This window comes from Siphateles boraxobius, unplaced genomic scaffold (genome assembly GCF_051911475.1).
Source record: "Siphateles boraxobius isolate OS27281-9 unplaced genomic scaffold, OSU_SipBor_1 43, whole genome shotgun sequence".
NCBI lineage: Eukaryota > Metazoa > Chordata > Actinopteri > Cypriniformes > Leuciscidae > Siphateles > Siphateles boraxobius.
In genome coordinates, this window is record NW_027509064.1 from 4,304,165 (window position 1) to 4,367,002 (window position 62,838).

The 62,838-nt window shown below is 38.2% G+C and overlaps 2 protein-coding genes and 1 pseudogene across 3 annotated transcripts; 1 reads left to right on the forward strand and 2 right to left on the reverse strand.

The window, feature by feature from the left end:
* The first annotated feature begins 2,794 nt into the window (after positions 1-2,794).
* Positions 2,795-7,698, forward strand: LOC143708814 (uncharacterized). The gene is made up of 8 exons (XM_077200142.1): positions 2,795-3,021; positions 3,131-3,221; positions 3,341-3,527; positions 3,667-3,785; positions 4,043-4,271; positions 4,570-4,716; positions 7,131-7,248; positions 7,626-7,698. Exons 1-8 carry the CDS (start codon positions 2,945-2,947, stop codon positions 7,696-7,698), a joined length of 1,041 nt encoding a protein of 346 aa, XP_077056257.1. The 5' UTR covers positions 2,795-2,944.
* A 4,649-nt stretch (positions 7,699-12,347) lies between these two features.
* LOC143708815 (uncharacterized) lies at positions 12,348-28,358 on the reverse strand (annotated as a pseudogene).
* A 3,427-nt stretch (positions 28,359-31,785) lies between these two features.
* Positions 31,786-60,669, reverse strand: zdhhc18b (zDHHC palmitoyltransferase 18b). Of its 2 annotated transcripts, XM_077200128.1 has the most exons (10): positions 60,069-60,669; positions 57,869-58,029; positions 43,152-43,307; positions 40,989-41,126; positions 39,963-40,014; positions 39,051-39,153; positions 36,789-36,901; positions 36,561-36,657; positions 34,818-34,894; positions 31,786-33,224 (listed from the first exon to the last, which is right to left on the reverse strand). In XM_077200128.1, exons 1-9 carry the CDS (start codon positions 60,302-60,304, stop codon positions 34,853-34,855), a joined length of 1,098 nt encoding a protein of 365 aa, XP_077056243.1. In that variant the 5' UTR covers positions 60,305-60,669; the 3' UTR covers positions 31,786-33,224; positions 34,818-34,852. The 2 variants fall into 2 exon arrangements, with proteins under 2 accessions (XP_077056243.1, XP_077056242.1); XM_077200127.1 differs by lacking the exon at positions 34,818-34,894.
* Between the last annotated feature and the right edge of the window lie 2,169 nt (positions 60,670-62,838).

A 62,838-nucleotide genomic window follows, 5' to 3' on the forward strand; every position in this document is an offset into this window, starting at 1 on the left:
TGTTGGATCATCGGTTGTAATGGTAAGTGGTCTGTCATTTATTGTTGCTTCCACTTCACACAGGAATGTATGCAAGCTCTCATCATTAAGTGTTTGTTCTTTCAGTACAGATCTCAAGATTTTTCTAACAGACCTTATCTGTCTTTCCCACACTCCACCGAAATGAGATCCAGAAGGTGGGTTGAATATCCATTGTATTCCTTTCTGCATGAGAGTGCTTTCGATTTTTGATTGATTCCATTGTTGAATGGCCTTACGCAGTTCAGTCTCAGCACCAATGAAATTAGTACCGTTGTCACTTCTCATGATTGACACTTGTCCTCTCCTGCACACAAAACGTCGGATGGCATTTAAACACGAGTCTGTGTCTAGCGTATGTGCAACTTCAATATGCACAGCTCTTGTTGTTAGGCAGGTAAACAATACGCCATATCTTTTAACATTACTTCTACCTTGTCTGACTTCAAACGGTCCAAGGTAGTCTACCCCAACATTGGTGAAGGGTGGTTGATCTGGCATTATTCTGTCGTGTGGCAGCTCTGACATCTTCTGCTCTACAGCCTCTGCTCTAATCTTTCTACTTGTCACACATCTGGAGAGAAACTTTCTGACAATGGAGTTTGCAGAAGGAAGCCAGAATTTTTGTCGCAACTTTGAAAGGATATAGTTCCTTCCACAATGTCCAATTCTCTCATGAATGTCTCTTAAGATTAAAGTTGTGACATGTGAATGTTTGGGTATAATGATAGGATGCTTCACATGCTCAGGCATTGCAGATCTACCAAGACGACCTCCAACTCTCAGCAATCCATCCTAAGTATTGGATCCAGTTTAGACAGGCAACTGTTCCTTTTAACAGATGAATTACCTTTTTGCAATGAAGAAATTTCTTCTTTGAATACTTGACTTTGACTGAATTTGATGATTTCATTTTCAGCCCTTGTTAAAGGGTTAGTTCGCCCATTTAAGACATGAAGTTGTATGCAATCCTTACCAGCACTATAGTGTATACACACTGACCCACTCTGTTGTCACCCCCCTGGTCCGAGTTCTGACCGCTGGAAGTTTTTGAATGAAGTAATCCCGGCTACTTTCCTGGGCCACAAAACTGTGCGTTTTTACGTGAAAAAAAGATTTGCGTTTCAAAGCTTGATTAATTTAACACAAAAAAACACGCCGGGCAAAATTCATACCTCAGTTTTAATGCGGCACTATTTTCCTTCCGTTTCTATCAATCTGCGCTGCTGTCAATGTCAACAGTGCGCACGTGACGATCAGCTCTTCCATAGTGTTTACACAATCGATCGACAACAAGGTAAAAAATATTAAATTAACAATGGTGCGAACTTGTAAATTCCCAGGCTGTGACAACAAGGATGTGCCGGGATCAAAGTTCAAATTTCATCGTTTTCCTGTATCAAATATGAATATGAGACAGCTTTGGCTGGTTGCCATCGGCTACTCAGCGGGAGCTAAATTATCTCGAATAAAGGATTTTCGTGTGTGTAGTGCTCACTTCAGCGAAGACGATTACATCTCCAACCAAGGAGGAAAAGGAAAAAACATGATTTTAAAGAGTTTTGCTGTACCAGTACCACGGGTAAGCTCTATTTACTAACTTTATGATCCCATGTCTAAACTGTACGGTAAACAAGATGATGTTTAGACTCCATTATAAAACACGTGAAAAGATGTGTAAAAAAAAATATCTATATATATTGTTACAATTTGCTGTGAAAAATATTTGATTGAACACACACAATTGGCTTTATGCACAGCTGCACTACTTCCAGAACTTCAACCAGCTCCTTGTTTCCTGTCTGTCATTATTGTGCAAACTTGATTAATTCAGGTGTATCTGATTATTGTTTCCATGACTACTGAGGTCAAGTATACCTGAATTAATCAATTTGTCCTATAATGGCTAATAGGAAACAAGGAGCTGGTTGAAGTTCTGGAAGTAGAGCAGCTGTGCATAAAGCCGTTGCAAATAAATAACATTTGATTTGATCTTGTCTAACAAGGTATGCATGCCTGCACGCAGTACGGAAGAAACAGCACTGACAGAGGCTAGCAGTGGTGACCCCGATTATGAAGTGTTTTCTGGACTTCCACAGTCAACACCTCTGAAGTGTTCTGATAAAAAAAAAAACTTGGCCTTGATTATCACAAGCCCTGCTGAAGCAGTTCGAGGAACAAGGCCATCCACCTCTGGCACTTATACAGCCCTACCCCCCACTTGGAAAGGGTCACGGGTAAGCACACATTTCCTTCTTTTTGACAATTTTTGTCATAATCTTGAGAAAGTACACATCCACAAAGAACACATTATTTAAAATAAACATGTTGCATGCACCTATCAGCCATGTTTGTGACCAACATTCAGTAAGTCAACACAAACACTTCTATTTGACTACTCTATGTTTTTCTTTATTCAAAGTCAATGTGCCCAAGCTCTGCGGTTGCACCTGAGACACTGGATACAAGTTTGAGTTCCATAGAAGCATCTGATGACAGCACATTTCTTCTACTAAGTGGCTCTACAACATCTTCCTCAGATGTGAGTGTGACAGTAGACCAGCAAGGCAACTGCTCAGAGAGGAAGTGGATTGTGAACGAGTCAGCCCTTATGGAACTTTTTACAACTTGTCACACTTGCGGTGTAGCCATAGATGAGAAAACCACAACGTGTAATGGATCCATCATAAAGGTGGAATGGACATGCCTGAATCAACATAAGGGAGTTTGGCGATCCTGTCCTGAGATCCGTGGAATGCCAGAGAATAAACTGGTGTCTTCAGCAGCCATTCTTTTTACCGGAACAACACACACAGAAATTCAAGAGTGGGCTGATCTCATCAATTTACAACTGCCAAAGAAGACGTCATATTATTCACTTCAATCGACTTATCTGATACCTGTGGTTCATCAGGCGTACACTGACATGCAAGAGTCAATTTTGTCAGAGCTTCAGGACACTGCATGTGCAGGTGGACACACAGACATTGGAGGCGATGCAAGGTACATTGTATGTTTTGGGTATTGTATGACTGAAATTGTAGACTTATGTTATTACAATTACATAATTTTCAAGCATCTTACAAGGCACTTCCCTTTTTTAATATTCCAGATCTGATTCTCCAGGCTACAGTGCTAAATACACTACTTACAGCTTTATGGATGACTCAACAAAAAAGATCATAATGTCTGATCTAATCCAGGTAAAATAAATTATATTTTAAAATGATGTAATTTGTCCTCTTTTATATTGTTATTGTTTTATGATTTTGTGTTCCTTTTCTGCACATGTCTTTCTCTTATGCCTGTATTTTCAACAAAGGTATCAGAGGCTTCAAGTTCACCCGCGATGGAGGCTGTTGGTTTCCGGAGGGGACTGGATCGTCTACTGGACTCTGGAGTTAGTGTTGATGTTGTTACCACTGACCGACATCCTGCAATACGGAAGATCATGAGAGAGTTCTACCCTACCCTCAGACATGAATTTGATCCATGGCATGTTGCAAAAGGTATTAGTATTTGTTGCAGCATATGTGTTTTATTCGCTAGCTACACTATTGGGTGCGTTTTGCATATATAAATTGAAGGAAGCAGTTGGGTAACTTGTGCATATTTTTTTTTTCACCTTTTTTTATTTAAAAAATGTAGGCATGAAGAAGGCAAGTGCAGCAGCAAAGAAAAAAGAAAACCGGGACTTGCAGCCGTGGGTCAAGTCTCTGGGAAATCACTTCTGGTGGTCGTGCAGCTCTTGTGGTGGAGATGAAAAGGTGGAGTTTAGTTTATTTTTTAACCGATTTTCATATAGGAATTGAGAATTAACTTATTCAACTCTAAAAAAAAGTTATTTTATTTTATAATGCAATTGTTTGTTTTTCATCTCTTATTCTTTTCAAGATTTTTATATCACAACTGCCACTTGCCAACAAATGTTATAGTAATCTATTAGTTGGTGTTCATCATTGGATTTTTAGCGCCTTGTGTAATTTGCTAAACAGTGTTTCGTGTTAACAAACAAAAACAATAGGAATTGAGACGCCGGTGGACCTCTATCTTGCATCATGTGTGTGGCATTCACCGCTGGGAAGATGATGGCCAGGAGTACCAGTGCTACCATGAAGACCTTTCTGAGGAGCAGCAAAGGAGAAAAAAATGGCTGGCAAAAGATTGTAGTGCCTACAACGCTCTCAAGGCTGTTGTACTTGACAAATACCTATTGAAAGACCTCAATCAGTTGACACTGTTCAAACACACAAGTACGTTACACTACTACTATGAGTAGTCCTTAGTTGATCAGGTGTGTCTCTACATTACATACTTGTGTATTGCAGCTATTTGACTATTGACAGGAAATCAGCGCCCCATTTGAAGGAAAATACGTGCATGTTGTTGCATCTGTTCTTTGCTAAAATAAATATGCATTTGCAAGTGTTCTAATAAGGCAATTATATAAATTTTCTCTCATAGCATTAGAAATTAATTTTTAAGACATAAAATGTCATGTCTTGGATATGTGAAGTAGAAAATGTATTATAAAATCTTTTTCTACATTAGGGAACCTTGAGGTTTTTCATAGCTCTATGCTCAAGTATGCAGAGAAGAGACGGCACTACTCATATGTCACCATGCAGGCCAGGATCCAACTGAGTATCTTGGATCACAACCACAATGTTGGCCGTAAGCATGACAGCACTAAGTTGGGTGAGTATGGCAGATACAGCACATCATCGCCATTACCACTGATCACAACTTTACATATTTTTAGAAAAATCCTGACCTCCAAATGTATTTTCCAGATACATCCTCCATCCAACCTGCCGGCCAATATTGCAGCCACTCCAAAGCCAATCAAAGATGACTTGGTGGCACAACATACATCCCGCCTCCGAAAATAACTTAACAACAGGGATGACAGTATTTAAACATTCACAGTGTTTATTCTGTACATATGTACATATGTGAAAAAGTATTATTGAAAATTACAATGTTCAATAAATCATTTTTCTTTAACACCTCTAAAACAAAAGGTGTGCTTCTTCTGATTCCTTGAACCCTTGATATTGTCCATTTGGTGATGGATATTTTGTTCTTATGAGGTTCACCACACAAGAGGGAAGAACACGTCTGTAGCCTTTGCCGAGCTTCTGTCCTTTCAGGGCCCATTCTGTCACCATGCGATAGGCAACAAGTATGTACTGTCTAGAAGACAAACACAATATTAGCAGTTACATATTTTATGAAAATTAGATAACAGTTTTCTTGATTTATAGTTTTTTTTTTCTCAAATATGGACAACAGCAAGGAGAGCTTTATAAAGAATCAACATAATGATTGCTGAATATTTGTTGGGAAAAACACTGGAGGTAAGAATGAAATACATAGCCTATAGATAATTGCAATAACTGTAGTATCCATCAAACACTGAGCACCAATTGTGAAACGAATTGGCAGATACATTTGGTTATAAAGACAGTATTTCAAAGTTTGATGTAAGTTAGGTACATTTGGTGTCAACTCCATATAATTATTAATTTATTAATGATTGTATTAGTGTCCACTCAGTATAATAATAATGCAGTCAGATAGACTATTATATAGCCAACACTAGTCAAGACAACGTTAAATTAATAAATAAAAAACTACAAAGCAAGATGCGCGATCACACTTACTCTGCCGACATCTGACCGTCAAGTCCAGCTGGTTTGGGTCGCTTTTTCCAATTTATTTTAGGGATGTAGAAGAACGTCTCCAGGACACCTGCATTTAGCATCGCAGGGAACACGTCATTGGATGTAATGCAGACAGACGGTGCGTTGGCGTCCTCGTCAATTGAAAGGTTTTGCATCTGTGGCATTAGTTCCCATTCGTGGCAGCAATAGCTTTCAACCTCTGTTGGCATAACTTCACAATTGGAACAAGTGCACCACCATTTGTCATTCATCCTGCCTCTTGCTACAGCTGTGGTGGGCCCAGCATCAGATTGGACAACTTCTCTGTCCTCTCGCTCTCTCTCTTCCCGTTCTTTGTCCATCTGCTCAAGTTCGGCATCGGTATACTCCGGTTCATAAAGATATCCCTTTGTCGTTGAGTTAAAATTACTGTCTTCATCTGATCCGTCTGACACTGTGCTAAAATTAGTTTCATCATCTGAAGTTTCGTAGTCGGACATGTTGTCGGCGAGTCGCGCTATCAACAGCTAATCGTCACGTGCGCACTGTTGACATTGACAGCAGCGCGGATTGATAGAAACGGAAGGAAAATAGTGCCGCATTAAAACTGAGGTATGAATTTTGCTCGGCGTGTTTTTTTTGTGTTAAATTAATCAAGCTTTGAAACGCAAATCTTTTTTTCACGTAAAAACGCACAGTTTTGTGGCCCCGGAAAGTAGCCGGGATTACTTCATTCAAAAACTTCCAGCGGTCAGAACTCGGACCAGGGGGGTGACAACAGAGTGGGTCAGTGTGTATACACTATAGTGCTGGTAAGGATTGCATACAACTTCATGTCTTAAATGGGCGAACTAACCCTTTAAGTCTTGTATTGTTAGAGCTTTACGGTTTTCTGCTGTGTATTTTGTCTCACAACTCTGAACTTCCTTGTCTTTGGCTGTTTTTTGATTGCTGCGCTGTATAATTATCTCCTTGAAACGAAGGATCCATGCCACAGCTCTCTTTAATTTGTACCAATCAGAGTAATAATTGATCAAATTGTTCACAGCATCTGTGCCATCCACTGCACACACAAGATTCACTGAAGCTAAGTGTTTAACCTCACTGTCATCCACTTTTGTGTTAGGTCATGATTTGTTTCAGGCCACTTATTCTCTGGTTCTTTGAGAAAAGAAGGACAGTGGATCCAACTCATGTTTTTCATGAACTTTTCACAAGTAAGTCCCCTGGATGCACAATCAGCCGGGTTCATTGAGGTGTTGATGTACCTCCACTGCTGTGGTCTGGTCGACTCCCTTATAACGGCAATCCTGTTGGCCACAAACGTTTTGAAACGCAAAACTTCATTGTCAATATATCTCAAAACAGTGGTACTATCAGTCCAAAATACAGATTCAAGCAATTCTAGTTCCAGTTCATCTTTCAGCATTTTGTCTGTGTTAACAGCAACAACTGCAGCAGACAACTCCATACGTGGAATGGTGGTCTGCTTCAACGGCGCCACGCGTGACCTCCCCATCATGAAGGCACAATGTGCGAGTCCATCAGTGTTTAACAATCTGAGGTATGACACAACTCCATATCCCACTTCGCTAGCATCTGAGAAGTGATGTAGTTGTGCGGAAGTTGAAACTCCAAAGTCAACAGGTTTTATACATATTGGCACACTGAAGTCAGTCAATTGATTTAGCCCTCGTACCCAGGCAATCCACTTTTCTGCCCACTGTTCTGGAATGTTGTCGTCCCATGCAAGCTTTTTTTTGCACAACTGCTGCATTAGATTCTTTGATGGCAATATGAAAGGCGCGAGAAAGCCCAAGGGGTCATAGATGGAACTTGTAACTGACAGGATTCCTCTTGTTACAGGTCTTTCTTTCAAACTGATTTTGAATTTGAACACATCTGAATTGACACACCATAACACCCCTAATGCTCTCTCAGCAGGAAGTGCATCCCGGCTCAAATCCAAGTCTCTTACATCTTCAACTCTCTCACCTTCAGGAACAGAGGCTAACAATACACGACTGTTGCTTGCCCACTTTGCAAGATGAAATCCTCCGCTCGTACAAAGTTTTGTGAGATCATTGTACAAGGCAATTGCTTCAACATGACTTGAAACAGACTTTAAGCAGTCGTCTACATAAAAGTTCTTAAATACTGTGTGGACTGCTTCGACAGATGACTTGCTATGATTTTCTTCTGCTGTCTTCCTAAGAGCGAAATTAGCTACACTTGGAGATGATCTTGCTCCAAAGAGATGGACAACCATCTTGTACTCTTCCAAGGTTTGATCTACATCTCCATCTGGCCACCATAAGAAGCGGAGCATGTCACTGTTTTTTTCAGGAACTCTCACCTGGTAATACATAGCTTCGACATCTGCCGTCATGGCAACTGACTCTTGTCTGAAGCGGGTGAGCACTCCAATGAGTGAATTTGTCATGTCTGGACCCTGTAATAGCTCACTATTTAAAGACACTCCCTGGAAACTTGCAGCACAGTCAAACACCACCCTAAGCTTCTTCTTCTGAGGATGGTACACCCCATGGTGAGGTATATACCAGACTTGACCATCTTGACGACTTAAGTGTGATGAAGGCACCTTGACTGCGTAGCCTTTGCTCAGCATGCCAGTCATGAAGTTTTTGTACTCTTCATGAAAGGAGTGATTTTTTTGGAATTTCCTTTTGATATTTAACACTCGCTGGACAGCTGCACTTCGATTGTTAGGCATTTGGACAACCGTTTTCTTGATTGGAAGGTCAATGTAATAGTGACCATTAGAAAATTGCACTGAATTAGATACAGACTTCAAAAACTGGTGATCTATCTGTGATAATTCGGCTTTGTCATCGCATTTCTTTCGGAAAAATCATGATTGTATTGTTGTATCAGCATTTGTTCCACACTCTCCAGGGAAATTCTGTTGACTGCAACGCTTGTTTGTGCATAGCCATGCATGCTGTCTTCAAGTTCTCTAAGAGGTCCATTCAAAATCCATCCAAGGGCAGTCTTAACTGCATATGGCCCATTGTGTTTACTATTTATTACTCTCCATGGTTCCAGAAGCTTGAACTCCTTGTTTCCTATGAGGCTCTCCACTCCAGCATCAATGTGAGGCAACTTCACTTCACTAAGGTACGACTATTTGTCAACTTCGTGTTGTTGTGGAACGTTTTCCATTGAAACTGGTATGCTCTTTTGTGTAAACACTTTGGAAAGTTCAATGAAGTTGTTCTCTTCCAATCCACTCACTTCCAAGTCAGTGATCATGTAACTTTCCACTCGTTTGCTTGAGTTCATGGTGCTTAGCATCATGTCAATCTTTCTGCCTTGGACACTCAACTGTCTTGCTAGTGCCTCAGTACAAAAAGTGGCAGAGCTGCCTGGGTCCACAAAGGCATACACTTCCACGCACTTATCACCTTTTTTTGACTTTATCTTGACAGGTACTATTGCAAGAACACAGTCGTCTCCGGCCCCAGTGCAGACACTTGTCTCGTGACTCATTGTGGTGGGTAAAGTGTTAACTTCAGTACTATCAACTTTTACCATTTCCTTCTCAGGAATCTTGTCTTGTGTGGTTAAGTGTAACATACTAGGATGTCTCTTTGAGCACAGCTGACATGTGCTTCTTCTGTTACAATCTTTGCTTAAGTGTCCTTTGACTAAGCATCCAAAGCAAAATCCATTCTTTCTTAAAAAGTCAAATTTGTCTTTATATGGCTTAGCACCAAACTGATAACATTGCTCCAATGTATGGCTTTTCTCACAGAATGCACAAGGTTTAGTGTAAGCACTAATAACTGCCGCACTGTTACTTTTCATCATTGTCAAGTCTTTTTGAGTTTCGCCAACCTGTTTTAAGTCAGTTGCAAAACTACTACTTCCTTTTCCTTCTCTTTTCAGCTTAGCCCTTTGAAAAGAGTTGTTGGTGTGTTTTTTGTCACCTGCCAAAGCATCCAGATCTCCAAAAAGTGGGTTTGATATTACCTTTGCTTGGCGATCAACAAACTCAACCAACTGAATGAACTTGGCTCTTATTCTATTGTGCTCCTCATACTCGTAAGCATGGGCTCTCCATCTTTCACGCAACTTGTAGGGCAATTTTGAGATAATAATCCTCATGTTGGTAGGATTATCCAACTCATCCATGTATTCAATGTCCTCCATTACATTGCGACAAGTAACCAGGAACAATGAAAATGCACTTAAAGATTTTCCATCCTCTGACTTTATTTCAGGCCATTTGAATGCCTTTTGCATTAAGGCTGTCGCAATTTTCAACTCATTTCCAAACTTCTCATGCAAGAGTCTCATTGCTTTTGCATAACCACGATCATTTGGCATGTGCTGGCAGCTTTTGACAATGTCTCTGGGCTCACCTCTAGTGTACTGCTCCAGAAAGTACAACTTGTCAGCATTACTGTCAACTCTGGAGTCAACAGCATGTTCAAACGCCTTCATAAAAGATCTGAACTCAAGTGGATCTCCATGAAACAAAGTAACCTCACGTTGAGGTAAACAAGACATCTGTTGATTCTTCACAAGCATTGCTGTGATGTCTGTCTGGCGTTGCATCACTCTTTGAAATTCTAATGTATCAGTGTTACCACACAATGTTTCATTGACTGGTGTTGACCATTCCTTTGCAGTGTTTGTTTTCTTAGGTCTGACACTTGCCGGTATACAATAGTGAACTGCTTCAGGACGTGATAGCATTTTACCATGCCTTGATCTTACACTGTATTCATCATATTCATAATGCTCCTGTTTTGGAATGACTACATCGGCTGCTTGGATGGCCACATTTTGATCTGCATTCTGTAGTTGTTCTTCACAATCTTTATACACTTTAATTTTAGCATTAGACATTGCAAGAGCCGTTTCTATTTCCAACTTTTCCATTTCAGCCTTTAACTTTGCTTCTTTCATTTCCAACTCCTGCCTTTCTTTTAAAGCGGCTGCTTTAGCTAACAAAGCTGCTCTGTTAGCTTGTTCCTTAAGCCGAGCTGATGATGCTGTTGATATTGATGATTTTTTGGAAACAGATGCTGTACCACTTCCTGACTTATTAGACGTGACCGTCCTGGATGACACCATTGACAGACTGTCCATTGGCGAGACTTCATTATCACAGATTTGAGACATCTTAATGCACTGTTTAGTTTCCTCAATCCATGACTTCACTTTCTCCATGAACTTTTTGCAGCATAATAATTTAGGCTGAAACCAGAAATCCTGATCAGCATCATGCTCTTCATCTTTCAAATACAACAACACTGTTGCATTACTTTCAATAAATTCTTCAAACATCCGTTTGTAGAATTTAAACTGCTTGTTTTCAACATCATTCAAATTGGAAATGTTCTCCATAAGCAATTCAATCTCATTTGATTTTGCAGTTAATTGTCTCAACTTGCCTCGTCTGGCGTTTATCTGGTTGTGAAGCTTCTCTACCAAACCCTTGTCCGTTAGCGCCCTCTTGCGTTCAGACCGCGTAACAACATCGTCGTCGTCGTCGTCGTTTTTGTCCGCCATTTGTAACACTTCAAGACGTGCAATCTTACTTACAATCAAAGTTACACAACTAACACTTCTTGCATGCGGAACTATGATCGATCTTCATTAATTTATAACTCCAATATCCTGCACAGCACTATTTGGCCACAACAAGCGAAGCGAGTCCTTCAGACGTCTCAAGCACGGTCTTCCATTAACGTGCATTGAAGTGCGCACTTGTAAACACACTTAAACAATGAACAAAGCTTTTGACTTACATGTACGGGACATGTGAATGTCTTTTATTTATTCCACAAGTTTTGACGCGTATCTTCTTGCCTTGTACTCACACTCGAAATCCATATAGTTCGTTTATCACTGTTTATTCTTTCAAATCAACAAAGAAATACGTTTCTTACATACAGCATAATCCTCTTGTGCAGCGATGTCTTCTCAACAACTTGTTTGAAGAGATACTATATTTATAAGGCAATTTATCTCTATAATATACGGTCAAAAGATTTGTGTTCTCCCAACGAGCATCTGCACTTATTGCATGAGCTTCAAACTTTTTTTACATGTGCTACAAAATGGACGTTACTGCACATGCGCGGAAAGAACAAATATAAAGCAAAGTATATTCAACAGGAAATGACTAATTAACATAAATAATGATTGTATCAAATTTACATAATAAAAATATACATTTTGAAATATGAAATATGAAATATGGCTCTTACAGTATTTTGAAAAAGATAAAATCCTTCAAAATCACTTACCAACTGCTGTTGCCCCTCATTTGGCATGGTCCCCCAAAATGTTTTGCTTGATTTAACAATGTTCAGGCTTGTTACCACAGGACTTCGACAAAGTTTAGGGTCACACTGCGACTGGACAGCTGTACATAAGTAAAAGATAATAAAAAAAATGTAATTCACTTAAAATGTTAGCAAATCTTCAATGAGTTAAAGAACAACCTCAACCTGTATGCATTTCCTTCTCATTCAGAGTTGTATTCAAAGTTTGGGTTGTCTTTGAATAATTTGGTCCCACATTTGGTTCTGGTTCTGGTTCTGCTCCTACTCAGGTGTTAAAAAGATATAGTTAGTACAATTAATTGAATGGAATGACCTATTCACATGCAGCACATTAATAGAATATTTATACATTACCAAGTATGACCTTTCCATTGGAGTCTAATTGCAAATTAGGACTGCCACTGAACAATTTCTTGAATTGTTCCAATTTCTTCCTGTTCCGTGTGAGATTCCGGTGGTGAAGGATGTTTCGAGCAAGAAAAATGTGTGCAGAAGGTCTTATCATATTCATGAAGTAATTGTTTCTCTTTACTTCAGAAAACAGCTGCTCGGCACACTGACTATTGATCTTTCCAGCCAGCTCTGGTACAAGACTAATAGTGCGCAGCACATCTCTCTTGTCTTTACTATTGCTTTGGTGGAAAAAATCACACAGGCAATAGTGCTCTGAGGACCCTGTCAATGGGTGGCAGTCAGGATCCATAGGTTTTTTCTTGTGAGTCATCCAGGGAAGATGAACCTTTAGCTTTCCTTCTTTTGCTTTTTGTATGTTTTCAGAGGAGGGGTCTTGTACACTGCCCTCAAAGGGATGGAAAGGTGGGTGAAGTGGTTTTCGATTATTAGTGTGTGCCACTAATCCTCTAGGGTAATCGTAAATTGTGATATTTGGAAAGTGTTTCCAAGACAAGAGAAGGTCTGCAAAGTCACAGGGACTCTCTGCTCTCAAGTTAAATTTAATAGAGTACACAACACCACAAGGACACATTATTAGGCCCAGGCCACCTAAAAGCATACAAAACAATTGAATGAAAACTACATTTTCTGAAAGATCAGTGAAACCATTCCAATAACACATATGAAATGATATAGGTACGAGTAATTGCTGCTTTAGGCAGTTGGTCATATCATATTTCATTAATGTTTATTTTGTAGTACTGTATTGTTAACTTCATTGAGTAACAAAAAACATCACTCACCAGAAGCACCCCACACCTGTTCAAACACCTTGTTGTAAGTCACTCTGTTTGACATTTTATTACGAAGCCTGAGAATGAGATCCATTTTGGATCCAACATCATCGACCCCACACTGTCGACACAGCTTTTTTAAATCGAAAACCTGATCAAATATGCAAATTTACGAGTAGGTTCAGCAAAAATAAATTACTATAAAATTATAATATTTATGAAGAGACCCTATACATACCACTGTGCTATGCAGCCAACAGTGTTATAATAGCTTAATGTGGTAAAACCCTTCTGAACAAATTAAACAACTATTTACCTTGAGGTGCAGCAGCTCATCACCAAGTCTTTCCTCAGTAAAAGGCACATCAATGTCACTTCCATCATTTGAGGACTTAACCTTTGCACTCTCTGTGTTTAATACCATGGTCGATTCCCTTGGTTTTGGACCTATCCATGGGGACCAGTTGTGGTAACTAGGTGAAACTGTAAATGGGTTTTCTTTGCCACCTTGAGGAGAAAAATACAGCTATTTATTGCAACACGCACACCATACAAAATGAGACTAGCAATGCATGATATTGGAAAAAAACGAAAGTGCAATATTTAGTTTTTCTGTATATATAATATATAGTATTTTTTTATCTTGTTTTCCAGTTTAAATATTAAAATAAATCTTACATTCAAACGCATTTGGTAGAAAAGCAAAACGGCAAGTCTTGTTTTCTAAAACTAATTCCAAAATTAAGTGCGTTTATGATTAAAACTAGCTAAATATTTGGCAGTGGGATAAGAAAAAATAACTTATTTCAAAGAGAAAACAAGTGATTTTGCTTCTCCAGTAAATGCATCCTCATGTGAAAATTTTTGTATATTTAGAAATTTGGAAAATTGTTGCAAATATTGCATTGTTATATGGAAATAATTTCCATAATATAATTCCAAATAATTTAAATAATTTAATAAATTAATCACACTAAACCATATCACAATATCATGCAGCCCTATGTGAGAGACAAATAAGAAACTTACTTGGGTAAAACCCTCTGCTTATCATGTCCATTGCTACTGCATCCCAAAATTCTTCTATGTCAACATGACCATTGTAGTGATCTTTTTCTTTGTAGAAAAGTTAGAAGCTCAGACCAGGAGACGGTGGAAGTTTTCCAAGCAGAAGTTCTTTATTGCTTGTCGGTAGCTGCAGTCATTCCAACATCGTCTAACTCCTTGAGTCAAACATTGTAATATATATACATTATAAGAGGGGGGGATTACATTGTGATGGTGGAAACTCATATACAAGTTTAGGAACCTGTATTAAAAGAGAGAGGGAAAAACTTATTCAAACCCTGAGACTCCAGAACAGGAGTGACAGGACTCTCTCTTGCTAAGACAAAAGCTTGCGAGAGTCTCCAAGAGTTTTATTAACATGTTTCATTTAACTTACAATACAAAGAAAACCCGTCTGACAGCTGTATATAGAGACACAGAATAAGACAGGAGTTTCGTGCTCCACAGCTGAATGCAAAATTCAATTTACAGAACTTTCTCAGTTTATATATGAAACTAAATTAAACATTTGACAAAGTTGTATTCCTTCAATTCCCCCTTTGGGAGTTCTAAATAACTCCCACACTATATACAAATTTAAACAATTAAAAATTCATTCTTGTAACTTGTGATCGTTACAAGCACATGCTTTTGTGTTGCTGTTTCTGCAATTGCATGCTGACACAGAAACAAACATGCAATTTGAGGGTCCGTGACGTTCCTACGTGTAATAGTCTTTTCTGGTAGGAACTGTGATTTTCTCGTGAGAGGCGTGATTCATATGTTGAATGAAACACTTGATACTGTGGACGCATAGATAGTACGCCAGTAGAACAAACAACAACATAATTGCTATTTCCTTTATCCACAGCCAGGGTCTACCAATCAAGTTTCCGAACCATGAAAAATTATCTTCAGTCATCTGGTGTACTTTTGCTGAAAGATCAAGAATGTCTTGTTGGATTGTGTTCAAGTTCTCTGTTGGATCCATTAAACTGGTGCAGCATTCAGGTCCGATGATGGTGCAAGCTCCTCCTTGTGTTGAATCCAAGGCCACTCTGTTCTGTAAGATCATTATCTTGTGCGAAGCGAGAGTGTCTGTCATGTTACTGGTACGACAATCTTGATCATGTTGAAGGATGACTGAAGGTTTTGTATGTGAGTCTCTGCGTTGTGTATTTATTTATTTATTTTTCTTTCGTGATAGTTGGTTCGGCAGTGGGTCTAGTCGTGTTCTTGAGGTTTTCTTGTGGCTTCATACGCAGATGACGAGGTCAGTGCGTATGGGTCCCGGACAGTCATCATCAAGTGGTATCTGCACAGAGTAAGAAAGAAAACAAAAGACAGGAGAGTAGTATTTGTTCTAGGGTTGTACTTTTCTGAGTCTGCTCGACAGTAGAGCAGTATTGGTTCAACACTAGGGTGGTAAATTTTCCGAGGCTGCTATTGTTGTTCCTTCTTTCCCTATCTCTTAATTATGACACCTAAAGAACAGTGAGGTAAGGATGGACTAGGATAGGGCCTATGAGGGACGTCTTCACCCCAGGGTTAACCCTCGAAGCCTGTTGCGTTCGGTTCTTCCCGGGGCTCCTCACTGGTTCCGTGTCCTAACCTATCCCTGTAGGTGGGGGACAACCTTACAGTGTGTACAATGAGTCCAGGTTTTCCTTCCCTGAGACAATACTGCAGCTGCTGTAATCAACATCACTTGATGTGGCCCATGCCACTTTGGTTCTAATGGAGGAAAACGTCTTTGTACAGATCAATTATTGATTCAGGAGGCATCATTTTCTTCTGTGCTGCACTACCTGAACAAACTTGTACAGTTGCATAGAAACAAGCCTGTTTAGCTGCCATATCAGCAAGAGCATTACCTTTAGCTTCCGTAGTATTAGTTGTGAGATGTGCTTTCACTTTGATCACTGCTAATTTCTTTGGAAGTTTCATGGAAAACATTAGATCTTTCACTAATTCAGCATGCTTAATGGGGGATCCAGCAGAAGTTAGAAACTGTCTGGTTTGCCAAATGACACCAAAATCATGAATTACCCCAAAAGCATATCTGGAATCTGTGTAGATATTAGCAACTGATCCTGAAGCTAGAGTGCATTCTCTTGTTAGGGCTACTAGTTCTGCAGCTTGAGCTGAAAAATGATCTGGAAGACGTCCTGAAGCTAACACTTCCGTGATGGACGTTACTGCATAACCTGCTCGTCTGTAGTAATTTCTCCTTCATCCTCTAACAAAACTTCAGTCATAGCAGACATCATACATGAGGACGGATTCGTGACAGGTGCACGCTGTAAGACAATATTCGGCTTTATTGTGGACACTGCATGATGGCTTTTTTTACGTTTACAGTCTGACCTAACACTATTAATGATGAAAGGCCTGTGCTGTAAAATAACATTTAAGGATGTGAGTCTACTTTAACCAGTGTCCCCCAAAGGAAAAACTGAGATAGTCACTTTCCTTTTGTTCTATTAAACAAAAACAGAAGTCTTTTATCTCTGTTGCAAGTTAGTGGGGAAATTAAGCACTCACAGCCTAACTGGTTAACAACTAAAACAGCTGCCAAACAAGCTTAATGACGAGGGGAGGGGCTGCTTCAGAGCCGCCAGCAGGCTGAGCAGAAGCTGAGTTACATTGTTAGTTTCTCTAACATTCTTTTTGTTTTTTCTACACTCTTTTCCCCAATGTCCATGTTTACCGCAATAATAACAACTGCTGCCCTCTCTCTTAGGACATTTGCGTTTCTGTTGCTTCTCTGTGTTGACCTTAAAGGATGGTGCTGCAATTTTCACTCTTGCCTTGACACCAGAGTTTCTTTCCCAAGTAACTAAACTGTCCAAGTTGTTTTGCAGGGTTCTAGTGACCCATGTGACATTTAAGAAATGCAATGCATTTCTATGCTCTGACAAAAGACCATCACACCATGTGCGAGCTAAGGGGCCATTATCATTTAACACCTTCTCGGAAGTGTCTGCTATTCCACTGTATGCAGCAGCTGACTGACAAAATCTTTCTGTGTACTGACTAACAGTTTCATTCTTCTTCTGTAAACAACTAGTTATCTTTGACCAGTCCACTTTTGGTCCAACAATGCTTTTTAACACTCTCATAACTCCCTCTCTCAAGTCATCTTTTCTGGCATTTTGAAACTCAAAATAGTTTACAGCATTTTCAAAATCACTGAATTCTGACTCAGTCAAGACCTGTGATATTAGCTGGGTGACTTCAGCTAGAGACATATCGTAGAGCCGCATCTTTCTGGACAATTCTCTCCTAAACTCACAAAAATTTCTTTGCACTGATGGCAAATTTTCAGCGATTCTCTCGATTTCTTTAGGACCTAAAGATAATTTGACTGCTTGTAGCTGCAGTATGGGGGTTACAGATTGAACAGAGTCAATCCCTTTTGCCCTAGTCTGAGCCTTTTGTCTTGCTCCACACACTTCAAATGCATTTACATCTTTATCTATCAAACCAGAATTTCTAGTGTTTTCTAGTCTACAGAAAGACTGTAAATCAGGATAGCTTTCATCTGACTGTTGGTCTTCAGAGTCACATTTGGTTGAGGCCTGATTATGGCTCACCTTTGTCTTGAAACAGGACACTTGAGTCTGCAATTGTTTGTTTTGTTCATTTAACTTATCAATACACCTAGTTTGTTCTTGTGCAATGGATAAGCTATATTCTTTATGGCAACAGATTATGCCTTTCATGTTTTTCTTTCTGATACATGCACCTAGCACCCTCTTGCATTCTTCAATAGACCAAACTTTGTCTGGATCAATACCAAATTTCTTTGTCAAATCCAATCTAACTGACTCAGTCACTATGGAATCAATTTTCTCTCCTAACAATAACTTGAACTCACTGTCTGTCCATAAAGGGCTAGCTAGTCCATTTTTCTCAGTTGATGGAACTAGCCTAGCATTTCTTCTAACCATTTTGTGGATTTCTTTTGTTACCACACAATCAAAAAATAAACTTCTCTGATCAACAGAGGGTATACTTGTTAACACAGATCAAATCTTGTTAAACTTCCTTGTTACCAACACATCACAAACTATTAGCATGTTACGCTAATCTTCCCTAAAAGAAAAATGCAAAGGATCTTTCACCTTCTTAACTTTTAGAGGATAAAACAAACAAAAACACTAAATCTTCTCTGATCAAAAGAGGCTACACTCGATAACACAGTTAACTTTCCTTGCCCAGAGCAAAGGGTAACACACAAAATATTAGCACGTTACGCTAATCTTCTCTAAAAGGAAAATGCAAAGGATCTTTCACCTTCCTAACTTTTAGAGGATAAACACATCCCTGTTTGAACAGAGGTTCACCAATATTAACACGTAATGTTAACCTTCCCTAACTTTAGAGGATACCTTCTCTAGCAACGTAGAGGCTATACTTTCATCTTTAAAATAAACTTTTAAAGGGTAACTTTGTTAGCCAGACACTACAGCTGTCTGATAACTGTTCTCTGATGGCGCAGAGATTTGTACTGGTCTTCAGTGGTTCTTTGAATAGAGTGAAACTCACCAAATCGTTGTTTATACAGAAAGGATTCCGTCTGGAACTCAGTCAAAAAAAGTTTGTTCTTTGTTGAGCGTTGAAGTTTCAGGATTCAGTTCTGGAACTCAGTCTTTGTTGATTGGAGATTTCAGTTCTGGGACTCCGTCTTTGTTGAGTGGAGATTTCAGTTCTGGATTCAGGTAAGATTCTCTCTGGAATGCAGTCAGATCTTTGAGCTTGAATTCCAATCTGGATTCAGGTGAAGTTAATTATATCCGGGTCACGGCACCATCTGTAGTGATATTTTTCTTTGTAGAAAAGTTAGAAGCTCAGACCAGGAGACGGTGGAAGTTTTCCAAGCAGTAGTTCTTTATTGCTTGTCGGTAGCTGCAGTCATTCCAACATCGTCTAACTCCTTGAGTCAAACATTGTAATATATAAACATTATAAGAGGGAGAGTTTACATTGTGATGGTGGAAACTCATATTCAAGTTTAGGAACCTGTATTAAAAGAGAGAGGGAAAAACTTATTCAAACCCTGAGACTCCAGAACAGGAGTGACAGGACTCTCTCTTGCTAAGACAAAAGCTCGCGAGAGTCTCCAAGAGTTTCATTAACATGTTTCATTTAACTTACAATAGAAAGAAAACCCGTCTGACAGCTGTATATAGAGACACAGAATAAGACAGGAGTTTCGTGCTCCACAGCTGAATGCTAAATTCAATTTACAGAACTTTCTCAGTTTATATATGAAACTAAATTAAACATTTGAAAAAGTTGTATTCCTTCACCATCATAGGTCGCAGGTGGAGACTGAATTTCACTCACTTTGATATAAAGAAACTTAATTCAAAGCCAAATATGTGAATTATTTATTTAAACCGAAACATAAATCTATAATAGGAACCAATGCAACTACAATAACTTTACTTACCTGGGATGCTGAACACTCCTTTTTTATGAAGGTCCATAATCCCAGTAGATGGATTGTATCCACAGGACACACAGGAGTAAATGTAGGCCTGTCTGCCTAGCTGCCTGCTGTGTTTTGTTTGCTTCGAGGCTGTAAGCTCCGTCTAAGCCTCGTATTAGCTTTGTATTTCTTTCTGTTTTGAACCATCATTTACTACCATTTCTAGTTGTTTATACTACTAAATACAGCTTAGACAACATCTCAGATTAACCTGACATTGCTAGCTTCCGTTATTGTTAGAACAACACGCTAGTAACTCGCTAGCCTGTTAACGCGCCACCCGTGCGCTCAGTTATTTATTTATTTTTCTCGCGCGCGCCCCGCGCCTCTGAGTTCATAAAAAGCCCAGGTGAGTAAGAATCAGTCAACAAACACGGTGAGTAATGTCTTGTCCTGTTATTGTCACCTGCACTTCATGTTACATGTTTAGCATAGCCATCCCCGTCGGCAATATAGGGTTTATATGTGATAAATGCAAGGAAACAGTCAGGCTGACGGAGAAGATTTCAGAATTAGAATCACGCATCCAAACTTTAATTGAGGATAGTAAGTGTGCTAGAGCTTTAGATTCTACTTTGGATGCGCCTAGCATAGTGAACTCTTTACATGATTCGGTTCCGGCTGAATTATTGCCTGTGCAGCCTGGCAGATGGGTGACAGTGAGGGATCGCTCTAGTCACGGATCAAAAAACCACTCTTCCGTTCCGATTACCACGACAAATCGAATTTGCCCCACTCAGTGAAACACCCACTGAGAATTCTGTTGATTGTGCCCTGGTAATTGGCGATTCTATTACACGGAATGTGAAAATAGGGACACCAGCCAACATAGTCACATGTTTGCCGGGAGCCAGAGCGCCTGACATCAAAGCAAATTTAAAAGTGCTGGCTAATGCTAATCGTAAATTCTCTAAGATTGTTATTCACGTCGGCACTAATGATGTTCGACTCCGCCAGTCGGAGATCACCAAAATTAATATTAAAGAGGTGTTTGAACTCGCAAGTACGATGTCAGGCACTGTAATTTGCTCTGGCCCCCTTCCTGTCCGAAGGAGTGATGAGATAGTTAGCAGATTGTCATCACTCAATGGCTGGCTGTCTAAGTGGTGTCCGCAAAATAATATAGAATTCATAGACAATTGGAAAAGTTTTTGGGGCAAACCTGACCTGATGAAAAGAGATGGTATTCATCCCTCCTGGGATGGTGCTGCTCTTCTCTCTAGTAATTTGGCTCATAGTCTTAGAGACAAAACATGACAATCTGGGGCTCAGGTCAGGAAGCAGACAAACTGGCTAAACCGACCGTCTGCTAGCGGCCTCGCGTCACCAAGGTCAGATAAATCCCATCACATAGAGGCTCTTTCACCTAGATATCATCATATAGAGACTGTGTCTGTTCCCCGAATTTGGAAATCCAAAAAACGTCCAAACCGATCTAAGGTTAAAAATGTAATTGATATTCAACAAATAAAAAATAGATATAATACAGATGAGCAAACGATAAAGCTTGGGTTGCTAAATATTCGATCCCTTACTTCAAAAGCACTCATAGTTAATGATATGATTTCAGATTATAACCTAGATGTGCTGTGTATGACAGAAACCTGGCTAAAACAAGACGATTACATTACTTTAAATGAGTCCACCCCTCATGATTACTGTTATAAACATGAACCTCGCCTGAAAGGCAAAGAGGGAGGTGTTGCTGTAATTTATAGTAATATTTTCAAAACCACTAAAAAATCTAGTTTAAAATATATTTCTTTTGAAGTGTTGGTGCTTAATGTAAAAATATATAATGTAAACGATAAATCAAGTTTGAGAATTCTGCTGGCAACTGTATACAGGCCACCAGGGCACCATAAAGATTTTATCAAAGAATTTGCTGACTTTCTATCAGAATTAGTATTGACTGTAGATAAAGTCCTAATTGTTGGTGATTTTAATATACATGTAGATAATGGAAAAGATGCAATGGGATTGGCATTTAAAGACATTCTTAACTCTATTGGAGTTAGACAACACGTGTCAGGACCTACTCATTGTCGTAATCATACTCTAGATCTAATATTATCACATGGAATCAATGTTGATGCTGTTGAAATTCTGCAGCAGAGCGACGACATCTCAGATCATTATCTAGTCTCATGTAAATTACATTTAGCCAAGGCTGCAAAGCCAACTCCATGTTACAAGTATGTTAGACCTATTACTTCTGCCACTAAAGATTGCTTTATCAATAATCTTCCTAATCAGTTTCATCGTCTCAGCATCCCAGATAGCTGAGAAGAACTTGATATTGCAACAGAAACTTTTAACTCTCTCCTTTCCAGCACTTTAGATACAGTTGCTCCGTTGCGATTAAAGAAGATTAAAGAAAATAGTCCAACACCGTGGTACAACGAGCACACCCGGGCCCTTAAGAGAGCAGCCAGAAAAATGGAGCGCAACTGGAAGAAAACAAAACTAGAGGTATTTCGGATTTCATGGAAGGAGAGCTCGATTGCTTACAGAGAGGCTTTAAAAGCTGCTAGATCTGCTTATTTTTCAACCATATTAAAAGAAAATAAACATAATCCAAGGTATTTATTTGAAAAAGTGGCTACACTAACGAAAAAGAAAGCTTCAAGCCCAGAAGTTTCCAAGAAACACAGCATTAATGACTTTATGAACTTCTTCACTTATAAGATTGATAATATTAGGGACAAAATTATAACTATGCAACCGTCTACTACAGCATCACATCAGGGAGTGCATTATAGTCTCCCCGAGGTAAAATTTGATTCATTTGTTGCCATAGGAGAGGAAGAATTTTGCAAACTCGTTAATTCATCTAAATCGACAACATGTATGTTAGACCCTATACCGACTAAACTACTGAAAGAGACGCTTCCAGAAGTCATAGATCCTCTTCTTAACATCATTAATTCATCTTTGTCTCTAGGATACATACAAAAAACCTTTAAGCTGGCTATGATTAAACCGCTTGTTAAAAAAAACGCAACTTGATCCTACAGAATTAGTCAATTACAGGCCGATCTCAAATCTACCTTTTCTGTCAAAGATACTAGAAAAGGCAGTATCCTCACAACTGTGTTCCTTTCTTAAAAGAAATGGTATCTGCGACACTTGATGGCTGCTCTGTTAAGTCTTCGTCGTCAGTTAGGAACCTGGGTGTGCTCTTTGATACCAATCTTTCATTTGAAAGTCACGTGTCTAGTGTCTGTAAAACCGCATTTTTCCATCTTAAAAATATATCTAAATTACGTCATATGCTCTCATTGACAAATGCGGAACAACTAGTTCATTTGTTCATGACATCAAGGCTAGATTATTGTAATGCTCTACTGGGTGGTTGCCCTGCATGCTTAATAAACAAACTACAGCTAGTTCAAAACGCAGCCGCTAGAGTTCTTACCAGAACCAGGAAGTACGACCATATTAGCCCGGTTCTGTCAACACTGCATTGGCTCCCTATTAAACATCGTATAAATTTTAAAATATTGCTGATTACTTACAAAGCACTAAATGGTGTAGCTCCCCAGTACTTGAGCGAGCTCTTAACGCATTATAGTCCTTCACGTCTATTGCGATCTCAAAACTCCGGCCAGTTGATAATACCTAGAATATATAAATCGACTGCTGGCGGTAGATCCTTTTCCTATTTAGCACCAAAACTTTGGAACAATCTTCCTAACATTGTCCAGGAAGCAGACACAGTCTGTCAGTTCAAAGCTAGACTAAAAACACATCTCTTTGACCTAGCATTCACATAACACTCTATAGACTTCTATAATTCAATATTAGGCTGCTTAGATTAGGTCAGCCGGAACTGGGAACACTTCCCTCAAATCCTGATGTACTCGTTACATCATAAGAAGAATGGCATCTACGCTAATTTTAGTGTCTTTGTTTATCCCGAGGTTTTCCCGCAGCCTGCTGGATCCAGGCCGTTTCTAGATCTGACGAAGGACTTTCGCCTGGACCTGATGACGATGCAGTGCTGAAGTACCAACTAGCCTCTCCCTGTGGAGGATCCCTATACCAATCTACAGATAAAGCGTTGTGGAATTTTTCGGTTCGCGTACCTACCCAAAGTGAAAAGATAAAATAAAAATTCTGCATCAAAATTTATAGACAAGTAGTTTGTTTAGGCATGGTTTGTAAGGAATTACAAACCTGCACACATATATTCAAACGCACATAACTATAGAATCAATTCTTAATGCGCATGTGAACGCCAGCAGCGTCTATCACAGGTTCACGTTTAAAGTCTGTTTAGAGAGAACGGTGTCGTCTTAGCGGCCCCTAATTTAATAACAAATGATCATTTAGACGGAAGTGAATCAATCAAAACTAACTTTAGCTGGAAAAAAAACATTTTTCAAGAGCCACTATAAAACCAAAAAAATCTCTGTTACCTTAAATTATATGTTTATCTCTGTAAAGCTGCTTTGAAACAATCTACATTGTTAAAAGCGCTATATAAATGAGGATGACTTGACTTGACTTGACTAGTCCAGATCACATAAGGCTTCAAAGTGAAGATACGCCTGCATGATTAGGTCACCTTTGGGCAAGGACTCTCCCTCTGTGGCTTCAATTGTCTGCACAACCCTACCTACAGCTGTGTGATTCTGGAAGGACAACAAAAAGAAGGAGGGGAAATGGTTAAAATAAAATAAAAATAAGAGCCCTCAACGTATAAAAGTCGTTCTAGTCATTTAAAGCCCAAGTGAATATCAAATGTATGTCCTATCTGAGTCATTAGCAATAATAATACTACCAGTGTTTAAAAACTTGTAGTACACACAAATGTAGTACACTTGTGTACACTTGAGCACACACAAATGTAACGAGAGGATTACATTATCGTTGAAGTTGTGCAAACCGTCACTCCATTCTTGGTATCTGTATGTGAGGTTGCATTTATGGCACAGCTTGTAGTAAGTATATACACCTGAGAAAGCAAAGACTATTTACTGACAAATAAATATCTATCAAAGCAACAACATAAAAAAATATTTATCAAAGCAATATGAATTAAACTGATGTCATACCCTGAATCACTCCATTGAATGTAACGATCTTTGCCCGGCAAGTTATCATCATTGGCTCACTCAAAACTCCCTTGCATATTCCGCATTCAACTTCCTCAGGCACAAGATGTTTTGGGAAATTATTAAAAGCCTTTCCATGTTTTGACTTTTGCATGATGGTCTGTGGAATTTCCACTGGAATCTTCTTATTTTCCAGCATATATTTCATCATCCTTTTACAGTAACAGTAGTAGAGTTGGGGGGATATGAAAGATCTTGACAGCTGGCATCATCATTACATGTATGAGCAGTGTTGAAAACCTCCTCTGAACTCTTGACCCTCTTGAAGAGTTGTGGTATCATCTGGAAAAGATGCCACTTAGCTGTAGCCTTGTGAATGCATGATTGGCGAGGTCGGGCACAAGGACAATGCCAGTTATTTTTCTTTTTATCATAAGCCACTATAACTCTTCCCATCCTGCTGTAATAGGACACTGTTGGTTCAAATACAGAAATGAAATGCTTTGTTGATGGACCTCCAACAGTGACATGAAAAGACAAAGGTGTCTCTGCAGTATTTGCCTCTTGCTGCAACTTTAACAGCTGGGCTTTCCTTTCCTCACCAAACCACTTCGGCTGCACCAGCTGAGAGAGACTGTTCTCTGTCCGTGCATCATTGAGGTTGGCAACTTGTTTACAAAAAGACAGTGATTTGACATGGCAACACTCAAAAGGCAGTATCCCAGTGTTATGGGCAAACTCTGAATTCAAAATACACTGGTCAAGTTCACATGCAGAGTGATAGTTTGGGCCCCAAGTATTTTTTATTACATGTATGGGTGTTGCTTGACCATGAAAAGCCTTTTCAATGGCAAATATTCCAATTTTTCATCAATGCACTGAGATTGAAAGTGCCTCTCAGGAGTAATTGCATTTTCCTTTTCAGTGTGATGTCTTCTAATGTGAGTTCGTAGATTTTTGGCAAGCAAGGTCAAATCACATTGGCTGCAAGTTACAGTCCTCTTTACTGAGCATTTTGGGTGGATGGCAGGTGACTGAGGCTGCTGGAGAGAGGAGGAACACTGAGGCTGAGGGACAGAGGAGGAGCACTGAGGCTGCGGCTGCGGAACAGAGGAGGAGCACTGAGGCTGCGGCTGCGGAACAGAGGAGGAGCACTGAGGCTGCGGCTGCGGAACAGAGGAGGAGCATTGAGGCTGCGGCTGCGGAACAGAGGAGGAGCACTGAGGCTGCGGCTGCGGAACAGAGGAGGAGCACTGAGGCTGCGGCTGCGGAACAGAGGAGGAGCACTGAGGCTGCGGGACAGAGGAGGAACACTGAGGCTGCGGGACAGAGGAGGAACACTGAGGCTGCGGGACAGAGGAGGAGCACTGAGGCTGCGGGACAGAGGAGGAACAATGAGGCTGCGGGACAGAGGAGGAGCACTGAGGCTGCGGGACAGAGGAGGAGCACTGAGGCTGCGGGACAGAGGAGGAGCACTGAGGCTGCGGCTGCGGAACAGAGGAGGAGCACTGAGGCTGCGGGACAGAGGAGGAACACTGAGGCTGCGGGACAAAGGAGGAATCATTGAGGCTGCGGGACAGAGGAGGAGCACTGAGGCTGCGGGACAGAGGAGGAACAATGAGGCTGCGGGACAGAGGAGGAGCGCTGAGGCTGCGGGACAGAGGAGGAGCACTGAGGCTGCGGGACAGAGGAGGAACAATGAGGCTGCGGGACAGAGGAGGAGCACTGAGGCTGCGGGACAGAGGAGGAGCACTGAGGCTGCGGGACAGAGGAGGAACACTGAGGCCGGGTGGGTGGTGAAGGATGGCTGGCAATGTGCTTCAGCAAATTTCCCCTAGTTATCACAGTTGCTGAACAATAGCAGCAGTGAAAATGGGACTTTGCCCGACATTTTAAACTGCATTTTATAATGGTGAAATCTGAAAGAGGGGGGAAAAAAGGTTTGATGAAATTAAACTTCACTTGTTTGCATTTTGCTCTGGACGGTGGACAGTCGCAAGACAGATTTTCTGTCATTAGCACCATCCACGTGCAAGCACATGTTTTTGTGATTTGAGCAACAAAGAGCCATGGTAAATGGAATATGCTTTTGGATGTTTGCACACTCAAACTGTGAATGTGCGGAATGCAGAAAATTAAGTTTACCTAAGCCTTTAAATTCAATTACAAATTCATTTAAAATTATATTACAAATTCAAAAGCAATGAAATCAGAAGCATGCATGCACAGTGCATTATTGGCTGGTTCTGCACTATAGTATACTTAAACTAAATAAAGTGACATAAGCAAAAGACTGTTAAACTCACCATGATGTTGCACTGCCCACTGAAAATGATTTTTGATGTGGTAATACATCAGCTGTGGCATGCTGGTGTACTGGCAGAATGGGCACTTACTACTGCAGTCTTTTAAATACTGCTCACACTCCCCCTGGCTTAACACAGTTGTGTGCATTTTTGCAGGTGGGAATGGCTCTTAAAAGAGCCTTTGGGTTATAAAGTAAACAACAAAAAAAATAGGTGAGAGAGATGGAGGACTAGAGTAAGAGAATAATTTACACAGCAAAACAAAAATAATATAAAGTAAATAGCAAAAATGGTACACAGGGAATATAAATGGGGATGACAATGCCAAGGATCTGCAAAGAGAAAGAAGTATAGAGCATTAGAAATAGCATAAAATGTTTTATTATTTTATTACTCTAGTGCAGGGGTGTCCAAAGTCGCTCCTGGAGGGCCACTGTCCTGCAGAGTTTAGCTCCAGCTTGACTCCACACACCTGCCTGGAAGTGTCTAGTATGTCTAGTAAGACCTTGATTGGCTGGTTCAAGTGTGTTTAACTGGGGTTGGAGCTAAACTCTACAGGACAGTTCCCCTCCAGCAGAAGGATTGTACAGTGCATATACTGTATAGCAGCAAAAGTATAAGTAACAGTATGCAATATATAAAACAAGCCCTACTTTCAAGGAGTTTTGTTGAATTTGTATTACTATTGAATGTAGTTTAATGTTCAATTAAATAAATGTATACTTATTAATAACAGTAATATCAAAATAGTTTACATTTAATCAATTTATTCATAGAAAAAAAGTCCAACAATATAACTTAGGATATAAGTATATAATAATATAACCTAGTGTTACTATTAAATCCTATTTTTCTTCTCCTGGTTCAGTTTCGCCACTGTATTTCTTTTTAAGGGCCTTGTTTTAATACTTTATCCTAATCCCTTCAAAACCACATATACATACATATATATATATATATATATATATATATATATATATATATATATATATATATATATATATATACACACACACACACAACACACACCACACCACACCACACGCACGCCTACGATGCTTTTGGGAAACACTGCCATAGTTATTTGTGTGATATGGTGAATAAAGTTACACAATCTTATTTTTACACCACTTCATTTTAACATCACACTAAACGCCACATCAGAATTAAAAATTGTAGGCTACATAAAATTAGAACAAAAAAAGAGTAGCTTGCCTGTACTCACCATGCAGCGATGAACAGCGGAAATGAAACCATGATAGATCCGACGTCATGAGTTGAGTTCACGATACTAACCAATGAGAAGAGATGTTGGTGGGTAGACATCATGTCTATGGGTAGAGATGTGCAGCCCCACCCCAGGTGCGGCCCCGCCTCGTTCTACGTCACCACTTTGCAGCCCCAGGTGCACCCCCGCCCAAATCTGCAGGCTGTAGCCAGGTGCTTCTCGTTGTTGGTGTGGACGCATATATAGTTATCTTTATCGTTATCTTTATAGTTATCGTGCTTGGTGTGAACGGGCCTGAAGGGTATATTTACATGATAGCGAGACGCAAAAACGGAAAAGATGCATTTTTCGTATTCCGTTCACACGGATCTGCAAAAAAGACTAAAAACCCTGTATTATGCTGCCAGGCCAGTAGTTGGCAATGTCACTTTGTCGGAGATGATCAAGATTTTGTTTTCAAAAACTTGTACTTTGAAACCTGTTTTCAAAATATTGTGTTTTCAGGCCCCCAAAATGATGTTGTCGTGTAATGAGCACGAGCAGACAAAATGCATAAAAAGTTTTATGTTTTTAGCTAAACAGTGAAATGTAAACGGCCTCTAAACTAGATGATAGCACAAGACACACATGAAAAAAAACACACAAAGAAACACAACTCTGATTCTAATCACAGGCAGAGAGAGAATGTAATAACTTCTGATGATCTTTTCAATGTTCTCTTGTAATTTAAATTTACTGTATTGTTTCTTTAAAAATAGATGCAATCGCTTAATGCATTTCAATCTTTGATTTAATTTCACTTCATTCAGATGAACTGAAAAAAAATTGCAGCTGACAAATTTGAGTAGCCTACTTAAAGGTGCTGTATGAAAAATTTTTATTCTACTAAAGCATAAAAATACCTTAATACGTATGTTTGCAGATATTTAGGAAACATGCTAAGGTCACATACTTGTTTCTCTGAAAAACTTCTACAGGCAGTTATTTTACTTATTATTTTACACGTTCTGTGTTGTCAGTCGGGTTTTGTTTTGGTCCGTGTGATCTCGCCCACTCCTGTTCACCCAATAGTATTTCGTCACCCCGGGATTCCAGTTAGCAGGAGGAGCACCAACATGTATCTGGGAATCTGACGGATCTGGAGATGGTCTCTGACGGATCAAGGAATGGTCTCTGATCTCTTGTCAGTTATTCTCCAAACTCATCAGGCATTATAGAAGAAAACTGAGAGCTGTTATCTTGGCAAAAGGAGATTGCAAAAAGTATTTAATAAAAGGGTGCCAATTTTTGTGGCCAACGTGTTTTGCAGAAAAACATTTATTTCATAATGTGATTTACCCCGCACTTTCAATTCTTTTACTTCAAATGAAAGGTTAGAGTTTTGCAATTTTTTTTAATGAAAGATCAAAAGGATAAACAGATTTATTTTTTACAGCCATTTTTGATCATATTTACCAGGGGTGCCATTAATTCTGACCACAACTGTAACTGTGAAAATGTGTTAACAATGTTTCATTGCTCACTAAGGGGATTACCACGAAGGCATTCACTGGCTTTGTTCAGAAAATATATAGGCCTACGCTGAACGGCTGCTTATATAAAACCGAATTAAACATTAGCCTAATTGAAATGATGTTGTACATTATCACAAGACCTCATTGCATGTGTTTAATTCATAGAGGAACTAATATAAAACAGTTTTTTATCCAATTTTGTGTAGTATATATTATATTAACTTTAATAGTCAAAAAAGGTGTTAAAAACACTTTTAAGCTTTTGGCTTATTTGTCACTGAAAATGGAAGGTCAGGTTGAATGCATCGGAATCAGTATTCTTTCAGATGTAGAAGATCATTCATGTATTCAACTATTAAAATGCACAGAGAATCAATTCTAGACTATGCTATAGCCTACCTGAAAACACTTTTCCAAAAGCAGTGCAAATCTGTTGGTACACTGGAAAAACATGAAAATGTCTCAAACTAGTTCCAGAAGAAGATATTGAAACATTTTAATAATTTCAGAAACTAGCTTTCAACTGCCAGAATGAATATTGTAAAGTCGGCTTTTTTATTTATGAAATCCATTTAATGTTGTAACGTAATATGGGACATCATTGCTGATATGAGATAAGCATACAGAGAGGGCATACGTAAGCATTCCAAAAATCGCATGGATTAAACTTGGATTTCTAGGCATTCATGTTTTATGAACCAAGTAAAATTGGAATTGGAAGGTACTATCGCCATCTGATGGTCATGCACGGCAGTGAAGTAAAAGACCAGACAGTGGTGAATTTTGAGTCTATTTAAAGCAAAGAGAGAAAACCCCTGAAAATTAAATGTTACTTGTTATTTTTGTAATTATTATTTCAACAGAATTCAAAAATATTTTTGAAATTGTTGAAAATTCAAGACGCCAGATGCTGCAGTTACTCTACTACACCAGCAGGGGGCAAAACAGCCATTCTAACCAGCCGAACCTTCCTTTGTACAGAACAGAAACACACAAATGCAATAAACTTGACTTTGACTTATGATGAAACATAAGTAAAATCGGTCCATATATATATATATATATATATATATATACACACACACACACACACACACACATTGTATATACTTGCAGATAATATAATCAAAATTAAAGATAGCTTAAATGTACTTAGTTTACTTTTTTTGCTGTATTAACTAAAAAGTAAACTGTATTAATGTCAAATTTAAAGTTTTACTTTATTTTTTAATAAACTTGCTGTAATTTAAAGTACACTTATTAAAGAACATGTAAAGTAGGCCTATGTATTGCAATTTTAACTGTAGTGTTTTAATATTGTATTTTGAAGTTAATATTTCCTTACAAAATTATACCATCATTACAAATGTGCAACTACAGATATTTTTAAATACATGACATATTGGTTTAAATAAAAATAACATTAAAGTATATTTAGTTTATCAAAAATGCTTGTCAGTTCAGTCTGTAGTACACTTTAATCATATTTCAAAGACAAAATTATGAAATTATATAAATGCAGTCCTTAAGTGAATCAAAAAGCACTCTAAAGTACAGCTAATTGTATTTAATATACATTTAAACTAAAACATTTTTATTTAATTGCAATTAACATGTAATTAAGTTATCCAAAACATGACATGCTTAAAGTCTTAAGTATATAATTTCCGTAATAAATACTCTTAAAAAAGTATGCTAAAATGCAGTAAGCTAGTATTCCATTACAGACATAAACCTAAAACACTTTTGAATCCATAAATCAAAAATCAGAATTAGAATTATTTCCTCTCACATGGTAATAAAATAAGCTTCACACATATTCTGTCACTCAGAATCACACTAGAAAATGAACGTTCTGTGCAAACAATTAATTGTGCACTAAACATGATGTGAACTCCATGTCTGATGTTTGAGAGGCAGCACAGCTTTCAACACAGAAACGTATCAAAAACTCCAGGCTTGCCTGTTATTTATTTGTGCAAATGTTGCAGAGGTCTTGAAAAACAACGGATCAATTTCAGCATTCATAAATAACATTCAGTTTGCATATCAAGTCAAAACCTGGATAACAATAACACCCATTTACCCATTCCCATTCAAACACAAAGTGTCCACACATACAGTAGCACATGAGTCAAACAATGAGTAACTAAAACATTACAGTATTGCTGCATTGAGACTTAGTGCATTAAGACTGTCTGATTACTTATTTACTGATAGACAGCAATGGGTCAGGAATGCAACGTGAACAACAGCAGATGTGACGAGGTTTAGAGAGAAACACTCATTACTTTTCAACTAGACCTTCAACACGGTGTTCAGGAGACACGGACGCATCATCTCATCCACATTAACAGGTACTTGTGCACACTAATACCATGTTTCAAACACAATATGTTACAAAATCATGCTGAGGTCCTTTGGGAAAAATAAGAATTCAACAAGACTCAACATGGATGGATGAAGAATGATTGTGAGCTATACTCTCGAGGCATGCTCGTGGATTTTTTTTTTTTTTTTTTTGCATAAAGATTGGTTCTTGCTGATTGACGCTTGACCAATGTATTCACAATGAGAAATGAATCCCAGAGTTCATGTCCATATTGAGGACAACAATGTTCTTGTTTCAATATCGCTGTTGTGATGGTCATTTTGAAACTCACTGTTAAGAATAACCCGTTGTCTTAAAGGCAATTGCCCTGCTGTTCACTGTTGAGACCTTTGTGCTTGTCTTTATGAAAACACTCTGTATATGAATTACAAAGTTTTCCAGTCATCAATCTGTTAACGGAAGTCCATTCTTCACATCTGCTCTCCAGATTGCAGCGCTGATTGTATTCCTCAACAGAACAGGAAGACCATAACACTACCGTCAGTTTACTAAAGCTGGAGGTCTTTCTGGAAACATTAGACCTGTTTGTTTTGAGTCCCAACTGAAGCCATCCTACAAATTGATCAATCTTTTGACGACAAACTCAAAATAATCCCAGAAACGCATCAATGTGCACCACGACAGGACGTAGCAGGTTCATGGAATCGCATTGCTCAGCGAAGAGAACTGAATTTTGGGTCTCTGTTCTTGGAGTCTTTCCGTCTTGAACTGTGGCTGTGATGGGGTCTTGGAGAGGAGTTGGATGTTTTGTGGGTGTGATGACTGGCTTGTTTTCCCTTGGATCTATGGTGGGAGTGATGTTTGTGAGGGGTGTTGGTGGACTGGCGTCCTGCAGTGGTCTTGGCCGGCTCCAGGGCAGGAGAAGGGGTGACCACTGGAAGAGGCTCCAAGAAGGCCGGCGCTGCTTGAGGTTTGGCCTGTGGACAGGAGCTTGTGAGGAGAGGAGATCGAGAGGCCGTTTCCAGCAGACCTTTGGTACCATGCGTGCACTGTGGAGAAAGATAGGAAAGGGTGAGGGAACAATGGATGAAGGGTTATGACAGAAATAAAAAAACAGGGAAATGGGAATGGGTGTGACAAAGACATAAAAGGGAAGTAGATTCAAGTTAGAAACAGTGCAAGTATTTTTGATGCGGTTTAAAAGAGAAACGTAAATAGCTGAGCAGTAAGCAACAGTCAATCAGATATCAGCGTCTCTGTTGACTCATGCATATGGTTCTTCTTTTGTTCTGCTATATACAGAACTGTATATGACCACTTAAGTCATAAATTCTGCCAAGAGAGAACAATGGAAATTAACAATATAAAAATCATGAGAATCAGATAAGGAGTCAAATCAGAGCAGACGGACACAAAATACAGATTAAAGGGTAGTTCACTGAAAATTAAAATCTAAAATTATCTACTCGTCCTCATGTCCTTCCAAACTTATTTGACACCATCTCCAGTACACTAAAGGAGATGTTTAGCAGAAATTCATGGTGCTCTTAAAATAGGCGTTCCAAAAACGACAAAAAGGGCACTAGAATGCAACTAAATAGCTGAGTCTGTTACATGTTGCATGTACTTACTACAGTAATAACCGTAAATTACATGCAACTAACCCCAAACCAAACCGTATTCCTAACCATAATTAAGTACATGTTGTTCATTAATATTACTCTGTCCTTGTTACAGTGTAATTGTATACTTAATTACTCCTTTAAATAAATTGTTAAAATTTCAAATCTAGCCATAATTTGACACTTGCAAAAACTTAAGTGTGGTTTTCCTCAGACATCATCTTTAGAGTGTGCATCAGTATCTTCTGACGCACGCAATAACAAACAAAATGTGAGCTGTGGTGCCCGATTCACAGACGTGAATCTTGTGGTATGAATCATTCTCACCCAGTCAATGAGTCACTCACCCTCACTACACCACAATGCCGATTTGACCAAACCCAAGAACTATTGTGATGTATATTTTAGATTTGACATGTTTAGATATGACGTGCAATTAAAAATGCAAATCCACAGAGTTTTGTTGTAATAAATTAATAATGGAATTCTAAAAGTAATAATAATAATAATAACTAAAGAGCTTATAAAAAAAATATGAATAGTAAACCGGGACTGTGAGGCTTCAACATGCATTCACTGTATGGGAAAGAACCACTAGGACATTCTGCTTAACATCTTTTGTTATTCACAGAATTAATTATACAGATTTGAAACATGAGGCTGAGAAAATGACATAATTTGTCATTTTTTGGTGAATTATCACTAAGATTGGTCCACAGCATGATAATACAGCTTGACAACAGACTAAATCAAAGTCCAAGTACAAAATATATTGCACACATATACATTTACGCAAACTAAACATGAAATAGTGGTTATTGGTCAGAATGGGAGGAGGAAGAGCAGTGCTGATTGTGTGCTGATGCTGTAAAAACATCAGGCCAGATGTCATGCATCAGCACTATAAGCTCTGCCAGCAGCAGTCAGGCAGCATGCAGGCCAAAAGCATGTGGAGCCAATGTGACGCCACCTACAGGAATCTACGAATGTGCCCAAAACACCCGCCTGAGTCTTACCAACCTCCCTACAATCCCCTACTTCTGCCCACTGAACCATCAGCTGGCACAAGACAGGGCGAAATCCAGGCAATCTTTCTCCTAAACACACACGCACACACACACACAGAGGACAAGGGTTAATGTGCTAAGACCTGTAAGTGTAACATCACTAATGTGCACTAATGCATTGGAATATGCAAGGAAAACCACACAACTGTCAGTGTGCCGTAAACAAACAACTCGCCCTACATAATTAAAGCATGGCAGAAACAACAAATGTACATGCAGGACAGGAATTCTGTTGTTTAGTTTGAAAAAAATATTTATTTAACATTAAAAGGCATTTTTAACATATACAAGCACAAATATGTTCAAAAAGTACAAAAATGTCAGGAATGATTATTCAAAAAAATCAAAAAAATCAGGGATTTAAACCCATGCTGTCATAATACATCAAGTCCCATAGGGAGAAATGTCCATGACACATGCAAACAGATTCTCTCTCTCTCTCTCTCTCTCTCTCTCTCTCTCTCTCTCACACACACACACACAATAAGGCAAGTATGAGTATAGCTACACTACTCCCACTACTGCTTAATAGCAGTGCATCAGTGCATCAGTGAAGAGATGCATTAGCACCTTATTCATTTTATCAGTTTTATTCTGCAAATCAAACGGTTCCTTTCTAAAGTTGAATAGAAGTCATATTTAGATATTTTACTTTAGATTTCATAGAATACATGATGACATGGACTTTTCTGCCCCAAGTCACAACCAGAGAAATGTTCAATAGTGCTGTTTGTTTGTTTACTGATGTGATGAGAGGCAGTTTTGAAAGGTGATGAGGTTACCATCCGACTATAAAACACATTACCAGCTGAGAAAAACAAATAACTTTAAGGCACATTTAAGTTGATAAACACCCACTATAAAACTACAAAAACTAAAACAAAAAACGTTGTTTGTTTGATTAAATAAAATAACCTAAATTATACAAACAACTTAAATAGCCCAAGTTGTTTGTATATGCTCAGATTACAATAAAAACAACTTCAGTTACACAAACCCTAATAAATAAAGGGAAAATAAACAACATTTTATGACAGTTGTTTATACTGTTTGTTTTATCTGATGTTTTTTCAAGAGCACGATTGTGCTATTCACAGATGTGCAAGATTATGACATGCAAAGGACTTTGAACCTTCAAATAAAGGGCTTTAAAAACAAACACCACCATCACATGAAACTACAGCGTCTTTCCTGCTTACTAACTCAGAATTCTGCCTAATGTTACAGGAAGACAGAAGTTTCGTTTCCTCTTTCTGTAAATGTGCAACATGAAGCATGTCAGCTACACCCATTCCTTTGTAAATCATCTACACTCCGACCCACTGAGATCTACGAAGGAGCTAAATCATAGAGAACATGTATTTCCCTTTCAAACTCAAAGTAAACACAAATCTCATCTATCTGACTTTGACCAAGGCAACACAGCCGTAACAGCTCTACTCAACACCAAACAAATCTGAGACAGCCGCACCTGGTGGTAGCCCAGTGACCCGAGCGCCGTCTGACATCTAAATGAAGGGTACGGCCCATGCCAAAACGCATTAAACAACACAGCAAGAAGGGGGGATGCTCGGTTTGGAACAGACACAAGTAGTCAGGAGGTCGAGTGGTTCTTTATGGAGATGGCAGGTTGCTGTAGGGTTACGACCGGGGGTGGAGGAGGAGGAGGTCGGCCTGAGGTGACTGCACGTCCTACCATGTTTATGTCGTTTTTAGCAGCTGGAAGTTCGGTTTCCACCGGACTGGTCTGGACGGAGTCATCGGAGGGCACACAACCTCGCCTGTCAATCAAACTGACAAGACAAGAGAGGAAAAATGGGAATCACAATAAAGCCACAGTAATAAATACAGGCTTCAACTGTCCCATTTCAGCCTGCCATGACAAATACGCTCAACTTCACCTACTGATCTACAAACGTCTCACCTGGGCGGCATGGGTCCACAGAGCACAGAACAGCAGTTTTTGGTCATACTGTTGTAGCTGTAAGGATTTCCAACGTCCTCGTTTCCACTTTTCCCTGACCAGGAACCTTTAATCTGTAATATGGAAGGAAAAAATACAGCTACACTTAAAAAGTACTTATTCTAAGATTTATGTATTTGAACTGGTTTTCTTCAATTTCCAATTAATTTTGATTATACAGGTTTAACACAAACTGTGTTTGTAATTAGAGATGCACCGATTGATCAGCTGGTGACGGTAATTGGCCGATTTTCACGTGATCGGCCACCGACCGGTCAGTCTGACATATTCCAATTTTATGCGGGGCAAATGCACTCTGGCGCCGCATGATTAACATCGCGCAACATCAATATCACACGTGCACACGGAACGGAAACCTCGTGAATTACAGCCGTTTCAGCGTGAACAGCGCGTATTTTTTTCAGCGTGCATGTTTTTAATCAATGAGTGCATTCGCAGGAGCGTGGCGTGAGCGTCAAGCAGGAGTAGCGCGTGATCAGCGCTGAAGCGGGGGTTTCGGCACAGAGTCTATTTTTGCTGCACTGTTCACGCTAAATTAAAGTGAAAGCACACTTTTGATGGACAAAATAAATGATTTCACACAAAAATTGCCCAAAATTCACAGAATTTGCATGTCTGTTGTGTTTTAACAAGAACTGGAGTAGGCTATGTCAGAAAAGAAAATGAATTTTCTTTTTGAAATGAACAAATTTTTTTAGTTGGATATTGGATGTGAAAAGAAGGAAATGTTTCTTCCATAACACTGCACTTTAGATATGTGTGATTTTCCCACAATTATATATAATAAAGTTATTTATATATGTCTATTTTATAGCGATTACTGTTCAAAAAATGTTCTATGCAAAATGTAAAATGTTCTACTAAAGAAAAGAGAGAAAATGAATATTTGTGTGTTCTGTAAAGTTGTTAGAAAAAACGAAATTGGAATAGGCTAAAATCGGTATCGGCGGGTCAAACTCAATGAAAATTCAGAAATTGGAATCGGCCTAAAAAATTGTAATCGGTGCATCTCTATTTTTAATGCCTATTTGTCAGCCATGCAAAAAATAAATAAAAAAACATGTACGATTTCTCTAATAGCACTAAGTAACTAAATTGTTTTTTTAAAAAACAGTTTATATATTTATCAATAATATTCACCATTCAACTTTTCAAACTGGATGACCACAAATACAGTGGTTTAGGCCAAACGGAGGGGAAAATCATAATGGCCGTTCTGTCAGTTCTGCCCAACTCCATGAACCAAAACGCCAGTAAGCAAGCTGTTGCCATAATGTGTTGCATTTTTACCATAATGGTGTTCTAAGAGTAGACAAAGTACGATACAATTTCCAGTGATAAACCTACCCTTAAAGTCCCCCTGTGGTGAAAATCAAGCAATGTTGTTTATGTGTCTACATGTTGTTTTTAATATGAATTTGCACATGGTTTGTCTTAAAGCATAAGTCAACACCATTGCGGAGAATTTTCTCCTTAAAACTGCAGTGAACCAAAGAGTCTCAAAAACGCGGTTTGAAATCGCTGGTGTTTCTGACATCACAAACTACCTCGTAATCAATCAGGTCAATGAGTGGATCTCTGAGCTGGTGTGAGTGAGTGGAGGCGGGGCTAATTTGCTTATTCCTAGAACCACGTATCCTAAATGAGGCAAGGGTGTGAAGTTAAATACAAGCTATATTTTAAGGCATGTTTATTTTTTAAGGAAAAAACTTAAATATGTAATTTTGGTGATAAAAAATTAGTTTTAAGGGATAACATTATTGACCATGGGGACTCTACCCTCTGTCGACCTTGGTCAGGGATACAAAAAATGTGGAAATAAGCTGTAGCTTTCACAAAAGCCCTAGATGTAGAGATTACAATATATTAACTATTAACTAATAGTTTGTTAATGATTTGCAAGTACTTTAAATTTGAATACTCATTATAAAGTGTTACCAAAGACTTTTGCTGACAAAAAAAAAAAAAATGAATGTGAATATCTTGTTCCAAGAAACATGGAGAGAGTAATCATCATTCATTTTTCATTTACTACAGACACTGTAACAATATGATGCAGGTAGAAAATAGGTGAGGTTACACTTTAAGTTAAGGTCAAAATATATTTTGAGTGTATTATAGATAAAAAACAGCTTTATTTCAGAATAAATTACCCCTGAAATTAAAAATACATCTCTTAGGCTATGAAAGAAAAACACTCACATCCTCATTGGTAGTAAGATTTGCAGCCACCAGGTATGTATGGAAACCTGAGAGGCCCAAAATGGACCATACAGAAAAGAAGCAAACCACTAACTCAAGAGCAGTGGACAGACGTCAAGGAAGGCTCCAGAATTTGAACAAATAAAGAAATACAAATTAACACAATACAGGAATATTCTGGGTTAATGACAGCTTGATCAACATCATCGGTGGCTATAACTTTGAGTAGTCACTCAAGCAGGGCATTTGCACTTATAATGGAAGCCTATGGGGACAAGTGTAGCAAAGTACAAAGCCCCCCACATGACTAGGGAGGGAAATTAAATTTTGATTGGGAAATTTTCAGTTGAACTGTGGCCACAATAGAACTAAATAAAAAAAGAGGGGACAGATTTGTACAATCTGGTCACAATTTACATAAATCAGGGAATGAATTCGTAAAACATGGCCATGGTTTACCTAAAACAAAGGGAACAAATAAATTAGTCTTGGGAACTATTTTACTAAAATGAAAGAACAAATTAATACAACATGGCGGCAAATTAAGTCGTGGAAACGAATTCTTGATTTGTAGCCAAGATATCTGTATATGTGATATTTTAGGCACTGTGAACAATCACACTCAAATTCAAACCGCAGAAAAAGTGTCCAATGTAAAAGTTTTTTACTACCACACAGATATCAAAGCACTGTATTTTAACATTTATTCCAGTGCAATGTCTTGCCTCATAGATTTACATTGTAAGTGCATTACTACAGATTTGATTTTGAGGGACAAGTTGAAACTATTTTTGTCTCAGATCCTGTTCGTTAAGCTTCACTTATATTAACCAAAAACATTCCTTTATTGGAATAAAATATTTTAATTTGAAGATAAACATCTAAAATCAGACATCAAAAATGAAAGGATATCTGGCAGGACTCGATTGGAGAGCAAAAACCAACCCATTTCCTCCTTGTGACCCTATAAAAGAGAACATTAGTCAATAAAAGCTTATCTCAGATCATAAACCATTTAAGCCCAATAAGAGATAAACATAATACTAATAATAATAATAATAGTAATAATAACAACAACAGCTTAAATTTATATAAAGCCTTTCACGAAACCTAAGGACGCTTTACACACAACTGTAGAGACAGAAGAATAAAAGTCACATGGCCTTTGGGAACTGTGATTGACTTTACAAATGCAGCATAGTGCAACCAAACTAAATCTTTAAAAAGAGCTTATGTAATAACACTACCAGTGAAATACACTTTATTTTAAGGTGTCCTTGTTAACTATACATTTAAGCACATTTAAGCAGAGTAATATTAACTATTGTACTACTTACAATAGGGTTATGTTTAGGAGTAGGGTTTGGTTTAGTAGCATGTAATTTTGCATAATTTACTGTTATTACTATAGTAAGTATATGTAACTTGTAACAAAGACACTGTAAATAAAAAATAAAAAATGGAAATTAGTGCTCATCAAGGCTGTATGTATTTGATCAAAAATACAGTAAAACAGTAATATTGTGAAATATTATAATTTAAAATAAGATAGTTTTCCATTTTTATATATTTTAAAATGTAATTTATTTCTGTGATGGCTAAGCTGAATTTTCAGCATCATTACTTCAGTCTTCAGTGTCACATGATCCTTCAGAAACCATTCTAATATGATTAGCTGATCAACATACATTTCTTATTATCATCAATGTTCCAAACAGTCATATTTTAATGGAAACTGTGATTCATTCATGCATGTGGATGTGTAAAATAAAAGTATTAGAAAGAAATACCTAGTCTGGTTACAAATTTGTTTACACAAGAGAAAATGATCTGCTATCACAGAACGAATGTTTCAATTCACACACGACTCACTGTTACATATATTTGCTCAAGCTCAAAGACAGAAACTATTGGCAAGTTAAATGATATGACACATACTTAGAGCCAGGTGTGTGGTTACACAACCGAAGATGAAGGCCGTGAGGAAAGCGAGCGAGACGACAAAGGTGTAAAAGAAGCGGTAGTTTCGTTTTCCCACACAGTTGCCGACCCAAGGGCAATGATGATCGAAGCGCTCTATCAAAGACATAAGACAGCAGGGCATCACAAGGTTCTTGATTTATTACAGCAGTAAATAAAAAGTCTGCTGGCTTAAGAACAAAGGAGAACTTGAGAGATTGAACCAAAATACAAACTGGTTCAAACCGGCTTGCAAAAATCTATCACTATTAATAACACTGCTACATCTGAGAAAAATAACATCCCACATGGATTTACAAGCAGAATAGTGTGAAACTACAAACAGAATAATATATTGTCATTTAATACTGAATGTTACTAGATTACATTTTATGAAGATTATGAGTGGTGTTTGTCAGAAAAACAAGGGGAACTGATTACATTTTGGAATTGATTTGTGTTTAACAGCTGAATTCCTAGTGAAAAACTACATTACCCATGATTCTGCAAAGAAAAAAAGATAATGGTGTGGCGAGTAAATTGCGATAAAATTACACTTTAGTGCCCATCCACTCCTATAAAGCTCTGCAAATTACGTAATAGATCATGTCTTGCCGAGGCTCTTAAACTACTTAAGTATTTAAGCAGTCATACATATGCACATTTTGCAACTAATTTAAAATGTTGTTTCTATATACATAATACACATTTCTGCATAGTTTTTAATTGAATTTACATTTGCAATGCTTCATGGGATTGTAGCTCCCTCATTAAAACAGTTAAGTACACAGTATTGTACCTTTGTCTTTTTGTCCGATTTTTAAACATTTGGTTAGTTTGGTTCATCGCTTATAACAATTTAACAAATAATTCCTATTGCAGACATGAATGGGGAAAAATAAATATAATTACTTGATAAATAAAAATGTTAATTGCGATCTTTAAGATAAAAATTGTGAGTGGGATAAAGAAAAAAAAGGGTTTGTTGTGCTTGTTTGCAGGGCTGCACAATTTGGTAAAAATTGAGATTATATCTCAATATGGCTATAAAATAATAAAAATAATACATTAAAATAAAAGTTACTATACTAAAATTTAAATAAAAATTACTAAAAAACAATAAATATTGGTATTGATATATTTTACTGTAAAAAATGTATTTAAGAAAAATAAATAATACTTCATTTCCAAACCTTAAACCAACAAACCCTATTTTGATAGAAAACCTCCGGGAGCTTAAATCTTCTCTTTTGTTGAGAAGTGCTTCTCGTCACAAGTATGGGAAAATATTTGGGCCATGTTAAAGCGACCCAAACTTTTGGAGTTTTTGTGGAGCAGCATTTACTGTGAAACAAGCCTTTATGAGACTATAAAAACACAGGAGGATCATGAGCTGCTCACGTTTAATTGAACAAAGTGTTGCTCTTCCTCTGAAACATGCTAGTGTTGTCAAAAGTACCTACTTCGGAGCCAAGTCGGTAATTAAATTAAAAAAATGTGACGCTTTGAAACATCCTCTGATTGGCCATTGTGTTCACACGCTCATCGGAAATGTCTGTGTGTACCCGTGTAAGCGTTCAGTGAAGAGCGTCATTGATGTATATTTACAACGTGTTTTTGTAAATGTATGTATATTTACAAGCGCTGATCATTGTAGCCAATCACAGACATATTTGATGAGCATGTGAGTAAAATGGGGAATCAGAGGTGTTTACGATTGTGCTCAACAGCGCTCAAAGTGTCACATTTTTAACATTTCATAGCCGTTGAAATGTAATAATCAAACTAAGCCATATCGCGATTTCGGTTTTATTTCGATTAATAGTGCAGCCTTACATGGTCTTGTTGCACTATGACGTTGCCATGACAACAAACTGCCATGGTGTTCTAGGTGATATGTGGGTGACCTGCTTTCTAGAGCAGTGGCACTTGCATTGCTAATGTCATGGGATTAATGCGGCTTTAAATAGAAGCATTTGACAAATGCATAAAGGTAAATGTAAACTTCTAACATGAAGTATAAGCAATAGTAAAATGACTACCAAACGTCACTAATAAATAAAAAAAACAGCCCCGGATTTGTTGGCCCAAGCTAAATAAAGCTGGATCTCACTGTTCTCTGCCATACATCTCAACACTCACCCACACAGTTGTCACACAGGCTGCAGTGGGAGGTGCGCGGTGGGCGGAAGATCTTGCAGGTGAAGCAGTACTTGAGTTTAACCACCTGCTGATTGATGATGACCTCCTTAGTGCGTGGAGGGGGGCGGTAGGATGAAGATGAGCCTGTTGGGTTGTCTGAGAGAGAGAGAGAAACATGTGGCAGGAAGGAATTTCGATAATAAAAGTTAAAGAAAACAACAAAACTATGCAGTTAGGATCATTCTGATTCTGAAAAGCTCTTATTGAACAGAGTTTATAATAAGTGTCTCTAAACAGCTAAGACTTCCTGTTTATTGAGTCAACTAGACGAACAGAATAAGGTTAAAGGTGTTAAGAACAAAAAACAAGAAAAAAATATTCTAAAAGCAACATAATACTGCTTTTGTTGTAAGCTTGGAGAAAAAAAAACTCCATTGTGTAATCAATATATTAATACATTATTTTAACTGTGCTATTTTCACTGCTTCACATGCAAAAAAAAAAAACACATTAATAACAATAGCAAAACAGCAATCAAAAAAACTCTGCTTCAGAGAAAAAGACTTTTTGCGTTTGTCGTTGTATTCCGTTGTATAAGTAAAAGCAATGAATGCACACGGTCCTATTCGGTTCAACTTTCATACTGTCCAAACTAATTTGGACGCTTATTTTATTGACTGGATAATATTTTCCCATCCAATTAATCTAACCAGAGGCACACAATCATGCTTACACTAAAATTTGATTCAACATGTAAATGAAACAATGGAAAATTCAACGTTTAAATGAATGTGATCACCTCAATAAACTGTAAACTACACTAACAAAAGATACGGAATTTGTTTTTGCATTCCACTGTGCTGCATTTTCATTGTTTTTCCTATATTAATTTGCGCTTGACAGAAGTCATTGACCAATCTTGGATCTTTTCCTGTGTCTAGAGCAAGACACATGGCTTTCTAAAAACAAGGTCTCAAATTAAAAGATGTTGGAAGAATTGCATCAGTAGACAGGGTTTTTTTTTATTCCACTGACCGGGGTTTAACATTTTTGAATTTAAAAACCTGAGCTGCAATGATGTGAGACGTGAGAACAAGAGTTAAAGACGTCAGTCTAGTGAGTGTTAACATGGAAAACAACAGAAAAGCAGTGAAGTTTAATGCTAGCTTAAAAACATGATGCATGGAAGTGAAGAAAAAAAAAACACCAAGTCTAGAGATGACATTTTTTTACTAATATTTTTTACAAATACCACATTAGCAACAGTCAACGACATCAGTCTAACGCATTAACATAGAAAAACCAAAATCCAAAATTTTCTGTTTCCTATTCAGTCACTCACATCATAACCTATAACATATACAGTATTTGATCCTCGAACTTGACTTAATTTCTGCCACTTGGATGTCAATTCGGATTTAAATTCAGCACAGCATTACTGTTGAAAATGAAATTACATTTTGCAAATGGTAAATTTACAGGTCAGAAATAAATGGTTCAAAGTTCAAAGATGTAAAAAACATTAATTATTACTCCCAACAAACAAACTAAGCCTTTTTTCCAGTTAAGGTCAGAAGGAAGAAGAAATGCAGGCTATAAATTTGAATTGGGAAAAAAAACTAAACGCTATTACAGGTCAGAAAGTGATCCATCATGCAATGTTCCATTTCTCAGTTACTCACAAACAGTTCAAACTGAACAGCTTGAACAGAGCAGAAATTAAATTTTATTATTAATAAAACTAATACCCAGAGACTGTTTCAGTTCTCTTACTGGCAGGTTATCTGTTTGGAGGACAATAATAGATGAATCGGCGAAAGCCGAGTACAAATCAGCATGAAGTTTTAACATCTACTCTCGTGTAATGGAAATCATGAAGATCTGGATACGTCCAGTGACTGCGGTGAATAGTGCTGCTGGCAACAAGGGAAAGACCTTGTGACAGCCTGGAGAGACAGCTGACAGGAGGAAAGAGACCCCAATGGGGCTGGTAAGGGTTAGCTACCCTTGTCGGCAGTATCCAGCTCTGTGTTTACAGGATGCTGGAGACACCCGCCCAAGGCTTCTGAAAAATTAAAGAGGAAAATACCCCTAGAGTCTGCGAGAGCAGGGGCGGAAGATGACTCAATGGTGGACAACATGGTTAACGACTTTGGAATGGAAACGGATATGAGTATAGAGAGTACTTCACAAAAGACTAGTTCAGGTTCTGCAGTTAGCAAAGCCATTGAACTCCAAGCTTGTGTCTGTGGCTGGAGCAAGGCGACAACGGTCAGGGGTTTGAAGATTCATCAAGGGAAAATGAAATGCTTGAGGGAGAAGGGACAAGGGCCTCGCATTGATCAGTACTTCTTACGAAGTCAGTCAAGTCAGTCGAATGAAATCCAGCGACAGGAAGCAAACCACAGTTCGCAGGATATCAGCACCCCTGTCATAGAGGAGAGGAGGGTTTGCACAGTTAGTGATGAACACATTGATTCTTGTGAACCCGGTCAGACTAACCAGCATAAGAGAGAAAAGAACCTCAACGGGCATAGGCCTGGAGTTAGATGGCCAAGAGCTTGTGAGAAAACTGCATGGGACACGGTAAACACAGATCTATGCTTTGCATTAGAAAGATTAACTGGTACAGTTGAAAAGAAGCTGGATAAATTTGGGGACATCATTTACGCATATGGAAGTGAGAGGTTTGGTGTGGAAAAAGGAAGGAAAAAGTACAAACTACTCCTGGATTGTCTAGACGGCAGCAGAAAATTGAAGGGTTAGTTAGAGAAAGGAGACAGCTGAGGAAGCAATGGAAAAGAGCGGAACAAAGTCAGAAGGAGGGACTCAATCTCTTACAAAGGGCCATAAAAGATAAGCTTGCAACATTACGCAGAGCTGAGCGCCTACGGAAACGCTACAAAAAGAAGGAGCGTGCGAGGGCTAATTTCTATAAAGATCCATTCAAATTCGCAAAGAAGTTATTCACCAGTGAGAAGAATGGCACTCTAAAAGCATCTAGGGTTGAGCTAGAGAGATATTTGGAGGAAACACATACAGATGCAAAAAGGCATAAGCCTATGTCTATTCCGTCAGACATCCCACCTGTCAATCCACCAGAATACCAAATGGAGGTCTGTGCACCTAAGTGAAAAGAGATAGAGCAGGTTGTGAGAAAGGCAAGGGCTTCATCATCTCCAGGGCCTAATGGAGTTCCGTACAGAGTGTACAAGAGTGCTTCAGGAGTTCTACGAATTCTGTGGAAATTGATAAAAGTGGCTTGGGAAAAGCAGGTTGTACCTAGAGCATGGCGCAGAGCAGGGGGAGTCTTTATACCCAAAGAAAAAGATGCTACAAGCATCAGTCAGTTTCGCCCTATTTCACTATTAAACGTCGAAGGAAAGATTTTCTTCAGCATTATTGCTCAGAGATTGTCAACCTACCTATTAAAGAATGGCTTCATTGACACTTCAGTTCAAAAAGCGGGCATTCCAGGATTCTCAGGATGCTTAGAACACATCAGTGTTATCTGGCAACGAATTCAATCAGCTAAAAAGGAGAGGAAGGAGCTCCACGTGACATTCCTGGATTTGGCTAATGCATATGGTTCAGTGCCACATGAGCTTCTTTGGGCATCATTTGATTTTTTCAGGGTACCGATGTCGATAACAAATTTAGTGAAAGCCTATTTTGGAGATTTGCAATTTAGTTTCTCAACTCCAGAATTCAGCACTACATGGCAATGCTTAGAGGTTGGAATAATGGCAGGATGCACCATTTCTCCACTGGCTTTTACCATGGCAATGGAAGTAATCATTAGGGCATCAAAATGGGTAGTAGGAGGAGAGCGCTTGGCTTCTGGGAAGCGACTACCACCAATCAGAGCATACATGGATGACATGACAACCATGACTACAACGGTAGCCTGCACTAATCGGTTATTGGGGAAGTTAACAGATAATATTGAATGGGCACGAATGCAATTTAAGCCCTCTAAATCAAGGAGCATCTCCATAATTAAAGGCAAGGTAGTAGATAAAACATTCTTCATTAATGGTGAGGCAATACCAACAGTTTCTCAGAAGCCAGTGAAGAGTCTAGGGAGATGGTACGATGGGGATCTAAAGTGGGGACACAGTTCGAGTGGGAGAAGTTAGACGACAAGCAGTGGAAGGGTTGAAGAGCATAAACAGCTGTGCTCTACCAGGCAAACTGAAACTCTGGTGTTTTCAGTTTGGTCTACTGCCAAGGTTGCTGTGGCCACTGACTGTGTATGAGGTTTCTTTGACAACAGTGGATAAGCTGGAAGCGTTAATAAGTTCATACATCAGGAAATGGTTGGGAGTTCCACGCTGCCTCAGCAGAGTGGGACTTTATAGTAAAGGAGTATTGCAGCTGCCAGTCTCTGCTTTAACCGAGGAGTTTAAGTGTGCCAAGGTCAGACTGGAAATGACTTTAGCAGAATCACGCGACAAATGTGTAAGGGAGACAGCCCCTGTGGTAAAAACTGGTAGAAAGTGGTCAGCAAAGAAATCTGTAGTAGAGGCAAAGGCTGACCTTCAAATTGGGGATATCGTGGGACAGGTACAGCATGGAAGAGGGGGTTTTGGGCTCAGTTTAGCTCCTCCTAAATGGCACAAGGCAGGCCCAGCCCAAAGGAGGAAGCTGGTAGTCAACGAGGTGCGAAAGCAGGAGGAGAGGATGAGATATATAAAGGCCATTTCCCAGGCCAAGCAGGGAGAGTGGATGAGATGGGAGAGTGTGGAACAACGCAAAATGGGCTGGCAAGACCTTTGGTCAATAGAAGAGAGTAGGATCAGTTTCCTTATTAGGTCAACATATGATGTTCTCCCATCACCGCAGAACCTAAACCTCTGGGTAGGAGAGGATCCATCTTGTCCTTTGTGTTCATCATCTGCCACATTAAGGCACATTTTGACAGGATGTAAGGTGGCTCTTAGCCAGGGTCGGTTTACTTGGCGCCATGACCAAGTATTGCGATGTTTGGCTTTAGCATTGGAAGGCAAGCGTAGTATGACCAATAAATTGCCGCCTGTTCTAGCAAAACATTACACGCAGAAGACAATATTCCTCCGCCCAGACGAGCAACCACCAAGAAAAGGTGCTAACACCAATTCTCGCCCAGGACAACTGGAAGCTGCTAGGGACTGGAAGATGCTGGTTGATCTTGATCAACGGCTTATTTTTCCACCTGAGATTGCCACCACTAACCTACGACCAGATATTGTTTTGTGGTCTGGATCAGCACGCATTGTTCAACTGATAGAGTTAACAGTGCCATGGGAGGATGCGGTAGATGAGGCATATGAGAGGAAGAAACTGCGGTATGCTCATCTGGCCACTGAAGCAGAACAGCGAGGATGGAGAGTCCAGGTTTATCCAGTGGAAGTGGGTTGTCGTGGTTTTGTGGCACACTCTACAACCCGGTTCCTCAGAGACGTCGGATTCAGTGGCCAAGAGTTGCGTTGTACAGTAAAGAACTTATCTGAAGCAGCAGAAAGGAGCAGCAACTGGCTGTGGTTGAGACGGAAAGATTCTAGCTGGCTGTGTACAGGCCGCCATGCTACGGTTTCGTAGAATTCTTGAAAACTTGAAAGGTCTGTTGGTTTATTTGTATAGGTTGTATAGTATTTACAGTCATTAATTTCCTGTGTATATTGCGTGAATGACGGGTGGTTGGGCAGATATTGTGTTTTGCGGTAGGTGGTATGCCATACGGAACCGTTGCCACTGAAACTGCATATTAACGCACCAGTGGGGCTCGACAGCCTTAGTCAAACGGGTTGGCGCGTATGGTTGGGTTGCGGTGAGATTGTGGTTAGGTCTCAGCAGCAACTGTTGGTTTATTTGTATAGGTTGTATAGTATTCACAGTCATTACGTTCCTGTGTATATTGCGTGGATGACGGGTGGTTGGGCAGATATTGTGTTTTGTGGTAGGTGGTATGCCATACGGAACCGTTGCAACTGAAACTGCATATTAACGCACCAGTGGGGCTCGACAGCCTTAGTCAAACGGGTTGGCGCGTATGGTTGGGTTGCGGAGAGATTGTGAGATTGTGGTTAGGTCTCAGCAGCAAGAGGGAAGTAGAGGTCAGTAAGCTGGGCTGAGTTGAGTGGGGGACGGAGGGGGTGACTCTGGGACGCCAGAGTCACTGTCGAGCCCTCTTGAGGTGTCGTGGGCTAGTCGACGAAACACTGAGGACGGAAGGTGCCCACTTGAAGACCCTAGAGATGTTCCCTACTCCGCTCAATCCAGAGGGTTGTTATGGGGGGACCGCACTGTGGTTGCAGCCGTTGTGTGTGCTGACGCACAATACACTGTATTAACACCAGACAGAAAATTCACGTCACCAGATGGAAAGAATGGATGGAGAAGCATAGGTTACTGTAAAGCTATGTCTTAGTTGGTGATTATCTTGGCGAAAGCCGAGTACAAATCAGCATGAAGTTTTAACATCTACTCTCGTGTAATGGAAATCATGGATGAATAAGGTCACATTTCATTGCAACAATCAGACAAGAGTGTGCTACCACTGAGCGGCAGAAGATATTTCAAGGCCTGTGGGGAGTGTGTGTTCCAGATGACAATCATCCTGTCATGTGACAGTCATCACGTCAGTGTCATCCTCTGTAATTAGGGCAGAATGTCCTCTAATATTCTCAAACAAGGGTTTTATAGATTTGATTTTCCCAAATGTTTTAAGGCATATCACATTTGCAAAACTTCTACAAAGTTTTGTAGGCAAAGAAAGTCCATTGTCTTATTAATAATGCATGAAGCACCACTTAATCAGAGGTCAATATATCAAACTGCGCCCCTTTTATATTGATCACAGTTCAGGATTGTCCAGTTCAGGACAAGCACAAAACTAGTAAATAAATTATTTTATGTACAATTAAATAATATACAGTTTTATATATAAATTGGGTGTCTGTCAACTGAACTCATGTTTCGTCAGAGTTTCCTGTGTTGGCAGCTCCATAAGATAGCCTACACTGAAAGCGCTGTAGTTGCTGTACCCTACTATGCTAAAAAATATCAAGAGTTAAATACACAAATAACATTTAGATATCTTAAGCTTCTTTTTCTGAAAAAATAAAGCAGTAAATGATGTCATAAATACATGAGTCTGATTTTTGTTTTAATTCTCAGAAGCTATCGTACACAACGAATAAAAAAATAAAAAATTGAGGCTATAAATAAAGTAATTGTATGTATACAGTTCATTAATATGTAATGCAATTTTATTTAAAATAAATTAGGAAAATAAAGGTGATTTATTCCAAGAAGCTCTAAAAGAAATTTCAGAATCGTTAACTTAAGCTAACTGAAGGCATGCCGTCCGCACTCCTGTGTTGAAGGCTCGGTTGCTGTAGACCATTTAAAAATGTAAAATAGCTAAACAAATATCATGTTTAAGTTACAAATGCACTGGTATCTACGATTTTTATTGTTTTTAAAGATTTAGTATAAACTGGCATTATAAAGCAAATTAACACTATTCCGTTCTTTAATTTCGCTCTGGAACCTGGCTGAGCGAAAAAATATTTTTGCTAAAAACAAACTGAAATGAAAATTCGTTTTTATTATACCTTAATTTAACCAGGAGGTCCCATTGAGATTCAGAATCTCTTTTACAAGAGAGACTTGGCCAAGGTAGCAGCCAAATCACAACAAATACATACATAAAAAAACACCAAAATTACATTTTCATGATAAAAGACGTACAAAAAGAACACAATGAGACTCCTAAGAAAAACAAGAACATGTCTCCATCACAACACTCGTTACAGTAGTTTTAAATTCATTAATGGACATAAGGGTTTCTAACCTTAGCTCTTTTTGTAGATTATTCTACCCCCAAGGTGCTAAATAAGAGAAAGCAGTTCTTCCCAATTCGGTTGTAACTCGTGGCACGTTAAAAAGCAACCAATTTGATGAGCGTAGCTGATAGGTACCAGAGCAGACAGAGAGGAGCTTACAGAGGTACAGTGGAAGTTTGCCAAGTATAGCTTTATAAATAAAGATATACCAGTGCTGTTGTCTACGAATTTTAAGTGATGTCCAACCAACTAAATCATAAAGAATGCAGTGATGGGTAAGGGACTTTGTATTTGTTATGAATCGTAGTGATGCATGGTAAACTGAATCAACATGACGCAAGATGGAAGATGCAGCATGCATGTACAATATATCTCCATAATCAATTACAGACAGAAAAGTAGCTTCCACAAGTTTCTTCTTAGCACTAAAAGTAAAACAAGATTTGTTTCTAAAATAAACGCCGAGCTTGACTAAGTTTCTTGACTAAAACAGTAATGTTCATTGAAGGTGAGCTTATCATCTATCCATATCCCAAAGTACTTGTATGAATAAACTCTCTCAATTGATTTCCCATCTAAGGACAAGAGGCCACAGTTGTCAAGTAGCTGTGCTCGAGCTTTTGAGAAGACCATAAACTTTTTTTTGTGTGTATTTAAAACCAGTTTTAGACTCAGTAATGTGTTTTGCAATGCCTGAAATGCAGTCTGAAGTTCCTGCACTGTTACAGAAATGGTGGAAGCCTGGGTGTAGACCACTGTATCATCAGCGTATAAATGTAATTTGGCTTGAACATCTCTATCCAAATCATTTATAAAAATTGAAAACAAAATGGGTCCTAAGATTGATCCTTGAGGGACACATTTAGTTATCTCAAGAAAATCAGATTTATAACCTTCAGCATAAACACTGAGTACGATCTACAAAATAATTTTGAAACCATGCAACAGCCTTCTCACTTAAACCAACTGAACGTAGTTTAGTCAATAACAATCCATGATTAACTGAATCAAATGCCTTAGAAAGATCAATAAATAATGCAGCAGAGTGTTGCTTCTTATCTAAGGCCCCTATAATATCATTTGTCACTAAAGTAGCAGCAGTAATAGTGCTATGGCCACTTCTGAACCCTGACGGAAAATTATTTTAAATGTATTTGTCAGCTAAATACTGTTTTAACTGTACATTCAAAAATGATTCCAAGATCTTTGACAGAACAGAGAGTTTTGATATTGGGCGGTAATTATTCAATTCTGATGGGTCTCCACCTTTTATGTAAAGGGAGGACATAGGCTGCTTTCCAATTTTTGGGAATGGAGTTGGAAAGAAGACTCAAATTAAAAATATGCGCAATGGGCTCAGCAATAATATCAGCTGCCACTTTTTCACAAAAAGGGATCCAGATTATCTGTACCTGCTGACTTTTTGTGATCAATGTCTCTGAGGGCTTTATGAAGTTCTGACACTGCAATCGGTTTTAAATTTAATACATGATATTGACAGCCTACACATCCATCCACTCCCCATCCCGTTCTTCTGTGTGGGAGGTCTTCCCAGGGCAGTACTGCCGTGCCTAGCACACAAACTAAAAACAGGGCGCCCACTCTTTGGGCTGGATGGGGTGGCCGACCAGAGGTGAGGGGGCAGTGACCAAGGTGGCCGGGCCGAGGGCCTGATGATGACTACATTTTGCCCACGGAATTTCGCCAGGTAAAACTGACGGCACCCTTATACAACTTTACTTTTGAGTAATACTAATAGAGTATACTATTTTGAGTATAGTATATTGCAGGTTTTGATGTCTTATGATGCAGTCACATTAGATGAAATACACTATAGAGATCGCTAAGACATGTGACCAACTGGGCGGCAACGTCATCAGAACGCAAAGAATTATGGGTATGTTTGGCCCGTTTACATCGGTTTACATGGGCTGGCATAGCAGGCTAGTGTTCTGGCATGAAAAAATAAATAAAAATAGCGTGAAAAACAGAATATAATCCTACAAAATGCAGCGGGCTAAAGAAAACATTGTCGGACCATACCAGAAAACTGTCGTCCGTTCAAAAGTATGCTAAAGTTTTAAGCACCACACTCCTCGCTCCCTCTCATCTATCTGCATGAAATCGCAATTCATGTCAAGATTGCAATGCTGGAGTGTGTGCGTGTGTGTGTGTGTGTGTGTGTGTGTGTGTGTGTGTCTGTGTCTGTGTGTGTGTGTGTGTGTGTGTGTGTGTGTGTGTGTGTGTGTGTGTGTGTGTGTGTGTGTGTGTGTGTGTGTGTGTGTGTGTGTGTGTGCGCCCGCGAGAGAGAGAGGCGCGGGCGCGATCGAACTGTGTGTGTGTGTGTGTGTGAGAGAGAGAGAGAGAGAGAGAGAGAGAGAGAGGCGCGATCGAACAGTGGAAACATAAAACATACTCCCTCATTTTGTTCATAGAGGTTATCATTCAAACTGCAAAGTGTTTACTTATATTTGTGTAACTTACACTCGCAATAAAACACAACATTGTGCTTTTGTCACACTCTAAACCCTTGTCAAGCTGTAACATACAACCGTCACCCAACCAAACACACACAGTTTTAAAAGCAACATCCAACCCCATTTCAAAACAGTCTGTGGGTTACATCTTTTGGACATTAATCATATCGGATTGGTTTTCATTTATTTTCTTCAGAGCAGTTACATATTCTACATTGATTAAAAAAAATCAAATGTGTTTTTAATGGTAGTATAATTTTATACGAAAATCAATTATTTACCATTCAGATGAGAATAAAGTTAGGGTTCATTAAAATTAAGGAAAATAAATATATTGATCCGTTCTTAAAGGATAATTCAGGTATTTAGCACTTTGAGTCTATTTTCTAGTTTGTTTTGGATGAACTAAGTTTGAGAGGTGGGTATAGAATTTTGACGATGGGTCCTGTCTCGACTTTTTGAATCTTTTAGAATCGCCTCTGACCGCTTCAGAGTGAGTGTCTACGAGCATACACAAACATGTCCTTAAAACAACCCGTAGTGTTCGTTTTCAAAACTGTGCAAGAAGGACTATTGCAGTTTATGACACAGCAGGTAGATGGCATCTTGAATATTGCGTTCTTCCCTCCATGCAATCAAGTCTGGCGCCTTCTGTTTGTGCCGCGGATTCCCAAAATGCTTTGCGTTCACCACTGGTAATACGTCACGATGACGTCACATTAGCAATCTCTATTGACATTATCATGTCAAACGTGTAGCGAAGTATGAAGGTCACATAAAAGTCACTTTCACAGGGTATCTGCACACTTTTTAAAGTCAAATTTAAGGCTTTTTAAGACCTTTTTAAGACCTGAAGAAATCAAAATTAATACCGTACATTAGGGGTGCGCAATATTGACAAAAATATGTCTCAATATTTTCAAAGTTTTGTTCATAATTAGATGATATTTATTTATATTGTGTTTGTGTACTGGTACCATGGCTGGTTTAGGCCTGTTGTTGACAGCTGACTCAGGAAGATATATATATTTTTCATATTCTATGCAGTGGTCAGTTCACAGCAGTGAAAGAAATTATTTTTTTTTATTAAAGGACAATATTTGCAACCTTAAATTGAGTTCCAGGGGCATTTTCACCCATATATGGACTTTTTTTTTTTTACTTAGAGGTATGCATCACCTTTTATGTTAAATTCTAACATTCAAATTAAATTATATTAGAATAATAACACAATACCACTGTTACCAGTTAAATTAAATCATTAAATCAAAATCCATCTTTGCAGTGCAGAGGAGACACAGAAGTATCAGAACTGGCATTAATATATTTACACTCCATTTACAATTGCATAAATAAAGCTATGAGATATTCAATTCTTTAATTCTTAATTCAATATTCCAATATGAACTGATTTCTAATTTTAACATTTGAATTACAGGGTACTTTAAATGTGAAACTAAACCCGCCAGTAGGCGGCGGCAAGTTTCAGGGAGTCATTCATTTAACCGATTTGTTCAAACGGCTGATTCATTCAGGAAGTGCAAGTGATTGTTCATTGAATCGTTAAAATGATTCATTCAAAACGCGGATTTCAGTCAAGAAATCATCGCTGTCTTTTGCATTAAGACTCTGCTACGGTTTCATTTTGAAATTCTCGTCAACGAAATAAAGGGAAAACAAACAATATTGACAATATCGTTTATAAAATGTAACTCACAATGTTAATTAAAGTTAACTGTTATATAAAATAAATATCATATTTGCTATTGTGCACGGGAAAACAGCCCTCTTGCTGATGTAATATTGTAATGTTGTATGATGACAACATATGATAAAATACAAAAACTCTATACGTCTATTAGGGAAATTGCCTATAACTGCACTGACACATTACGCAGTGAAAGCAAGCATGAGAGACGATGCGATGTCAGCTCGCAATGCGCCCTCGTACATAGTTAACGTTACAATAAAACAATGATTACGATATCATAATAGACATAAAGAATGAACTTGCAATTGAACTGAAATTAACCAGCTTTCTTCTCCTCTCCTGCTGTTTCCATAGGGGCTGTTTCGCGTGCAGGGGACGTAATGCTGGCGCGAATGTGACGCGACATGTCACGTGAACAAGCAAATCCACAAAGAACGAATAATAAATAAAAAAGTACGCTAATTAGATAGTTTTAATTTGGAAAACATTTAGATACGTCTAAGTCAAATTTCCATCGAAAATTGAAGACCTTTCATAAGTAAAAATAAGACTTTTTAAGACTTTTTTTGGCCTTAAATTTTTAAAATCTAATTTAAGACTTTTTAAGGACCCGCGGTCGGACACCCTGCTTTCAAACTAAGCAGCTTTCTGTTGGTCAATGCGGTGAATGCATGAAACCAACTTGAACCTGATGGGAAATCTTTCACCCTCACACGAAATTCCTGATAGCGTGGATTCTTATTGAAATTACTTGATGTTGTCTGCAAAAATTTGCCAAACAACCAACGGTAAATGTGACCAAACGGGTGAGATAACTAACAATAACTCAATTTCTGTTCATAGTTTTCATTTACTTTATTAATTTGAAGACATTTTTATGAACAAAATAAAATGTTTTATCCCAATTTTATAGTTGAAATTTTAGAATAACATTATGACCGTCTCTTACTTACTATTAGCAATTAACTGTGTTTCGATCCAGAGCAGTTGTCATGTGTAGGTATGAAACCACTTCACAAACAGTATCTTTAACTAAACACCATAATTTTTGTTAAAATAATTCAAATGATCACAGAGGTACTCTGATAAAAGTGTATAGTTTGGATATAAACACTGATGTCAACAGTAACGATCAAAAGTAAATTACCTTTTGAAAGTAACATGACACTTCAAATAAAGATTGTATCAATAACATCGTTGCACCAGTAGGTGGCATTACTTAATAAAACGCATATGTCATTGAATCATTCAAGAGATTCATTCAAAAATGGTGATTCGTCCAGTTATGATACAAGAGGTGCATCTCATTCAGCTCCCTAGATCAGTAGTCAGGGCACTGATGAAGGAGTCAGCCACTTTAAGGGCAGTCTCAATCGCAAAATCCTTCCAGTACACTGAAACGATCACTCCCTAAAAAGTCCCACAATGCAGCGTAAAAACCAGGAGCATCGATGCTCACTTTGTTGCCTTAACGGAAGTTCTGAAGCATGAAACAAATCACGTTAGCCAACTCACTACACATAATGACAACACGTGACAGATGTTTTTTAAAATACAAACCACTATGTAATTATATTTCAGCAAAAACGTACGTTGCTAAAAAGGTAATGATCATAATCTAGCTAACAGTTATAATTTATTTACAGCTGAAATGTTGCACATGTATGTAACAAACAAAGTATTTATCATAGTGTACTTCAAATAACATGTCAGAAAGATATCAGTTCTGCTGTTATTCATAAATACAAGTAGTGTTGTTGCACAATGAAGACGTTGCCATGTCGCCAGAAATAATCAATGTCACAATGTGTAGAGAGGCAGGCTTCTTACTGTCCTTACCACTGCCCGAATTCGTGTACACGATGTACTGATTCGCAACCCTTATGAGTGAGTCATTGAATCATTCATTTAAACCAATTATTTTTAAATTATTTTTAAATGGACTACACTAATTATCATTGTGTCAGAACCTCTAGTAAACTACATTTTATTTTGTTCAGTTGTCCATTCAGAATCATGGTCTCAGTTTAAAAACGAAAAAACCAAAACATTATTCTCAATGTATCCACAATCAAGCAGCTCTGCTACGTAGTATGTATCCTGGTATATATATATATATATATAATAAATGCAAAATAATTTAAATAGATAACTGAACAACACTCGCTGAATTACACTGTGAATTAATATGAGTGTTGCAGACACTTTTTTTTTAATTATCATTGCATAGTGCAGGGGTTTACAAACTGGAGTGCTGAGACCCTCAGGGGGTTGCAAGGGAGTGCTAGTAGGTCCGTGGAAAGGTTTAGAGAAAAACAATGTATATAAAATTAATACTAATTAAAAAAATACATTTTTAAAAATAAATAAATTTATTAAAATAATACAATTAAAATAAATTCGTAAACAAAATAAACTAAATATTTTCTAAATTTATTTTACACATTTATAACAGCACAGCACAATAGAAATTGGGTCTTTAGACATGAAAATATATAACTGCCTTATAAATTTTAGAATGGGTGTCCCTTACACAAAGATGATCATATTTGGGGGGTATCTAAAAGATTTTTTTTTTTTTTAAATGGCATAGTGCACACATTAAGATTAAACTAAATATAGTATGTCATATACAGCCAAGCCTATACTCTATCCTTTCTGAACATAACCATGGACATGTGAAGATGTGTGCTCCCTCACCGATCTGTTTCTCAATGTCTGCGGCCTCCTCTGGTGTTGCCCGGGGCAGAATCCCCGGATCCGTGAAGCTGGTCTGGAAGAGAGAGATGACCACAAACATAAAAAGGACCCCTCCGATGGCCGGGATGCAGCTGGTGAGGTGCTTCACCAGGAACGGGCAGCTGTAACCACAGAACGGCTCAATTAGGAAAACATTGATTGCGGAACAAGGAAGCTTTAAAATATAGTGCTCCATTAAACGGTTCCATTCCCTGCAGCTCTGCGGATCCCAAATCCAATGTCTAATGCTAAACCAATACACTATAAAAAGAATGAGAGACAGCGGTGGTTGTGTAAGAGGACCCAAACAAAAACTGACGTCTAAAGTGTTGCAGTACATTGAAAATAAAGAACATAAACCTAATGTAATGAATATTTGATCTACAGAATCAAACTGAATCTCCACATAATGTGCTGTATCCACAAGGAATTGCTTTAAAATGAGGGGTATGATTAACACTGAAATTAAATGAGCCACTTTTAAGTAACCACACATCATTAATTAAGTCCCTAAAAGTGACCTCAGTACAAATATTGTCTCGAGAGAGAGACAGTACATTTCACATGCAGATTTATAGAACATTTTCTATTATTGTATAAATCAGAATAGGGAGGAAAGTTTGTTTTCAGTTTGTAGCAATCGTCTTGCTCACAAATGAAGCTATTGAACATTTCAAATATTATTGCCCTGGAAAAGAGACACATGTTTGACCAGTTGATATTTGCCATATGCACACTTTGCAAAGTATTATCAGGACCAATATCAAGTCTACTGAAATGGCACTATTTGGGTCTCTGAACTGCAACAGAAGAATTCACAGGTTAAATAAACTTATTTTAATAACAGACATTGTCATAATTAAGATATATGTGTAGTTAAACAATTAGACAATATATCTGTAACCATTTATATCACAAAACAAGCTTGTATTATTCAGAATTATTGTTATTAACAGTTCTTAAAATATGCATAGTGGCCATTATTTTGTATTGCTGTAGTTTAATGATCTAGTGATTATTATGAATAAAACTAATTTATAAACAGAAAATTTAAAACAATATGTAGCCTATAGATTAAAAAAAAACATTGAATGTTTTCCAATGCAGAGTCTTTGAGTGTGTGGCCGCTGTATTTTTACAATTTTCCATAATGAAGACTCTTTAACAGGGCACATTGTCACATAGTTTGTATAAATAATAATGACATTAAATAAAAATCGTTCCTGATAATTTTAAAAACATGCATAAAACCAATTATATTTTATTGTTGTAGTAAAATCATTTAGTTGTAATAAATTAAATAAATGAGGTACTGCATAAACAGGCACTTAAAAATAAAATCTATTCATTAAAAAAAACAATTCAATCAGATTCAGTCCAAACATTGTTACTGAAATGGGGCAAGTTGTCACATTGGAAACCTACAGTTTATTAACACTAATGACTTTTTTTAAATGAAATACTGATAAAATGTGACAACTCGGGCCAATCTGACATTTATGAAAAAATACGTGTGTCTTATGAACACAGTACAATCTTGCAGCCAAAAAATAAAAAAAAAACTTCATGACTCTAGCTTAAGGGATAGTTATTTTAAAATGTAATAAATTAAAAGGCAATTAATTATTGAGTCCTTAGTGTCACATGATCCTTCAGAAATCATTCTATATGCTGATCAAAAACATTTCTTCTCACTTCTTATTAGACTTCCCATTAGCCTAATGTTGCTTGATATTTGTATAGAAATCATTATTAATTTTATTAATGTTACCACTGACTTCCATTAAAAAGATATATATCTTATGCTCCACAGAACGACATGAGATTCTATTTTTAAGAGTGATCTATCATTTTAATGTGTCAGCGTAGCTTCATTTCACAAAGCATCCTAATTTAAGACTGCTTTGAAGCAGGTGTTTGAGACCAACATACAAAACCACTGGTAGAGTAAAAACAGACATTGATGTAATCGGACTTTTCTCTCCAAACCCCGACCCATTTGAGATGCGTCTATGACATCTTCACCCCGATATCATCTAGGCCCATTGCTATGTTCTTCATACTTTAATACAACACAGCAATAACGTTACTTGCTTAGATGTTTTATCAACAAGCCAGCTCAGTGACCATGCGGTCTAGCAGCCAAAGGCATCAGACTCACTCGAAGACGAAGAAGAGTCCGCTTGTGAGCAGGATGAGTCCCAGTGTGAGCGGCAACACGCCGCTCTGACGCGCCACGATGATGCGACCGTCACAGTAGAAGCGGTTCTTCCCGGGAAACACCTCCCATTTTTTCCGGGCTCGTTTGGGCTTGTGCTCGGGCAGAGGTCGCGGTGGAGGCGTCGGGGTCGCGAGTGCCTGAGGATCTATTTGCTGATATTCGCGGTTTTTCATCATTTACGGCGGTGAAATCGCGCTCAGTGTCCATCAAACATCAGCTGCTGCACGATACGAGCGGATAGATGTCGCTAATAGTGTCATTACACAAACACTGCACGCACACACGCCGACCGCGTCCCGCTTTATTGGCAAACAGATCGCGAAACGCGCGACGGATTCACCAGCATGTGACGTAACGCGATATGCAGCGGCGACGTCACAAACACGTCCGCTTGTTGAACGCACGCTTCACCTTCCGCTCCGGTTCCGCTTTCATTCTCATGTGAATGAGGGTCGGTATTTACATTTAGAGCACAATAATATATGATCTGCTGCACAGATTTATCCCGCCGCACCGATGATGTGGATGGCACGCAGGATGTGACGCCTACACTCCCCAAATGCTCTCCACATATCAGGCTGCGTAATGCTCATGGCATAATCTTTTGAAAGCTCTTTGAGTATTACACGTTGGTGTTTATGTTTTGAAAGCTCTTCGTGTTTTACACATTGATGGTGTTTATATTTTGGAAGCTCTTCGTGTATTACACATTCATGGTGTTTAGCGTGTACTAATTCTGCAAGAACACGTTTGTTGTGGCGATGAAAGCAGTGATAATACAGATTTAACTATCCATTTAAATTTTATTTAATAATGTTGACCTGTATCGTGTAAAATAAATCTTGTTTAAATGGTTCTCTGAGTTATTGAGTTATAATACTTTTTTTTCTCAGTAACACAAATAGAGAATATCACTAGCAATAGAACAAAGAAAATTGCAGAAATGTCTGCAACCTCTTTTAATTTTTCATTTTAACCCTTTGGAGAAAAAGGTATACAACATCATACAAACATGAAGAATACAATGAAAAAAGAATTTGCAGAACAAACTAATACATGGTTCCAACAGTTGCTACATGATTATGCTACGGACGGCATGACATTTTCATGGCACTTTTCTAAGAAATAAACATTAAACTGATGAAATAATCAAATCAAAAATATACATATATTACATATATATATATATATATATATATATATATATTAAAACATACTTTGGATTGAGCTAAATCTTTGCTAATAATAATAATAAAGAAAATTGCTCTTTTTCTAGAGAGGGCGCTTGACGATCAGTCAATGGTTAGAAAGATGAGTCTACATGGCATTCCGGACCTTTTGTCACGCTGGAGACATTCGTGCACTTCTATTATAAGAAAAAACTATAAGATAAGAATTTACACCTGAATGCTAATTGGAAATTCGATGACATGATGTCTATGCTTTAAAAAAGAAAGGAACGAAAGGGGAAAAAATGCACTCATTCAGTAATCACAACTACACTGTAAAAAAAATGTTTGGTTTAACTTGAAAAAGTAAATAACCTGGTTGCCTTAATTTTGAGTTCATTGAAATTAAACATTTGAGTTAATACACAATGGAGATTGGTTAAATAAATAAAAAATCTCAAAATATAATTATCTGCACCACATGAATTATCTAAGTTGATTTGACAAAAGAAAAATGTTGTGATAACAAACCATGATTTTTTTTTACATTGTACTGTAAATAGTCCACGTTGACCAGCGCAGAGAAAAGAAACAGCTACTAAGTGACAAGGGTAAAGAGCATTGACATAATAAATACAGACGCCCTATTGGCCGCTTTGGAATGTTGCTGCGCGCCACATTGCTGAGGGCAAGACTTCGATGTAAACAAATGCAAGTAAACGGGTGAGCTGCGGTTTTCCTGGATAAAAACATACGTGGTTTACAAAGAATTCTATCTCTAATTATTTAAAATAGTTAGACTTATAAAATATTTTTTTAATAAGGAATTGTCAAAGCTCATGCAGGCTTGTCGTGTAGGCCTATTTAGCTTTTTATTCTTGCATAAGAATTGTGAAGACCCCCATACTGAGATATGATTTAATTTTCACAAATAAAGTGAAATAAATTTTCCTTATTGTGGAAAAAGCATGTTCTGTCTTTAACCCGATTTTAGCTTTTCTTGTAGGCTACTTTGAATTGACCGCCATTGAGAAAATGAAACAAATCGGCAAATACAAAACATAACGGCAGACTGCTTTCTGTATTTTTTATAGCACTAAAAGGATAGATACACATAGATAATCCAAATATACAGTAACAAAGATAACTGATGGATCATTTATGGTAATAAATATGATATGGTACAACTACAGTGCAATGCAAATGGTAAATATGAGATAAAGTGAGAAGTAATAGTAAATAGTTTAGTGTATAGTCAAAAAAATAAACAGTATACAGAAAATAAAATAGTAACGAATAGTTTAATTATATAATATCATAAGTACAATAATATAATAATATACTGATAATAGCATATACTTCATGAATAATACTATAATAATAGCAATAGACTATGAAATATCAATTACAGAATGTAGACAATAAAAAAATAAGTTAAATAGTGAATACAATAATTTGACAGCATAACTATAATAGATTGATAATCGCAAATGAAATGGTATATTAATAATAATAATAGGCCTAATAATAATAATAATAAT

Bases quoted from the DNA above. Each gene is read 5' to 3' on its own strand.
- LOC143708814 (XM_077200142.1), top strand. From the start codon at position 2,945: ATGCAAGAGTCAATTTTGTCAGAGCTTCAGGACACTGCATGTGCAGGT. The intron at 3,022-3,130 runs GTACATTGTATG...TTAATATTCCAG, and splicing joins GACATTGGAGGCGATGCAAG to ATCTGATTCTCCAGGCTACA. The intron at 3,528-3,666 runs GTATTAGTATTT...TAAAAAATGTAG, and splicing joins TCCATGGCATGTTGCAAAAG to GCATGAAGAAGGCAAGTGCA.
- zdhhc18b (XM_077200127.1), bottom strand. From the start codon at position 60,304: ATGATGAAAAACCGCGAATATCAGCAAATAGATCCTCAGGCACTCGCG. The intron at 58,030-60,068 runs GTGAGTCTGATG...CTGTGGTTACAG, and splicing joins GGACTCTTCTTCGTCTTCGA to CTGCCCGTTCCTGGTGAAGC. The intron at 40,015-40,988 runs GTATGTGTCATA...TCTCTTTTATAG, and splicing joins AACCACACACCTGGCTCTAA to GGTCACAAGGAGGAAATGGG.